Source organism: Cavia porcellus, unplaced genomic scaffold (assembly GCF_034190915.1).
Source record: "Cavia porcellus strain 051 isolate PalLab524CR breed Dunkin Hartley unplaced genomic scaffold, mCavPor4.1 scaffold_1, whole genome shotgun sequence".
Classification (NCBI taxonomy): Eukaryota; Metazoa; Chordata; class Mammalia; order Rodentia; family Caviidae; genus Cavia; species Cavia porcellus.
Genome location: NW_026947484.1, coordinates 111,955,089 through 112,027,177, shown reverse-complemented (window position 1 = coordinate 112,027,177; position 72,089 = coordinate 111,955,089). Strand labels below are relative to the sequence as shown.

Here is a 72,089-nt window from a genome sequence, read left to right as displayed (position 1 = left end):
TTATATAAAACAACTATTAACAAAAATGAAAACTCAAATTATCAGTAACTCAATTGTAACAGGAGACCTTAACACGCCATTGACACCAAGGGACAGATCAACCAGACAGAAAATGAGCAAAGAAATAACAGAACTGAATCACACCTGTAAACAAATGGACTTGATAGACATATACAGAATGTTCCAACCAACAACATCAGAATACACATTCTTCTCAGCAGTACATGGGTCATTCTCTAAAATAGACCATATATTAGGTCACAGAACATATTTAAACAAATGCAAAGGAGTTGAAATTATCCTTTGCATGTTATCAGATCATAGCACTTTGAAATTAGAAATTAATGATAAAAGATAGTGCAAAAATCCCACAAACACATGGAAACTGAATAACACACTATTGATTAATCAGTGGGTCACAGAGGAAATTAAAGAAGAAATTAAACAATACCTACAAGAAAATGAAAATACAGACACAAATTACTGGAATCTGTGGGATGCAATGAAAGCCATCCTCAGAGGAAAATTTATTGCACTGAGTTTCCACATCAGGAAAACAGAACGAATACAAATAAATAACCTGATGCTACACCTCAAATAGCTAGAAAAAGAAGAACAAGTCAAGCCCAAAGCCAAAAAAAGGGAGGAAATTATAAAAATTAGAGCAGAAATCAATGCAATAGAGACTAAGAAAACAATCCAAAGAATCAATGAATCAAAGAGTTGGTTCTTTGAAAGAACAAATAAAATTGGTAAGCCCTTAGCCAACCTTATTTTAAAAAAGGAAGAAAAAGCTCAAATTCATGCAATAAGAAATGAAAAAGGTGAAATCACTACAGACTCTACAGAAATACAGAAGATCATCAACACCTATTTCGAAAACCTCTACTCTCAAAGGTTTGATAACACAGAAGAAATAGACAGATTCCTAGGAACATATGAAGTGCCAAAGCTAGATCAAGAGGATGTAAATCTGCTGAATAACCCAATCTCTATTAATGAAATTGAAAATGTAATTAAGTCCTTACCTACAAAGAAGAGCCCAGGCCCAGATGGATTCCCTGCAGAATTCTACAAGAAATAAAAAGAAGACCTAATGCCGACTCTCCTCAAACTATTCAATGAAATTGAAAGGGAAGCAATCCTTCCTAAGTCATTCCTGGAAGCGAGTATTACTCTAGTACCAAAACCTGAGAAAGACCCAACTAAAAAAGAGAACTATAGACCAATCTCCCTAATGAACACAGATGCAAAAATCCTCAATAAAATATTGGCAAACAGGATACAGCAAATCATCAAGAAGATTATACACCATGACCAAGTGGGATTCATCCCAGGCATGCAGGGATGGTTCAACATATGTAAATCAATAAATGTAATCCACCATATCAATAAAGCCAAAAGTAAGAATCACATGATCATTTCTATAGATGCAGAAAAAGCCTTTGATAAGGTCCAACATTCATTCATGATAACGTTACAGAAAATTGGAATAGATGGTCTTTACCTCAATATAATAAAGGCCATTTATGACAAACCAACAGCCAGCATCATACTAAATGGCCAAAAATTGAAAGCCTTTACTTTAAAATCAGGCACAAGACAAGGATGTTCTTTATCACCACTCCTATTTAATATAGTACTAAAAGTACTAGCCAAAGCAATTAGACAAGAGAGAGAAATAAAAGGGGTAAAGATAGGAAAACAAGAAGTTAAATTACCATTGTTTGCAGATGACATGATACTCTACATAGAAGACCCCCTAAGCTCCATTGAAAGACTCTTAGATATAATAAATAAATTCAGTAATGTAGCTGGATACAAAATCAATATTCAGAAATCAAAAGCATTCCTATACACTAACAACAAAATCACAGAGAGGGAAATAAGAGAAACCACACTCTTTACACTAGTAAGCAAAAAAATGAAATATTTAGGAATTACTCTTACGAAAGAAGTGAAAGATCTATACAGGGAAAATTATAATACACTGAAAAAAGAAATTGCAGACAATCTCAGAAAATGGAAAGACATCCTTTGCTCATGGATAGGAAGAACAAACATTGTGAAAATGGCCATTCTCCCAAAACTGTTATACAGATTCAATGCAATCCCAATAAAAATACCATCAACATACCTTATAAATCTAGAGAAATCACTCCTAAAATTCATCTGGAACCAGAAGAAACCTAGAATAGCAAAGGCAATTCTAAGCAGCAAAGGCAAGGCAGGAGGCATCACAATCCCTGAGTTGAAGTTATACTACAAAGCAACAGTAGTAAAATCAACATGGTACTGGAATCAAAACAGAGCCAAAGATCAATGGAATAGATTAGAAGATACAGCCACAACTACAAACACACTCAACCACCTTATCTTTGATAAAGGAACCAAGCAGCTTCACTGGAAGAACGATAATGTCTTTAATAAATGGTGTTGGAAAAACTGGCTCTCCATTTGCCGAAAACTAAAGCTAGACCCATGCCTATCACCGTGTACTAAATTAAAATCTAAATGGATCAAAGATCTGAATACTAAAACAGAAACGCTAAATCTATTGGAAGACAAATTGGGTAGAAACCTGTAAGACTTCCTGTAAGGGGTAGGTAGAGAATTCAGGAACAGGACTCAAACTGCACGGGAAATACATCCCAAAATCAATAACTGGGATCACCTCTTATTAAAAAGTTTCTTCATGTCAAAAGAAATCTCCAACATAGTGAAAAGAAAACACACAAACTGGGAAAAGATCTTAGTGAACTCCCCCTCAGACAAGGGACTTTTGTCTAAAACATATAAAGAATTAAAAAAACTCAGACCCCCAAAATTCAAAGATCCAATCCAAAAATGGGCATCTGAGATGAATACGCAATTCTCAGATGAAGAAATACAAATGGCAAATAAATACATGAAAAAATGTTCATCATCATTGGTCATTAGAGAAATGCAAATTAAAACCACACTGAGATTCCATCTCACTCCTGAAAGAATGGCCAGGATCAAGAAAACCAACAACAACAAATGCTGGAAAGGATGTGGGGAAAAAGGAACTCTCCTACACTGTTGGTGGGAGTGTAGACTGGTACAACCTTTGTGGAGGTCCGTCTGGAGATTTCTCAAAAAGCTGGGATTAGAAGTCCCGTTTATCGAGTTCGATCCCTAGTACCAATAAAAAGTTAAAAAAAAAAAAAAAAGAGAAGTCCCATTTATTCCAGCTATTCCACTTCTAGGCATATTCCCAGAAGAACTGAAAGCATCATACCCCAGTGATATATGTGCACCTATGTTTATAGCAGCACAATTTGTAATTGCCCGATCTTGGAAACAACCCAAGTGTCCATCAACTGAGGAATGGATAAAAAAGTTATGGTATTTCTATACAGTGGAATATTACTCAGCTATAAAGAAGGATCACATTGAGATATTTATCAATAAATGGGCGCAGCTTGAGACCATACTCATAAGTGAAATAAATCAATCTCACATGTGTGAATACCAAATAGTTTCCCTAATCTAAGTAATGATTCAAATATATAAAAGTAGGTGGCAATCATGATTCCCCATTATGTGGCCTTGAAGCCTTATAAAGTTTTCACTTATTAATTGGAAAGGCTTTATTCTGGGATGCTTGATATTATTGCCTGTGATGAAATGAACAGCTATTTTGAAGAGAATAAGTCATCATAATAGCTAGTGCTGATTTACTATCATCTTGTTTTGAAGCCCCACCAAACTATGGCTCTTCTGTCTCCATTGGTTTTATCATGATGTATCTTGCTGGATTTTATTATATGTGATAGTTTAAACAAAAATTGATATAGGCAAAGAGATAATATAGAAACCATTGTTTATTTTCTGTTAGTTGGTTCTAAAAACCCTACAATGCTTTCATCCACTTGAATACTTTTACACTGACTTGATATGTTTGAAGCTATAGTATATGAAGTTATATTCAAATATTATTTTTTATGATTTTTTAATTAAGGGGGAAAATCAAAAAATTAGGATATATTATAGTAACTTATTTGATTTCCTATTAACTTGATTTGAAGTCCTGTAATACTCCCACTATCTTGTTTTGACTGATTAGACGCTGTTCCATTCTGTATGATAGTATCAAGTTTGAGGGTATAGGCAACTACTTTGAAGGCAATAAGATTGACTATGATGCCCATTCTGGTTTGACTATTATGTTCTTTGGAAGTCCTGTAGTGTTTACAAGGTTTAGGTTTTATTGGTCTTGTTCTCTACTGTTTTGTTCAACTTTGTAATACCTTATGAGATAGACAATTCTTTTTAAGGAAGCAAGAGGCATTATGGTAACCATTGTCGATAACCTTGTACTCTGTTTTTACATCATGTGCTATGTCTACCCTTGGTTTTGACTGACAGCTTTGTTTTGCCATATTTGACTTTATTCTCTTTTAAAAAAGTAATAAGAACTAAGGAGTAATAAAACCCAAAATGTGTAAATTTTGTTGTAAAAAAGAGAGGAAAAAAAAGTGCTCTAAATTATACAACTGCAAGTGTGTTTAGGGGTGTTAAATAGATGACCATATTAATGTTTTTGGTTGGATCATTGAACACAACTGTTTGCAGTCTCTCTGCTTGAATGTCCACTTTGTATGTTTTGATACTGTAACTTGAGCAACTATCTCTAAGATGATAATTGTCTATTAGCTGGTGATTTCTTACTGTTTTTTTTTTGTACCTCTGTATTAATTGTACCCTTACACTGCTTTGTTTTTTCTCTTTTTCCTTTTAAATAAAATTTTTTAAAAAATAGTAAAAAAATATCACTGAGCAAAACAAAGTCTGTTGCTCTTAGGAAGGTTACATTCTAAGATGAAAGAGCAGATAATGAACATAATACATTATATAATTTGTTGGAAAGTGATAAATACTACTGAAAAAAAGGAAAAGTAGGGCAGGGAAGAGAAGTTCATGAAATAGAAAATAGGAGGGCATTTCAAGGGGGAAAAACAGTACGAACAAAGGCCTGTAAGTTTTAGGAGAATGGCATAATCAAAGAGCTGAAGGTTGCACAGCACAATAGAATAGAGAGCATATTAAAGAAGTATACTTAGGGCTGCAGTGTAGCTCAGTGGTGAGCACTTGCCTAGCAGGTATAAGGCCCTAATTTTGTTTCCCAGCACAGTAACAAAAAAAGAAAGAAAGAAAGAACAGAAAAGAAAAGAAAAAGGAAGAAAGGAAGGAAGGGAGAGAGGCAGGGAGAGAAGGAAGGAAAAAGAAAGATGTGCATCAGTCCCTGCCTTGGGCCTCTCCCCAACTCAATAATTTGCACTGAGCGCTCCCTTATCTGTGCACAGCTCCATAAGTTTCTGGAACCTCTTTGACATGTAGAAAAGAAAAATACAAGAGAACTAAAAGAAATAACTACATTTTAAAGTTTTATTTATAATTCCATTAGACACTGAGCTAAAGGGCTTTGATGTTTATTTAAAGACAAAAAACACCTAGTGTACAGCAGGCACAATATGATAATAGAGAAGACATATACAGCCCTTGTCCACCTAACAAAGCTAAACAGAAAAGGAAGAAGCAAACCTCTCTTCCATGCCTGGAGGCCAGCAAGCCTTAGCCACAGTGAAGGGCAATGGCTGGACTAACGGCTTAAGGCTCAGCAGCGACATCACCTGGTACAAAACGGCATAGCCAAACATTGGAAAGGTTGCCTCCTGCCACTTGCTAACAAACAGTTGGAGACACCAGATGAAGACTGAAGGGTAAAATGGACAGCCTAGAATGAACTGGAAGTCATATAATATTGAGTCGATAAAAAGAAAACAGCAAAGAAAAACTAGTTATTGTGAGTGTGGCTTCATTTAACACCCTTCTGGATCACAGGTCAAGCTGACTGGAAGAAACTCAGCCAGTAGCAGCAACAAGCACCGTGGACTGTATTCACCACCGCTGTAACTATACCAGATGTATCTTAAAAGGCTACTGTGGTAGGTCTAATTTTTTCTGTGTCCTGGGGATCAAAATGAGGCCTTGCACTCTACCACAGAGTTATATAACCTGCCCCATAATTTTCTCTTTGAATACAAACCACTCTTCACGATGGAGTAAGCCCCCAAATAAAAAATTCTTGTTATTCTAACCCTAGTATTCCTTTAAAATACTATGAGACTATTACTATTAACAGTTTCTCTTTTTTTGGTCTTTTTGAGACTGGGTCTTGCAAAGCAGTTCAGGCTGGCCTTGGGCTCACTTTGTAGCCCCAGCTAGTTTTGAATTTGCAACGATCCTCCTGTCTCAGTCTCCTGAGTGCTGGAGTTTACAGGAGTACACCATCACATCCTGCTCCTTAATTCTTTCTTTACAAGAGTTTGTCATAATTAGCTGATACATTCACTCTAAATAAAGCTTCAGGTTCACATCATGTGTCCAAAGAGACAGCAACTTATGAAAGAGATTTATTTTCTCTTAAAAATGGATATAGTTTCAAATACAAGGGATCTTTATTTCAAAGTTCTGGCCTGACTGCCCTTTGAAAAGTGGAACTCTGCTGCCCCCTGCGTTCCACTGTAAAAACTGTATTGGGCAGAAAAGGAAATCACAACTGTTGACACACACACACACACACACACACACACACACCATTGTTGGTACTCTAGGGGCTCCAAAAACATCCTCTCTCATCTGAACCCCATTATTAACATGGTTACCTCATCAGCGCTAAGCACGGCTCCAGCCATTAATGAGCACACTGTGGATGTGCCTCCAGACTCAGCCTGTCTGGGCCCTTCCAGGAATAAGCCCGACTGCCCCTTTGCTTCCATGCCGACCCTTGTCACCTAAGCTATTCTTCATCTTGGATATCCAGCAAAGTCTTCTAACGTGACACAACCAAAATCAACTTCAGCATTTTCCCTCACAAACCAGCCAATGTGAGTACTGCCTTCAGCGATTTTAATTTCTTTCAGTGGTCTACTGTTCTCAGTCATTTCAGTTCAAAATCTTTTTCCTCCTCACCTTGGCCCTCTACATCAAACAAATCACAGGTCTTGTCTTACTCTACTAACATCTTTTGAGCCTTTTGCCTCTTCCATTACTACCCAGGTCTAGGCCCTCTCTGGGTCCTTGTCTTTTCTGTCTGCAATGTATATCATCAGTTTTTTAATGGCAATCTCCACCCTACCAGCTTGTCTTCACTCTTTTACATCTTAAACTTACTGGCAGACTTACTTTCCTGAAGAATAGCTCTGTTTATGGCAATCTGTCTCTCTGTTGCTTAATACAAAATCTAAACTTAGGGTGGTACCCAGGATCCTACTACTGAGTTCAAATGCCTTCACTGTACCATGGAAAAGACATGCTGTTCCCAAGAGATACTTCATGATTTTCTTCCATGCCTTGTTCCTGTACTTCCTCCTTGAATATTTTCTGCCACTATCCCTACTTTCCTCAGCTCTTTACATCAAAGTCATAGGCAGTTTTCGTCTTTGTATAAATATCATCTCTGCCAAGTCTTCTCAAATTCCTTCAACTGAAATAAACCCTTCCAAAGTCCCAACTCATCGTACACCACGGCACACATACATCTCTGACTCAGAGTTTATGGTTTCTCAGAGAGATAATCCAGACAAACAAAATGCTGGATTAATTCTGAAGATTAATAAAAGTCCATTACAAAAACACAAATGCAGTAAGTACTAGGGATTCCTAAGAAAGAGATCAATGAATTTGAGAGGTCATGGAATGCATAAGAAATTGAAGCATTTTGCCCCTAATACAGAAAATCACTTCAAAAAATTACTTTAAAAGCCAAATCCTGTTGTTGAAATCTGTCCGTGGTAAGAAAATAAAGTGGTAAGGGACTTGGAGTAAAAAATAAACATGATAAGCAAAATAAACTTTTCAGTAGCATTTAATCCCATTCTGTTACTTAATTCAAATGAATACATATTGAGAATTAGCTGTGTATAGCAATATGCTGTCTGAATACATTGGGGCAAAGAAAAGGAGAACTGATCCTTATCCTTTATATCTGACATTCCAACATTCATCACTTTTCAACTTGTAGGGCCAGTCCTACTACCCCTGAGTTCTGTATCCACAGATTTGACCTACCATGGATCAAAAGTATTTGGAAAAAGATTGCATCTGTATTAAACATACTTTTCTTCCTTCTCACTGTTCCCTAAACAATACAATATGATGACTATTTACACTGTATAACAATCCAGAGATAACTGAAGTGTATCAGAGGATTACACAGGTTATAAGTACTATACTATTTTATATAAGACTTAAATATCTTGTAATTTGGGTGTCCCCTGGGAATCCTAGAACCAATCCCCCAAGGATACTAGGAGAGGACTGTATTCTTTTTCCCTTCTAAACTAAAAGTTTTATAAATATATATAATTTTCTACTTGAGCATATTTCTTATTTTATACCTCCTCATTCATACTATCTCAGAGTATTGCAAAAAAGAATCTGAATTGATAAAAGTACTGTTAATGGCTAGTAACAAATTTTATGGATCCCCTAATTTTAAAAATTCATTATCAAACTGTACTCATCACAGTCATGTATGTAAGCTGTGGCATCAGAAAAATTATTCATGAATTGTAGCACTACAGCTTACCTATGCTATCAACAGGAGTATCAGATATCTGGTGTAAGTTACTAAACCTCTCCGAGTCATTTCCTTATTCAAGTCTGGGTAAGCATTAAATAAATTAGATAAATTAAATAAATGCAAGGCAACTCACAATCTCTGGCATTTAGTGTTCAACAAACTGAGGCAATTATTATAGTTACGGATTTAGTTATTTTTCTTTGAATCACAGCACTTCTATTTTCCCAGTACATGTTACTATTTCAGTGGTATTCCTGCTTCCTTACCTTCTGTGACAGATGCTGTTGGAAAACCAACTCAGCATTCATTTCCAGCCCTCTGTTCCCTTTCCACCTCCCACTTTAAGCAGCTGGGGATGGCCATGTTACCCAGTAAGGAACAACGTGATGTAAGTACAGGTCTGCTGGCAAAGTGCTGGAAACATATTTGTCTTCCCAATGACTGAGACAGATATGCCTGGAGACTACTTTCCCCACTCTCTTTTTCCTGCTTTAAACACAGATACATTACTTTGAGCTACAACAGCATTTTGAGGTAAGGGAAAGGCCCAAAGAACTGAGGTGCTGACTCAGACAACCCTGAGTAGCTGAACTAATATGACATCAGCTAACTCCAAGGTCTTCAATGAACAAAAATCAAATATGTTATCAAAACTCCGTATAGAAGGGAGCCCTAGAAGCCTAACAGAAATTTAAATTCACCTAAGAACTACCTAAAACAAATATCCCAACCAAAGATAGGATCCACTAAAAACATTATCTGTGTTTACTGAGTGTTGAACACCATTCTAGATGTTTAGGAATCAGTGCTGAATTAAAAGACAAAATTCTTCTTTTTATAAGGCTCATGCTCCAGTCGAGACTTGATAAATTAGAGAGTAGTAAGTGGTAACAAAGTGGTGGGACAGAATGACTACATAAATCCTCTCTGAGCAAACTGAAAAATTACGAAAATTGCTAAATGATGAAAGAGAAGCAGTCACGCAAAGTTTAGAAGTGTTCTTTGCAGAGAGAACGATAAGCAAAATGGCTGAGAGAAGTAAAAGTGAGGAAAATCAGAGGAGCAGAAAGATAGCCAACGTAACTATAGCATAATAGGGAAAGCATGGCAAGAGACATGGTCAGAGACTGTGGCAGGGCTGCAATACCAAATCTACATTCATTAAGGTTTTTAGACATGTCATGCCAAAGGAGACCTGGGTGTCTGTCAGTGACTGCACATAGCATGAGCAAATATTCAAGAGATGCTGTCTGGAAAGCACAAATGAAGGGGAGGGAATTCCCCTGAAGAACTAGTGAGCACTCAGAAGTGGAAATGAGAATTTGACCTATTTTTATTGCTCTACTCACAAAAACAGACTGAGCCTAATAAACAAGGATACATTTTTAACTGGAGGAGAAAGAAAACTATATACTTTCTCTCACCTTCAGTGAGAGAAATCCACTTTCCTGAAATACTGCCTCCCTAAATTCCTGGAGTCCCTTTTTGGAAAGAGCAGTTGAGGAACAGAATACTGCCTCCACACTACTTCCTAATGATTACACGAACATCACTAAGTCCAGATTTCTGCAAGTGGGGTTTCTGAGCATGCAAATAGAATAAATAATTGGGGACCTGTGAAGCAGCAGGGAATTCATGAAGTCTACAGAATGTTTTTCATGTACTGTGCATCCAGAGGCAGGTTTTGGTTTAGAAATCAGTGTTGTCAAACAGTACTAGGTAAATAAGTCATTCCTAGATCCAAATTGCTGCTTAATGATATTTAAGATTTCAATTATGTTTTGTTCATAAATGTGTATTTGGCTTCTAGCATTAGTATTCAGCACATGAATTAGGTGAATAAATAATGCTTCCAGAAAATAAATTCTCATAGGTTTATAGAAATTAAAGATAGCACAAAGTAAAATACATAAACTACACATACTTATTTTTAAAAGTTTATGTATTTATAGACACACACCTAAGAAAAATAACGGTAAAATTCATTCATCCAACTTTCATTTTTGGAATATCTCCCATGTGGCATGCACTGTGCTAGAAGCTGTAGATGAAAGAAAAAAAAAAAAGATAGAGGTCTTTCTGGGGAGTAGAGGCCTATAGTGCAAAATAGGAAAAAAGAAACTTCTGTAGCATTTTTGCACATGTCCTGATAAAATATCCAATGAATGGAAGAGCTCAGGTAGCTATTAGTGAGTAGAGAATAAGAAAGACAAGGAAATCCAAGAATGTTTCCAGGAACATATGACTCCAAATGCTTTTTTTGGTTTATTTTAGATAGGTCATAAAACTTATGAGCAACGGGAGTTCAAATTCCATGTCTAACTTCTTTTAATATATCTAAACCAGCTATTCTCAACTAGGAGTGATTTTTATCTCCTAGGGAGTAGTTGGCAGTCTGGAAACATTTCTTGAGTAGCACATCTAGCTACATGGTACTGGACTTTTATAAGACACAGGTCAAAGATGTTGCCAAAAATCCCACAATGCACAGGACAGTATCCCAAAACAAAGAACTATTCAGTGTCATTGTAGCAAGACTAAGGGTCCCTGATCCACAAGATGAGAAAGCCTCACAAAATAAAAACACCCCTATACTGTTCAAATTTTTTCTAATGCAGTTAATGTGATCATAGTAATCACTGAATTAGCAACCACAACTATGTCAATAAAGTATAAATGAGTCAGGGGTTTAGGTCCACAGCACAAGCACCTGCCCGCAAGTGCGATCGCCAGTACCCCTCCGAAGAAAAAGTATAAACAAAATTTTTTGACTATGCATGAAGTACTTGTTTCATGATATGTACAGTTCAGTATATTAATCAGTTATATTCCTAACCTTGTATATCAAGCCATCTCAGAAATATTAGAATTCAAAATTTGATATCCTATTTAAATAGAAATTGGTGGGGTTTTTCGTAGCCTTCAGCTTCTGGCATGAAAAAAAAAGGCTTAGCCCTTTCTTTTGAGAGTAAAATTACAACACATAGTCATATGTTCAGCATCCTTTAGTTGGATATGCTTGTTCCCTATAGGAAGTTTAGAACTTATAAAAGGAGTATTATGCAGAATACAAATTGAGAGTATTACATGACTATCTCTCGAGAACATTGAGTTGTGCAAACAGCATCGCTTTATCTGACGTAGCAGCTTTCAATTGGTCTGTCTGTTCACCCTAGGGCTATCTGGAATTATAGATCAGGGACATCACTGTCATATCCCAGCTGCTACAGAAAGCTACTGGAAGAAAAAAAGAGATTTATGTGCTTTTTGGTTATACTGAACCAAGGATACAGGAGGTATACAACAGGGAGCCTGGTGGCTCTAAATTGTAGGCATTATGCAAAAAGAAAATGCAGAGTTGGGTGTCATGGGAGTCCTCCAGAAGCAATAGGACATCTTCGGGAAAATCTCTGAAGAATAAATTTAACAGTTATTAAATAACACCACACTATTGTTATAGACAGTGAACTTTATATCACCAGAAGGGATGGCAGGGATTTTCAGGAAACATCTGCCATTTAACAGTGACAATGACCTCAGCATTGACAAGTAATTCAAATCCCAGTTGAGAAAGGTGACTTAACCTTTGGGGGTGGCTGAGTTTGGAGTGCTAACTCTGCTAACCTTAGCAGGTTATTGATATTCTTGGCAGTTGAGGAATTCTGATGGCAAAGAAAAAAAGTTATTACAAACTGATTAACTCTATTATGAGACATTTATTACTACTTCTCAACTGTATAAAGTTATCAAGTCTTGATTATGTTAACTTGGGTCAAATGCCTATGCAAATATTAAAGAAAAATGAGAAAATATAATCTAGTCTTCAAAATCAGTTGTGAAATATAAAAACTAAGTCAAACTTAAGTTTTAAAAATCTAAATGTATTAATTGTATATAAGGACTTATCAAGCCAATACTTTCTAATTAAAAAGCTCTGATTTGTAAGTAACAGTAGGAAACTTAAAATTAATATATTGAAAGCCAGCTATTACTACAGACAGTGCTACGTTTTCTTATTTCCTTCTAATCTCTATAAGTCTCTCAAGGAAAGAACTATTACCTTTTTTATCGATAAGAAAATAGCCTTTTCTTTCAATATTTTTCCTGAAAGGACAAAAGCAGAAAACAGTACTGCTGGAGAACTGCAGGAAAGATAGATGTGTTGAATCCCAAAGCTAATAAACTCTTATACTATGCTACTATGAGAAATTACATTTTTTGTCAAATACATGAATATTAAAATTCATCACTTGAAAAAGCATTAATACTGTAAGCTGATCATGAGCTTCCCTCACCACCACACCCACAACATTCAATTGTTTACGTGATGACACCATTTCAGAGCCCCAGAGGCAATAATGGGCTTAACATGCCCAAAACTGATTTATCACCTTCCCCACTGAAACGCTGTTTCCTGCTTCTCTCAAAGAATATTTATCTCATTGCAAAGAAAAAGAAATATACAAAGGATTGTACTGTTATCTGGGTGACTGGACTCTAGGTTTTTACTCTTTATATTTCTCTGTATTCTTAAGACTTTAAAACAGGCATAGTGATGCATGCCTATGATCCCAGAACTCAGGAAGCTGAGGCAGGAGGATCATTGCAAATTCAAAACCAGCCTGGGCTACAAAGTGAGCTTAAGGCCAGACTGAACAGCACAGTGAGACGCTGTCTCAAAGAGGAGAGAAAAAAAGCTTTAAAAAACATTAATACTATAACATTATATTCTTAAGTTTTAAAAATAAAAAATATGTACAGTTGGAAAAAACTTACCTTCCCAATGCAATTTCCCTCCTCATAGGCAAACACTATTCGTGGTTTTTATAATTTTTTTCTATGAATTATTTTATGCATTGCTGTACAAATAGCTTGGAATTATATATTTACATATATATCATTTTTCCTAATTGGAATTCTAATATATGCATTATATTGTAACTTGCATTTTCCTCTTAATGACAAATCTTGGATATTTTTTGCAGTCAAAACATAACAAATTTTTCAGTCTTTCTACTCATACAGAATTTTCAAATATGATGCCAGTACCACAATTTAATCATTCCCTTTACTAATGAGGTTACTGTCAATTATTACAATTATGCAGAAAATTCTTAATGACACACGTCAGCAATTCACACATCCCACCCAAGTGTGAGGTCCTGGGTTCGATTGACAGTACTAATAAATCTGCCTCCTTCACATTTTATCATTTCTGAAACTTGAATGGATCTTACTGTTTTGTTCTTTTTTGAGACAGTGTCTTGCTCTACAGTTCAGGCTGGCCTAGAGCTCATTTTGTAGCCTAGGTTGGTCTCGAATTCACAGTCCACCTGTCTCAGCCTCCCAAGTACAGGGATTACAGGTGTACGCCACCACACCCCCGCTCCACTGATACTGTTACCATCACTGTCACCCAGGTAGTATTTGTTTTCTACAAAAAAAAAAAAAATCTTCCTATAAAAACAAGTATTAACCCCAATACATTAGTGATTACAGACAAACACAAAGATATTTATAGTAGAGCTGCCGGATTAAAGGATATGTGCAATTTTACTAGATAAATCAAAACTGTCTTCCAAAACCAGGGGTGGTGGTGGGTGCCACACCAGTAATCCCAGTACATGGAAGGCTGAGACAGAAAGGACTGCTGTAAATTCACGGCCAGCCTGGGCTACAAAGTGAGTTTAAGGCCTCAACTGCCTAGCGAGATGTCTTAACTGTCCTTCAAATAAGGCAACAATCTATAGATAAGGTCATCTTGGAGAAGCTTTTTTCCTCCAAGAGTAGTTTTTATAGATCTTTCAATTTTTATCAATGCAAGGACCAAAACTGAAGCTCTATATTGTTAACATTAATTTTTTTTTTAACATTCTCCCACCCTAAACCCTCATATGCAGGAGTTGTGGGTCTTTTGGGAAGTGATTGCACCATGAGTGTGATACTCATCCCTGGATTAGTCCACACGTGTGGTGGTGGGAGATGAAACCCGAGGTTAGTCACTACGGGCATGGCCTGCGAAAGTGAATATTCCCCTTCCTCCTTCCCTGATCCCTCACTGCTTCCTGCCTCATTTGCCAGATTGTTTCTACTTACCCTTGCCCCTTTGCCATGCTCCTCTGCCTTGGAGCCAGCTGCCTTAGCCTGAAACAAACTCAGTCAGTTATTATGTCCCAGCAAAGAGCTGACAGTCCTCTTCAAATTGTTTATATCTTTCACCATGAAGTCTTTTGTTTCTTCTCTTTATGTATCAAATTCATCATACATTTTTCCTTAGGACTCTTTAAGATTTGTACCTTGCTTATAAATTCCTAAACTATCATTTTTTAAATTTTGATACCCCTTAATATTTTAGTAGTACTTGCATAGTTACTAAACTTTCTTTAATCCATTGGAAATGTATTTCTGCATAGTAATACATTATGTCTTCTCTCAATATGGCTAGTCTACTATCTCCATTTCATAGACTACTTGTACTCATGACTTTTATACATGAATATACAGCATCTACTCTGTATTACAGGAGTTTAATGTTATATTGGTCTATTATAACTTAATACTGTTTTTTGTATGTCCCTAGTTTTTAAAAAAGTTGTCTTTATTACATTGCACATGAATTTCTGAATTAGCCTAAGTGACATATGTGGCTAATATCTATTCTTCCCCTTTTCCTAAAGTAGAATTCATGGCTGTTACATACAACAACACAGTCATACAGCCTTTTTGGAAGCTAAATGTGTTCCTGTGGCTCTTTTCAGCAAGGAGATTGATGTAGAAAATTTTCTGGGAACTATTCTTTTAGTGGTATTTTAGTGGTACTGTTTCTTTTCTTTCTTTCTCATGGACGTTATAGAGACCAATTGTAGATAAAGTCTAAGAGATGGCAGAGCAAGAAGCCACCTCAGCCTCTGAAACTTTGAAGTGCCCCACTGCCCACCTGAGCTTTAGGATACTTCCGAAGGAAAACTTCCTTAAGCCACTGCGTTTGTTTTGTTTTGTTTTGTTTTGTTTTTTACGGAATACAACAAAATAAAGCGGAACAGTAAGAACAATATTAGATTTCAAAAAAATGACAGAAGGAAATCTTCTATAGTTGCTTTATTGCATACTATTATCTTCTAAATAGAAGCTCTGATTACCGGCTTTAGGCCTGCAAAGTCAAACAATATAAGCATTATTTTTTACTTCAGTTGCTAACTAACATCCCAGCCTGTGTTACTCAAAACCAGCCAGTTCTTTATGGAGGTGTGGGAGATTCTTGTCTCCCAATCCACATGCTGGCTAGCTCACGGCAGAGTGTGGGCTTCTTGATTCTTCTTCCAGCTTGCATGGCTGCTGTTGGCTCACAAGAGTGCAGGTTGCTTCTTTGTCCTCTTCCCAGAACACATGGTTGTTGCCGGCTCACATGGGGGCACAGGTTGGTTTCTTGGTTCTCCTCCCAGTACACAACTCACTGGTTTGTTTTAGGTTTGTATTTGTTTACGAGGTAGATGGGGGTGGTGGTGCTTGGCTCAAGGTCTCTTTGTGGTCCTTATCCGCCTTAAACTTTCTGTGTAATTCAGGATGGCCTCTCATCATTCTCCAGCCTCAGCCTCCTAGGGCTGGGATTACACTCAAATAAACCATTGTTATTTTTAAACTTCACAGCCAATACTAATCCTAAAAAACAGAACAACAATTTATTGATTCATATGAAAGTAACTGACATAGACAATTTCTTTAAAGGCAAGAATATAAAATGTTTCTCTTATTTATTCAGGTACTTTATATCCTTCACTAAACTGTAATTTTCCTCATAAAAATCTTCATGCTTCCCACTATTACTAAATAGTTCAGATTTCTGCTGCAAATGGGATTTTAAATTCCAATTAATTTTTAAATTACAATTCTATTAATTACATTGGCTAATGCAATGCTACAGATTTGTTTAACTACTACACAAAGCTACCTTCTATTGTTTCTAACTGCTCAACTGATTCTCTATCCACAATCACAGTCTGATATAATTACTGTGATGTCACCTCATAACATTTCTAAGGATTACACAACTGTAGTTGAGCAACAGGCATCAGTCTTGATCCAGACTGGAATATGTTTACAAAGCTTTCTGGTAAACATCCCCAGTCACATTAAAAAGGTTTTCTTCTAGTCCCAACCTGATAAAATTTAAACCTAAATATTAAGAAGTTCTTCTTCAGCATCTATCAAGAGTATAACATGGCTTTCCCCTCATTTAGTGTTTTTTTAATTTATTTTTTTTAAGTATAGTACTCTAAGAGGCCAAGGCAGGAAACCACAAGATTGAGCCTAAGGGAATACAATGTTACTTCAGCTATAATACACTGGCTACTATAATATCAGAAGTAATACACTGATGCCTCAGTTTACCAACTTTGTTTTATAACTTGGAGGACAGCTGTTTGTGTGGGGGAGATGGCAGTGGCCATGTTTGTCACCTAATGCAAAGTCTGCAAACAAGATTTTGCAAAATCACTTTTGTGAACTTGTTTGCATACGGAGGCATTTATGAACTGAGGTATTACTGTAATAGATTTCCTTTTTTGTTTGTGGCACAGGAGACTGAATCAGAGCCTTCACACTGAGCTACATCTTAAGACCTTTTTAACTTTATTGTGAAACATCATCTCCCACAATTGCTGTTTCATAGACTAGTTATACATGCAATTCTCCTGCCTCAACCTCCAGATTATGTGCATCATTTGGGTAAATCCTACTTTCACATGGCACATCATTCTCTAGAACCTAATTGGTAATTGTAGTATTTTTTCAGTGATTGCATCTGTTCTTAATAAAGACTACCTTTCATCAATAATTTTCTGGAATATTACGCTAACTTCAGATATCAAACAGGCATTTCAACACTTTGTGTAACCTAGAAGAGCTTATGTAAAATAATCTCTTACCTAAGATTCAGTTATTTCTTTTTAAATGAGAGCATTACAAAAGCAGTGTTTTGAATCTGACTAGATTTCTTATTAATGAGCTTACTGCTATTTATTTGTTAATTTACAGTTTTATTGTATTGGGAGGATGGTATAAAACCTGTATGGTTTCCACCTAACAAAAAGAATTTTTTTGTGTGTGCGGCTAGCTGTATGGTCATTTTTCTTTCACAGTATTTGAAAATACACTACATTAAAATTTGTGAATGTCGTGATATAAAATGTTTCGCTTTTCAACTCAGTATCTAAAAATTTCTGAAAGTTATGCTCAAATACTTAGCTATGACTGCAAATCTGTCACTAATTCCTTGTTTACCCACTTTACATACTATAATTTGTTTAAACTCATAGTTTTATGAGTTAATTTCTCAATGCCTGCATGTTCTAAGACTGCTGTTAACAATCATGTGTCATCACTCTTAGTTGACAATTTGACATAGGTAAAAATCTGAATTCAAAGTAATTTTCCCTGCCAGGGATTTAGCTCAGTGGCATTAGTGCCTGTCTGGCAAGCACAATCATAATTTCTATCCCCAGTACTACTACTACTACTACTAATAATAATAATAATTTGCCCTAAAAACTTTAAAACTAGCCATAACTTCTAACATGCCAATATATAGATATGTCTGAGATCAATGTGCTTTTTTCCCCCTTATATTTCTCTTCAGACATTTTAAGATGTTTTAATCATGAGATTACAAGGTTTATCCTCTTTCACTGTTTTGCTCAAGACTTCAACCTTTTATTATAAATCTTTATTGGAAATTTTTTCCTTGTTCATTTTTTTCTGTTTTACCTTCTGGAACTCCTACATACATACATTCAATCATTTGGTCAAAAACTGTGAGTCACATATCTTCCGTATCTTTTTTTGTAGGTCTCTCTTAGCTCATAATTCTATCTCAATTCTCAGTCATACTTATTCAACTAAGCAACCTAAATATTATCTAACCAATTATTTTTTACTTCCTAGATTTTTTTCTGTAAGTTTCTGCATCTTAAATTATTGCCATTACCTCTCAAATAAAGACTGCAAACCTACAGCACCTGTCTCAGCAGACATGCAGAGGCCACATGAGCCAGGTTACCCCAACAGTGAAAAGAAGGGCACTTTGTGGTAAACAAGTGGGTTTGGGGTTGCGGGCTGAGTATTGAAAAGTCTGCCATCATTGTTCTAGAAGCTCCTTGAAGATTGTAGTAACAGCATGTAATTTATGATTTACACATAAAATTGTAACTAGTACTATTATTTCATATATTAATTATACTTACTCTAGATACATTTTTTTCTGCACTTTTCCCCAAGAATTGTTTAAATTTGGTTTCTCTTTTATTCTTTTATGTTGCTCTTTTATTTAAGCACTGTGGTTTCTTAGTTGTGCATTTCTGTTTGTAAACGAGAGCCTACCAGTCAGCACACCTTTTCTGCAAAGGTTAGGCTTCTAGGTCCACAGACAGGATCTTTCACATACTTTTTATCACTGCCCTTGAAAAACTAAAATCTACACAGAAACACTGCTGAAACCCCTGCAGGTGATAGCTCTCTTACCACTAGGTTTCTAATCCCTGGGGCATTGCCGTGCTTTCATGTTTACTATATATACACATACTCATTCCATATATGCTGAGTCTCATTGTATTTGGCATGCAGCAAAGTGCTTACGACTTTAGCTTGGAGGAATTCTATGACCATGGAGAATGGACTAACTAGTCCTTTTTTAAAGACCTGGCTTACCACATCTACAGCCACCAATTCCTTAATTATCATCTGTGTGGGCTTGTTAGCTCCTCGGCTCTCTTGGTTTCACTAAGATCTGACTATTTGTTTCTTATCTTCTACATATAAATAACAGCATCCTTGTTTTCTAGTGTGGTCATTAATTCATCACTGTAGTATGTTATCACTGTTTTTTTCTATAACTTAAAGGAATTTTGGCAAATAACAACTGAAAGATCTCAAACTCTCTTAAACTCACACTTTGTAAGATAACTAGGTTGCTTGTACTTCCCTTTAAAAGATGTCAAACCCAGGTGTGGTAAAACACACCTATTATCCAGCACTCTGGGAGGCTGAGGCAAGGTGATTCCAAATTCAAGTCTCAGCCACACAACTTAACAAAATCCTGTCTCAAGAAAAAAAAAAAAAAAAAGGAAAGAAAGAAAGGAAGGACAGATGTCAAGTTGTAATCAAAACTGTGCTTGGACTTAATGCCACTCAATTCTCTACATTTCAAAACTGGTAAAGTAAATGCTATGTATATTTTACCATCAAAAAAAGTTTGCTTACATTCAAAACAAGGACAATTTTATAGGCAAAACAAATGTTAAAATAATATAGTATGTAAGGAAACCTGATAATAATGTATTTCCCTTGAAAACAAAAACAATTCTCAAATATGTTTCAACCTACACTGTCAATATGTGCCTCTGTAAGTTTTTTCTGTGCCTATGGGCAAAACTGTTATATGAGAATACTACTAGTCCTATTACTAAATTTGCAACCATTTTTTAAAAATGTTTTTTACAAAGCTAATTTTGGACCTCCACAAGTCTGTTACAGATCATTCCAATGCTGTCACAAAGCATTACAGAGAATCCTCCAAAGTTAAATGTTCCTACAATATGGCACAAAGCTTCTGTTTTCATGAGAATCATAGAAACCAAACATTTGTCTGAGAGCCCTATTAATGCTGCAATCACACCTACCTTCAGAATCACAGAACACTCATTAAAAATACATCACCTCCAAAAAATAAGCTTTGATCAATCTGAAGTGAAGCCTTCAAATCTTCACTTCTACAAAAACTGAAGCAGATTATAGGTAAATTTCTTTGGTTATTAAATTACATGTCTCCTTTTTGAGTAAAGAAACACAATCATGGGAAACAAAAGCTGAAAGATTATTAAAGATCTTATATCCTTATTATAAAAGCAATGAAGGTATACAAACACTAAGGATCACAAAAATTAATCTGCTTGTAAACTGGACTAAAAATCTACAAAGTATCCAATGGATTACACATATATTTAAATTTCTCAATTAAGCACAATAATATACTTTATTAATACCTTACAAGTAAACTAATCTTTATAAAGAATTATGCTTCCCACAAAAATTATTTAGTTGATCTTTCTTAACTTTCACTCTAAAACACTTACCTAGAAGCTGTTAGCTGTTACAAGATTCTTGCTATACAGGACTCTTTCTAAGTTTCATTTCTTAATCAGGTTACCACAGATAGTTTACTTTAAAAACCCTGATATAGTGCCAAAAGAACCAAATACTAATAAAATCAGACAAATTTATTATTTTTTACCTTGGCATTTCCACAGTACTTTAAAACAAAGGTGAAAAAAAGAAGGTTGATCAAGTCCTATTCATCTTAAAATTTAAGCTCCTGAGCAAAAACAGCTTTCTGCTAACTAAACAGATGACTAAATAAGAACCAAATTTTATAGTCTTCAACTAATCTTCCCTTATATGGGTTTGAATCGCTCAACTGGATCTAAATGCCTAATGTATTCTTCCATGTTAAAGGTAATCGAACCATGTAATCTTCCATGTTAAAGGTAAGTTACTATTAAAAAAAGTAGTAATAATGGTCCACAAAAATTGCACTTAAGCCTTGTTTTATAACACAAAAAGAGAAAAAAAAATCAAACAAATTCTACAAATACCCATACATTCATTCATTTCATGCCTTTTATTACTTAATATACCCATACATTTATACATCTAATGCTTTAAATTGTTGAAGAGCTAGTTTTATTGAAATAAAATCCTTCCTTAAAACCAGACAGAGTAAAGATTCAAAAAACAATGACCTTTGAATTCATACTCTGATAAGACAAGAGCACTGCTTTCTAGTCATACAGAAAGATGGTCATTTGAAAATAAATGACTTAAAAACAGATCATCCATTAGTGTTCTCTTCATTGAACATTTAGGTGCAGAAGCCATAAAAAGTTACAAAAAAATTTCGAAGAGAAATAATTCTTTTTTAAAAAAGAAAATGACTTGCTGCTTGGCTATTCAGGCAACGACATTAACAAAAGAACTAACACAACCACGGAAAACTTATTTATATTCAAATGTATTTTCAGGAAGATTCCAAGATTTGACACAAGCACAAAGAAAAAAAACAAACTAAGACAAGTATAAACAAGGTCAATTATAGACTGACCTCTATTTGAAATGTGCTTAAAAATATAGTTTACACTTTTTAAAAATAATGATTGAGAAAATTTTTTAATTCAAGTCTTCTCAATCATTTTGAAATACCTGTAAGTTGAATTCATACATTAAGGCAAATAATGATTTTAAGTATTCATTTAATTGATCAACTATTTAATTTAAATTGCTAATCTGGACAGAAAGTTTAAAAAAAAACATTTATTGCTACAAAGGGAAAGATTCACAAAAAGCTTTAAACTATCTTAACACAGATTACTAACCAATGTCCAAATGGTTTTAAAAAACTACACATAGCACAAAATACTTGCCCAATTTAGCTTATCTAGGGTAAGTATTCCCCAAAAATCAATGCATACTTGAAAATTCACTCAGGAGCAGCATTTAAGTTCAAATGATTAGAATAGATATACTATCAATATACACCTATTAACCTTAACACCAGTAAAGTAATAAAAATTAAGCTTAAAAATCATACAAACAATTTATTAGATTTTCTAAGTTTGGTAGCTATAAAAACTAAACTAAAAATAGTAATACCTCCATTTTATTAAACAAATGCCAAACATTTAGAAATTATATAAAACAATTTCAATGTGTGGAATGCATGCAACATGGGTGTTAATTCATTAATTTAAGCTATTAAAACTCTTACCCTTTTTTCCACAATAGGACAGAAATTTAAAGCTCCTTTTAAATCTAACACCTCATACTTAATTTTCTTCAGGTTGCTCAACAGGGAAATCAACAGGTTCTTCCTTTGCTGCTTCCTCCTCTTCCTCTTCCCCAGCTACCTCAACTTCACCCTCTGCTCTATCCTCACTCACCACTCCTCCTTCCTCCCCTCCCTCTGCATCCCCCTCTTCCTCTACTCCAACTTCTCCTGCTTCCTCCACTTCCTCGACTTCTTCTACTTCCTCTGCTTCCCCTGCTTCTTCTTCTTCCTCCTCTTCATCTTCCTCCTCTTCAATAGGTTCATCAATCTTTTCTTCATCCTCTTCATCTCCTTCTATTTGCTGATCCTGAGAATGATCTTGATTTTCAAAAGGGTTCTCACCCTAAAAACATAAAAAACAGCTTTTTAAATCAGCACTCATTTCTCCATCACTGAAATTATTTGCTCTGTCATGAAAGCTAAGTACTATCTGAAGTTTTTTCACTTAAGAAAAATCCAGTAAATATTTACTAAATATATACTTTTCTAACATTTGGATATATAATTTCCTAAGTCATTACATTACTCTCCATAAACTGAAATACTTAACAGAGTACTTAAAAGCTGTATTTTCTTTTCAACTGAATTTCTAAAATCACACATTAAAAATAAAAGACAAAATGTAGATTTTGGTAAAAATAAAACAGGTTAGACACAGATTTGCACTCTACTTAATTACAACTATTCAATGTATTATTGTAGGATCTCTTTAAATCTTAAATCAATATCAGGTACCTTGTTTTACCTACTAGATACTGGTTTTACTTCCACATAAAAAATCATGTCACTCATTCAGGAAACATTCACAGAGAAAGCCTCATTTTAGTAACTATATATCTGGGTCCAATCTCTCATAAATTGTATCATATCAGATTAATTACTATAGTAAGAAGCAATACAAGTTAATGAACAGGTTAAGTATTTAGACTGATGCTATACTTTAAAATGAACAGATACGAATGTGCAGGATAAAATGTAAGAGAACAACAATAGAGCTAGAGGTGTAGCTCACAGGTACAGTGTGCGCTTAGGAAGTCCATTGTTCAATTCTCTTGAATCAAAAAACAAACAAACAACAACAACAAAAAAAAAAGGAAAAAGATGACAAAGTGTTTGCCAAAACAGAGTTTCAAGAATAAGTGATATAAGACTGGAAGTGGTAGTGCATGCCTATACTCCTGGCACTCAGGAGGCTGAGGCAGAAAGAGCACCATAAAGTCAAGGCCAGCCTGGGTTACACAGTGAGTTCAAGGACAGTCTGAATTACATAGCTGTGAGACTCTGCATCCTCCTCCAATGTAATAAGTGATACATCAGTAATACCAAATAATGCAAACAGATAAAAGTAGAAATGAACTGAAAAATGTCATTAGAGTCATTACCAAAGCTAAATTGAAGTTCTCTAGGGTTTACTTTTATATATATATATATATATATATATATATAAACAACAGTATATTAAAAAATGTTAAAGACCTTCAGATATAATTGGGTCATAAGAAAATTTCAAATGTACCATGTACCTGCGAGTCAGAAGTAGCTAAGAATACACTGTCACAATTTCCTGTGAAGTTTGCAAAAAATTAAAGCCTGGCTCCCTACTCTGCGATTTCAACTTCATCAAGTACTAAGCTCCTACTAAAAACACTAATTCCTAAATCAAACTCAGATCACTTAAATCAAAATTTCCAGGGCAAGTCTGGTAACCTATATATTTAAAAGCATTTCAGGCAATATTATTCTCAAGAGTTTGAGAAATCCTATCAGATGACCTGAAAAAGGGCCTTGGCAATTTTATATATATATTTTTTTTAACAAACCCTTATGTTGAGGGCTTTCAGTTAATTGCAGCAAGGGGCCTGCTCTGCTGTATTCAAAACTCCAACCTCCATGGTATTTCTGTTAGCAAGAAAGAATGAATAAAGCCAACTATAAGTGGAATAGTGGTAGGAACTCATAAGAATTTTTGAAAAGCAGTGTTACATGTTGAAAGGATGACCATGAATACCCAGGACAGGTAATAATGGTAGAAAAAATGATACAACGAAAAAATTAGAAGAAATAGATGATACGATTATCTTAACAGGGATAAAGTTTAAAAGGGAATTTTGTCAGACTAAGAGCACGTGAAAGTAGCCATAACCAACCAGAGAATAAGAATGTTCTGGGGAATGATAATACGGAATAGAACAAACAGAAATCTTGAAAAAAGTTAAGTCACTGAATAATGTGACACCTAGGCTTCTGCATGCTAACTGGCAGGTAAATCTTCTTATAATCCCAGCACTCTTGAGAAGAAGAAGCAGGAAGATAACAAGATCAAACCCAACCTGACCAATTTAACAAGTTCCACTCTCAAAAGTAAAAGAAACTCAAACTGGGTGTGGTGGCTCACACCTGTAATCTCAGCACTCAGGAGCCGAGGCAGGAGAATCATTTTGAGTTCCAGACCATCCTGGGCTACAAAAGTGAGCTCAAAGCCAGCTTGAACTACATAGCAAGACCCTGTCTCAGAAAACCACAAGGAAAAAAAAAAAAAAAGGAAAAAAAGAAAAAGGCTGGGACCATGTGGGATCGGAATACCCATTTTGTTTTTTTTTTTTGTTTGTTTTTATACTGGGGATTGAACTCATCATCTTAGGCTTACCAGGCAAGCTTTGAACCACTGGGCTAAATCCCTCATGCTACCCAATTGTTTACATCTGAGTTTCCTAGTATTAGAGGGCAATCTTTCTCCTTGCTTCCTGATTTTACGAGTAAAAACTTATCTGACCTGCTGTGTCTCCTCTTCTTTTTCACAGAAGAGCTGAATACCTAGTGTGGTGGAAAAAAACACTGGACGTGTAGGACTCACACGTCCTTCTGGGTCCCCTAATGGGTCTTCCTACCAACACAAAGGGTACTCTTCTAGTCTATTCTATGCCATGTCAACTAGGGGAAGCCTATAGGGACACAGCTAGGTCAGTGACAGAAACTGGGGAAAGGTAAACTTAAGGAGTGAAACATTATAGATCTTAGTCACTACATATGTATGATCCAAAAGTATGGTGAATGTTTAACTCTTTAAAGATTTATTACAGTAAAAGATGTATTGCTACCTTTGGTCTCCCTCAAACTACTCCTCCTTTCTTACTTTCCTTTCTTTGAACACACTTATTCCATCATTCTTGACACTTTCTGAAGCAGTTATGGAAGTCCTCGTTACAGGCAGCTGAGCCAGTTAGAAATATAGGCAGTCTGACAGGGCTAGGCCCTCCAGGAAGCCAGCACAGAGCACCAGATATCTGATGACTTTGGAGGGCACACATACCTCTTGCTGTGGGCCAGATCTCAAGACAGAAGGCCAAATAAATGTAACCACACCTTTAAATATAATCCTTAGGGATTAAGTCTGGATCACCTTAAAGTCAGGAGTCCCCATTCCAATCCCTAGGGAACAGTCACTGCTCTCTGAGAATGCCCATTGCCTATGTGACTTGCTTTCCCATTTGTCCCTAATGTAATCAATTTTACCTGAACTACTGATTTTATTGGCTAACTACAGTTATGTCTCACCTTATGCCCATCTGCCTTGTGAGTTACCAGTTTTCCCCCACCTTAAACCCATGGTTTTACTTTATGAAAGTCCCTGGAAAAGACAAGAGTCCTTGATAACCTGTTCAGGACCCCTTCTGTCTCTCTTCAGACAGAAGTTTCTTTCTCTCAATAAATATATTCTACTCTTCACCTCCATTGTGCCTAATATTCACTCTTCAGTTTTCAAGAACACAAACTCACAGAGAAAATAGGTCGGGAGTCTCATTTCCCTGAATCACTCTTTACTTTCCTTTCTTTGAACATACTTATTCCATTATTCTTGCCACTTTCTGAAGCAGTTGTGGAAGTCATATCTTTAATTATGAGTACTATATTCATCAATGGATTAACTGGTAGACAGCAGGTAAAAGTGCCATTGGGGGGTGGAGCCTTGGGGTGGAGGCTCTAAGTGGAATGATGTCTTTCCCTCCCCAACTCCTCCCTTCTGTTTCCTAGGAGAGCAGCTTCCTCCTTAGCAGACCCTTCTACCATGCATATCCCATCTCAGAGTCAACTAACCATGAACTCAAACTGTGAACCAAAATAAACCTCTCTTCTTTGGTTGCAGATTTCAGGTACTTTTATCCCACCCAAACAGTGAAAGTGACTAAGTTGCGGCTACCCTTAACTGTCCTCAATCAATTCACCTTTTACCGTCATTTTGACTTTGGGGAAAAGCAAGAAGTCTCCTGGTCCCAGACTCTGTGAAGATGGTGCATCAGGAGACATTCTAATGTTTATAGGAGACTGCCATTCCACTGGATGGTACCTGGCAGTAGTAGCATTCACCACACACCATAAAGATACCCGGAAAAGAGAACTTCTAGAACAACTGGTTTAAGAAAGTGGCAACAACAATATGTTATGTGTTTCTGAAACAAGCAGGAGTATTTTGAGCGGCTTTTACTGTAATAGCTTTTTTTACTTGAAACATTCTCTGTATATTTTACTTTGATCACTCCTTGTATTCTCCAAGTCAGGTTTTTTAAACCAAGGATAAAGCTGATATTTCCCAACTTCTGTCCAATTCTGTATGAGGGACAAATCATTTTCTACTCATTTATAATCCCAACAATTAAAAAAATGTCAACTATATTCAATATATTAAGTTTCTATTATATTTCAGTATCACAAGGAGTTGTTCTAATTTTTTCAATAAAAAATGTCAATTATATTCAATATATTAAGTTTACATTATATTTCAGTATCACAAGGAGTTGTTCTAATTTTTTCAATATTACAGTATTTTTAAAAGTTTTTGCCCTCAAATCTTACCTTAACAAAACGTTCATACCGGGCCTTCACTATTGGATTATTTAAAATGCTTGTAGCAGTCAAGACACTCTCTCTTTTTATTTGTTCCTTATAAGCCTATGAAAAACAGAACACAATTAGGGTACTAGGAAGCCATACCATAAAAAGTTTATATAATTAAAACATTTTATATCCACATTCTCTGTTAAATGATTCCTTTTACAGCAAATTAAGCTACAGAGCAACAATAGCTATTGGGGCCACAATCTAAATCATATATGATTAAAACAATGAAGATCAACAAGCTAAATCAATTTAAATAAAGAACACACAGGTCTCAAATATCATAATTATAGATCTACTACAGATATGTAGTTGCTTTCTCTTTTAATCTATATATGTCTTAAGTCTGAAATACTAATTTTTAGAGCAATTTTCTTCAAGAGCAAGTAGTCTTTCTCTAGGTTACAGTTATCAACAGATTGTATTATACAGAAAAAAAGATAATATAGAATGTCTAGTTGCTAGGAAAGTGTCTAGGAAATATCAAGAGAAAAGACAAAACTATATTCTCGGCTGGTCCGAAGGTAGTGAGTTATCTCAATTGATTGTTCACAGTCAGTACAGATTGAACTCCTTGTTCTACTCTTTCCCCCCTTCTCACTACTGCACTTGACTAGTCTTAAAAAATAAATAAATAAATAAATAAAAAATAAAAAATAAAAAAAAGAAACTATATTCTCAAAGCATCTAAAAAAATCTGATTTTAAGGGGTAGGGATTCAGCTCAGTGGCGTAGTGTACTTGCCTGGCATGCGGTAGGTCCTAAGTTCAATCCCCCCCCCCCGCCCAAAATTCTGATTTTAATGAAGTTCAATACAAAATGTGAACTTAAGAGTCTGTTATCTTCTACTTAAAACTTAATGCTTTACTGCCATTTGAGGTTCTTGGGAGTTTTGGAGATAGTACTAAGGATTGAACCCAGGGACTTTGTACTGAGGGATTGAACCCAGGGACTTTGTACTGAGCTACAAGCCCTGGGCACTGTTTTTTTTTTTTTTTTTTTTAAAGACAGTACCGTGCTTACTTGCTGAATTCCCCAGGCTCACACTTGCAATTCTCCTACTCAGTTACCCAGACAGGTAATGTACCACTATCCTCAGCTACTATTTAAATCTTTAAATCTGCTTTACTAATTAAATAACTTCCCACAACATACACATTTGTGTTATCTCAAATAAATATGACTAAATAAGCCTAGCCAATATAACAAAAGTGACATTAAAAAATGTATTTTTCCAAGATATTCTCAAAAAATACAACAGATCGCAGTTGTATTCACTTTCTAAATTCATTTTTTCTAGCCATTAGAAGAAAAACATCATATTTTTTTGTTCTAAAACACAAGTTTAAAAAACCATCTGGTACCAATTTTAAAAGTAATAAAAATGCAAATCAATGACAACAATGACTTGAATGATTATTATTACCAAGTACCACTAAAGCTTACATGTTTTAGTTAATCTTTAACTAATGTTTACATAATCAGGTAAGAGAATACTTCCATCCTCATTTATAGATAAGGGAATTCCAAGAAAGATTCATTTTCTTCTCTAATTATTTACTGAACCATGATTAAAACTTGTAAAGTCTTGCTCAAACCCACAACTTAACCGTAACACAACACTTCCTCTAAACACATCTACAATTACTCAAATTTGAGACTGTGCTGGCTGGTATACGTGAAATAACTGTCAAGGGTTGATAAAGGATTTATGGGTATTTCAAGCATTTTATTAAGAAAAATCAAAACTTACCTGCTTCCCTTTGATATGATCAGGAGATTTTAAGTGCTGCTGAACTGAACTGTGTAAAGCTGGGATATATACACTGCAAGCACTGCAATGAACAGTCTCTACTTTCATCATGTGATCATCGGCAGTAACACCTATTAAGGAAATGATCCATATACTCTTATTTCTAAGATTTTACTACTTAAGTTTTCATGTTTATACCTTCTAAAACAAAAAATCAAGAGTACACAGGTTTATGTTGAATTCACCCACCAGTCTCAAATCTGCATATAGATTTGAAAAATTATAGCTAACTGGTTGAAATTGTAAGGTGTCATTACACTTTCTTAATTTTATTAAACACTCATACTATGAGGTTCAGTCTACCTTCCAAAAAAACATAACAGAAAGGAAAACAAATGTTGATTTTGTAGTATAATAAGAATATCCATGACTGTAAATTTAGGTGTTACAGGGCAGGGGGAAAAAGATGTCAAAATTTTAGGCAAAGAAAACAAGATTTATGTTGGATTTTGAAAATGATTACCAGAGTTTATTGAAGGCATTCAATAAAAACATTAGAAGGCATGGAACTATGTAAGAAAGTACCTTCTAAGAACAAAGTAATTCAGTATGAGTAGGCAGAGCATAAATAAAGAGCGAAGACTTTTTTAAAACATTAAAAAAAAGAGGACCTAAGTTATAGAGCTTTATGTACCAGACCTAAGAATGTGAATGTTGTTCTGCAGATGACAGACACTGAAATTTCCTAAAGTAATGAGACCATATGGTAGAATTAGAAATGAAACCAAAAAGAAACTAGTTAGAAAAATACTCTGTCAAAAGAACAGATAAAGATTTGAACAAATGCAATAAAGAGAGGTAAAAAAAAGATTTGTAAAAATTTTATAAATGAAAACTGTTAGGACAAAATGCTACAAATATCTTAGAGAAAGTACCTAGGAAATATTCCATACTTCTGCTTTGGTATGAGTGGGGCAACTTTTCAAGATGAATGAAAAGAACTTGTGTTTTGTTTTCTTTGCAGGGTGGGGCATGCCAAAGGACATTTAATAGTTACACTGATTTCATGTTAATAGGCAAGACATTAATAGGCAGTTAGAATCAATGAAACTACAGTTCAGAAGAGAGATTTGTGCTAGAAATACAGATGCATAAGTAACCAACATGTGGATAATAATTTAAGTGGTAGGTAAATGAGATGATCAGGAATGAAGGAGATTAATGATAGAGTTAATGACACAGTACTAGGGGAAAAAACCAAATCCTAAATAGCTGATGAGAGGAAAAATCATCACAAAAGATTTTAAAAAAAAAAAAAAAAAAGAGAGAGAGAAAATAAAGAGATCATTAAGCCAGTGAGGTACCAAGAAGGAAGTCAAGGGAAAAAGGAGAATGTAGTAAAAAATGCTACAGAAGTTTACGTTCCTAACTGCCTGAACACCTTCAGGAGACTGCTGATGGCAGAACATCTACTTTCAGTAGATAATGATGACATAAAATAATAAATGGGAGGTGAAGAAGCAGAAACCAGTGTTACTATGTTTAATCACAACCGTTTGCAAGTGATGTGGCGATATTAGTGCTTTCCTAAAAAAATGGTTTTTTTAAAAAAAGGTTATAAGAAAACTACCATTTTTTGTTTTTTTAATGTTTATATAAGCTTCAGAGACAGAATCAAGACTGAAAATAATCAAGTTCACATTTAAATTTGAGAAGGGATTAAGAGAGACAACAAAAGAAGTATTTTTTATGAAATATCTTCTAAATTGATAGGAGTAAATTGTAAGTAGTAGTGATAAATGTGTAACCACAGAAATAGGGCATCAAACGAGTTCATTTCTGATAACATACTTGCAGCGACATTATATAGAACTGGATACGTTATTATTCTGGACAGTATCATCCATATCGAAAACAGATCATGATATAAAATGTACATGTAAATTTCTAAAAGTGTATTTACCTTCCATTACATCTTTTTCAATTATTTTAACTTCTGTTTGATTATTTGTCTGTTGCTTACGAATGGATGTTTTCTTGAATTTATTCACCATACATTCCTAGAAAATACAAAGAAACCAAGTAGTTTTCAAGGAATACTTAGTATTTTCTTAGCACCATGTTCATCCTGGAAGACAAAATATCTAATATATAAGAACTATAATCTGTACTCAAGAAGCATAAAATTTAGGTGAGAAGTTATAAAATACTAAGAAGCTACAAAAAGTTCTAACTTTCCAAAATATATTTTAGGCAGATAGATAAAAACTAAACAGAGCTGAAAGAGTGAAAAGATCTCAAGTAGATGAGTAAGTCATAAATGGCAGAAAAGTATTAAGTAACAATGAAAAAATTTTAATTAGGAAACACAATTTTGCAAGGACAAAGAGCTCCAATTGATAATTGTATTTCTAACCTTCTAGTAATGTCATCTCCTCTGCCAAAATTATTTTATACACAGTTAGTGGTTGAGCTCAAGCCTCCTATTTTAGCATTCCTGGACCTAACATCCTTCCCTTCTCCAAGTCCCTGGAGTACATCTACATTTTTGACATTTCTACTCAAATTTACCATTTGTGTACCTGTGAATGTGTTCTATTTCCAATCATTTTTTATTTATTAAGATTAGTGTCTGTGGTCTTCAGTGCATGACACAACACATTCCACAGATATTAAAGAGAAAGAAACTCTTACATTGATGACCACACATTGGCAATACAAAGGACACTGAAAACAAAGATCAGGCCCCTGGAACTGAATGCATTCAGCCACTTACTGACAGGATCAGTTAGCTAAGCTGATCTTTTGATCATGATAAAATGAGCTACAATGAAGTTCACCTGAAACAATGAATTAAAGTTCTCAGCACAATGCAAGATATGCAGTAGGTGGAAGATGGATGATAGGTGGAAATCTGAATCAACAAATGGTTGTTAAAGAAATTCTTTGAAATGACACTTCTGTCAGAAACTACTATGAGAAATGTAAAATAATTTCTCAAATAACCAATCCAAACTTTATTACAACAGAACTAATATAAGTCTGAGTTAATTTTAACACAACTTTAAAAGAATAACTATTAAATTATTAGAAATACAGAGTAGGAGAGATAGGAAACTTAAATGAAGTAAATTCAGATCAGATAAAATGCTTATCCCATCTCAAACAGCTACTTACATGCAAGAATTCCATAACTATTTTATCAAATTTGGTTTGTTTTTGAATATGATCTAATGTTTCTTGGTGTGAAGAACTTTCCAGATGTAGTTCAATGTCTTTTTCTTCAAACGTTCGAAACTTACAAAATGAACATGTGAATGCCATTCTATAAGGAAAAAAATTTTTCTTTACATATGACTTTATTCACCCTGTAAAAAATTCTTAACAATGTTAACAGCATAGTCATTACATCACTTTGCATTTGTGGCCCACCCTGGAGCTTCTGAGTATGAAAAAAATGGACTCAGCAGATCTACAGTTATCCATTTCAAGTACAGATAAAGAGCCAAAGCAAACTTTAAAAAAAAATTATCATGTGCAAAGTTCCACAACTTACTCTACTCTGTTCCATCTTCAAGCATCTATATCATAAAGGTTTTATTACCAACAAAGCCAGTCAGCACACCAAACAACACTAAGGAGCTCCTGAGTGATTAAAAGTCCTGCCCACTAACATCCATTTCAGGATGACTAACAGTCCTGGACTAGATAAATGCACTTACGTAGGCCCCACCAGAAAGAATTCCCCATTAACTGTTTCTACTTCATGCAAGCTGATACTACTTCTTTTCCCTTGAATTATGACAACATTCTTCTAACTAGTTTCCAATTCAGTCTCCAGTTTCCAATTAATTCTTTACACTGCTATTAGATATATTTTCCTGGTTGAGTACTGGCTCTAAAGATAACTTGCTGGGTTTATATCCTGACTCTTTTGTGACCTTGAGGATTCTCAACTTCTTTCCCCTTAGTTTGCTTAACAAAGTGAGAATCCTCATAGAAGTGTTATCACTATTAAAAACAAATATTAACATAGATAAGAGCCCCAGCATATAGTAATCACTGAATAACTTGCTAAAGGAAGTAACACTATTATCATTGCTCAAAGGCTTCATTAGCTCCTCAAAAAAAAGTTAAATGGTTTTGCCTGTGCTAGGCAAATACTGTATCACCGAGGTACATGTCCAGTGCATTTTTATTTTTAGACAAAGTTTTAATAAATTAACCACGCTGGCCTTTAACTTGTGATCCTCCCGCCTCCACCTCTGAGTAGCTAGAATTTCAAACTGCTCAGCTAGGAATTCTTTTTATGAATTACTATTAATTCTTAATCAAGTTAATCCTATCTTTTCTCAAATCACAATGACTTAAGGAACAACAAACCTGAAAGAACAATTTATTAAATCTAGATACAAAAAGCACAAAGTATACCTAAAAGACGAAAATTGTCAAACAAACAAAAATTATCTGGGAAATGAGATGCAAATGAATTTTCTTTTACTGCAATTTCCAAAAACAAATCTAACATATATTATCAAAACCAAGTAGGGCCAGATGTTTAGCTCAGCAACATAGGTGCCTGCCTGGCAAGCACAATGTCCTAAATTCAATCCCAGGTACAAAAAAAAAAAAGACCAAGTAATGGCAAAGGGTTCCTGTTTACTATGGAAAGGAACCCATACTTAAGAAGAATCTCCATTAAAAGGTTTTCATGTTCTCAATTTTGTCTTTTAAAGATCAGATTCACCTACATGACACAATTCATTCTTTTCCTGTCACAGAAGTCAATTTTTAAAGAACAAAACTGTATTTTCAATGAGTAATACACTAAATTTACTTTTTAAATTTTATATTATTTCTTTTCCTAGCATAAGTAGTTCCAGGAAAACTTCAGATAGCAATGAAAAAACTATCCATTGTGATCCTTTTAAAAAAATTCCCTAGCTTTTTTCTATGGGTAATTTGCATTTCATATACATTATTTTTTTGCCTGCATTCACTCCACACTATTATAGTTTTGTAATCTTCATTTTAAACAGTGACCTAAAAGCCCTTAAAAGGATATGGCAAACTTTATATACACTTAATTACCCTATTGCTGGCAATTGTTTCATATTTGGAGCAATTACAAACAATGCTGTAATGGGCATTTTTGTAGATTAGACTCATACTCTTAGATTATCTTCTTGGGAAAAATCAAGAAGTATAAAGAAATTTAACACATCTTAAAAATTGTTAATTGCTTTCCAGTAGTTATAACATTATACAGTCACCAGCAAAATACCACCATCCCATGACTGCACTTTAGCAAATCAGTGTTTTCCTAATAGCTCACTACTGTTTACATTTTTAGTTTATCTAAATTGTTGAAAGTTTCCACACTTTCCTAATATTATCTAGCTATTGTTCCTTCACCAAATTATGTATTACACATCTTAGTTCTCTTACTTTTTTTTTGTCTTTTTCTTTTTTATCAGTACCAAGGATCAAACTCACGACCACACACTTGCAAGGCAGGCGCTTATGCCGCTGAGCTAAATCCCCAGGCCCAGTTCTCTTACTTTTTAAAAGAAAAAAAATTTTTTTTACTTTGGGTGTGGTAGCTAGTTTAGATATTAGTCATTTTTCATATTTTCCAAAACTGTCTTTCAATTCTTTGAGTAAATCTGTGCCTCATTTCTTTTGTAATTTATTAAATAACTTTTAAATCAAGTAAATAACCCCTTCAGGAAGAGTAAAATATTTCATTTTACTTTCATAATTTTTTTTAGGTTTTTTAATTTGCCTGGATTCATTTCAAATGGTATAAGCTCTAAATTCTTACTTTTTACTTCTTCAGTCAAATCTCCTTTTGCCTGTAGCATCTCCTTTACTATTTACAAATGTACTCTGTTCATAAGCTAATAATTCTACTACACACACTAGCTTTGTCTATGAGCACTTCCATGTGTATGCATGCACACACCCACAATGCTGTAGATTAAACCTATGGTCATGTTCATGTTAGGCAAGCACTCTACCATGCAGCAACATCCCTAGTCCCTACTGCACATTTTTAACTATTAGTCTCTTAATGATTCAGTATCTAGAAGAGGTAGTACCTTCTCATTACTTTTCTTTTTCACAATTTTTTTGGGATCAGAATTGGAAAGAATTTAAAACACCTCTAATATTTTGATTCCCTTTTCAAAAAAGTATCACTATCTCCACATGGTTAATTCTCAACACTATATTTTCTTCACATGTATTTTTTAATAATACTGTTATTTCTGTATATTTTAAATTCTGAATTACCATTGTAAATAGGATCTTTTTTCTCTACTAAATACTGATTTATATATAAATATTAAATATCATCTGTGGCCAGTCGTGGTGCTATATGCCTGTAATCCCAGCATTAAGGAGGCTGGTTCAGTCTAAACTACACCATGAGACCCTCTCAAAAATAAATAAATATCATCTATGTATCTTTGATCAAATCTTATCATTCAACATTGAAAATTTTTCATATTCCAAGTCATGTATTTACCTTTTCTAGAAAATTATTTAGCAGGCTCAATTTTTGACTTACTAAAACACAAACCTGTATCCATCTCCATACTTCTCGCTGTTTTTCTCTCTTCGGCGCCTCTGTTTTTCTCGCCGTGCCTCAATTCGACGCTTTTCTTCTTCTTCATTTTTTGCATCAGTTTTTGCTAGAATATCAGATAAAATATTACAACTAAAACTCATTTTTCCATTTACTTTTCCAAAGTACACATATACAGTTTATTACAAAAGTATAGATACACAAGTTAGTAATTATAATCTAAAGTTTGAGACTATCAAGCATTTCTCAAACTTGATTCATTTTAATAATCATGAATATTATCATATTCACTTATGTGATCATCTACTACACATTTGCACTAAATGCCTTCACTTTTTTTCCTTAGCATTTCTCTAAGCAATAATATCCGTAAGCTAACTAAAATAATACTGAATTCATTGCATACTCTAAACACTGAAATAGCCAAGGAACACAAGACAGCCCTAGATCCAAGAACTCATATTCACACTCAAATCATAGGAGATGCCCCAGTTTCTTGTAACACTTCAAAATAAAAGGTTCTTTCCTTTTAATTATTACGGTAACGATATTCACCATTTTAAAGTCTACAATTCCGTAGCATTAAGCACATTCACATGTTGTACAGCCATCACCACTAACTATACAGCTCCACAACTATTCATCCCTCGAACACTCCAGTAGCTGTTAGTCACTCCCTGTTCAACCCTACCTCTAAAGTTCTGAAAACTACTTATATCTTCTTTCAGCATTCTGGATATTTCATTTAAAAAGAATCATAATCTCTTGCCTTTCTTCCCCCCTGGTTTTTTTTATTTAACATGTATTCAAAATTCATCCATGTTGTATCACATACTTTTTATGGTTTACTAACATTCCACTGTATGAACACACTTTTATCCATTCATCTGCTGGTAACATCTAGACTGTTTTCATCTTTTTGTTATTATGAGTAATATCTCTACAAACACTGGTAAATAAGTCTGTGAATATCTCTTTCTAATTCCTTGGGCTATATGGCTGGTTGAGTTTAGTCTGAGAAACCATCAGTTTCCCAAAACAACTGTACTTTACATTCCTACCACAGTGTGAGGTGCCAGTCTCTACACATCTTTGTCACTACCGGTTCGTTTATATTCTATGACTACTAAAATGGATATAGTGGCATCTCACTGTAAGCAGATTCTTTCTTACAATACATTAAATTTTATATTTTTAAAAAGTATCTTCCATATTTGCCATTAAACCTTAAACCTGACAGTACAGAAGTATTTGTTAAACACCTGCTAAGTATACAATGGAATAAGTTCCAAATTATATAAAAACAATAAAGTTTAACATTTAGATTATTTTGTAAGAATTTAAATGTATATTCTTATTTTATTAACCATTTTCAATATCCTTGTTCACAGACTTCCCTAAAACACTCACTCTACAAAAATCCCACTTACCTGCTACATCAAATGATAATGATTCTTTCCTACAAGTCTAGATTATTTAACAAGACCTTATATTTTAGAAAATTTAGTAGCTATCTTTTAAAATGCCCACTTTACACCTGATAGAGAAGACCTAATTTAACTAAAAACTGTGTTTTCATTTTTAGACCCTTTACACTACTCTCCAGTGTTATTAAAAAGAAAAAAGGCAGAGAAGCAGGAACACAATATATCTGCTTTAACAGTAAATCAATTTCTGTATTAAACTTTGAGATACTTACTTAATTAGATATACCTGTGAAGTTTAAAATCCTTCCCAACACTAACTAAATTGCCTTATTCAAGTAATACCAAGTAAAAACATTATTTTTCAAATAATGATCACTGAATGCACCCCCACAACATACACTACACTTAAATGTCAGGTTTTTAGAATATTGTTATTTCTTATTAAACAATAAGTACCAATTATAAAACAGTACAGAAAAGTAGATTTAAGTATAGCATTTAACCTTTTCTTGAGTTTTGTTATAGCTCATTTATTTTGAGTAAAGAATGTAACACTATAACTACAATTTTTATAAGAAATTAAAATGTCTTTAACATTACAATTAGGGAAAAACTGCTTAAAAATGAAAGGAAAAAAATAATACAAAACTAATTTGTTAAATCATATGGAAGTTTAACAACAGGGGTTTTCTACAGCATGACTTGCCCTGGAATAAATCTTGGCTTGTCATTTATTGGTTTTCTGACCTGGGCAACAAAATGTGCATCTGCTCCGTTCAAGTTTGTCAACTGTAGGAGATATGATACACTTATCTTCACCTGAGCAGCCTATTGTCAAAATTACACAAGTCATACATCCAATGCTCTTTAACACAGAGCATAATGTGTAGTAAGCATTCAGGAAGAGGTAGGTTACTATTATTACTATAATCCTAAATCAATAAAACTGGATACATTTACCAACCTTTAAGCAATTTAAATGGGGAAAAAAATGAAACAAAAACATTACTGGTAGGGCCAGAAATTTTGCTCAGTGGCTCCAGTACTTGCCTGGTAAGTGTGAAGTTGTGAATTCAATCCCCAGCACCAAAAACAAACAAACAAACAAACAAGCAAATAAATAAATAAAACACTACTGGTATTTTAAAAATATGTGTAGGTTTTTTTTTTTAAGTTTTCATTTGGGTTTTGCTTGTTTTGAGACAAGGTCTTACTATGTAGTTTAGGTCTATCAAACTTACTGTGTATATAGCCCAGGCTGGCCTCAAACTCGTGGTGATACTCCTGCCTCAACCTCCCAAGTGCTGGGATTACGTTATGTGTGCCACCACACCCAGTAAAACAAAAACCTAGTTTTAAACTAGGACTTATTTTGGTCTCTAAGCTTTTCTCCCTTTTTTCGGGGGTACTTATTTGAAAGCTATCACTTTTTTAGCAATTACACCAGCAAGGTTCATACTATAACAAATTCAATGTAACACTCACTAGTTCTTATTTTTAAAACTGGATATAAAGAAATGCATTCTTTCACAGAATAACTTTAACATATTCATTTTATTACAATTATCCAAACTTCCTTCTGCTTCAACTGACTCAGGTTACTATTAATTATAAAAAATAGAATTTTTGCACCTTCACAATATCATCTATTTAGCAAAAACAATTATAGCAGAATAAAAATAATTCAGTACACAGGCAAAAACAGGTGAAATACTTGTTACATATTATTTAACTATTACACATTTTCACACAAAACAGTGAAAAAGAAATCTCCTTAGCTTTTTTATTAATATTCTTGGATTAATCAAAATTGTTCAACTATACTTGATCTGATCTAGACACAATACATTTGAAAAACAAAGATGATAATGAATAAACAATTTTAAAATCTAAGAGTAAAATTCATTCATTTCAAATATATAGTCCAATGGTTTTCAGTATGTTCACAGGTATGTTTCAACCATTATCACAATCAATTTTAGAACATATTTATCACCTAAAAAGAAACAAAGTACCAAGCCAGGGACACAGCTCAGTACCCGCCTGGCAAGCATAGGTCCTGAGTTCAATTCCCAGTACCATAAAAAAAGAAAAGGAGTGGGGCTGGGGATTTAGCTCAGTGGCATAAGCGCCTGCCTTGCAAGCAGGCAGTCGTGAGTTCGACCTCTGGTATCAATAAAAACGAAAAAGACAAAAAAAGGAGTAACTTCATGTATCACCTCTCATGCATCCAATCCCTACCCTATAGCCCAAAACAACTACTATTTTCTATCTCCATAGATTTCCCTGCTTTGGACAGTCATTAAAAATGAATCATATAATCTGTGTACTTTTTTGACTAGCTTCTTTCATTTACCATAACCCTTTCAAGGTTCATTCAAGGTACAGCATGCACGGTATCAGCACTTTATTCTACTCTATGGCTGAGTTAATACTCCATTATATGGCATATCATGTCTTGTTTATCTAATTATCCCTTGATGGATACCTGGATTTTTTTTTTTTCACCTTTGGGTCACTCTGTATAATGCTACTATCAATATCCATATAGTCACGACAGTGGCATATTCTGAGAATGCATCATTAGACTACTGCACTATGTGATTACAGAGTGCACACATACAATCCCAGATGGTACAGTCTCTATACACCTATGGTATATGGCATATACCACTGTCTATGCAATCAGTGATCAAAACATTGTCATGTGCCACATAATATGCAGACTCGTATTTTTCACTTATCTTGAATAGATACCTGAGAGCAGAATTGTTGAGTCACATAATTCTCTTTAATCATCTGAGCCATTTCTGGGTAGTTTTCCAAAGTAGCTCCCTTATTTTATATTGTTACCAGCAGTGTATGAGGGTTCTAAATTTTTCTACTCCTTCCTAAGGCCTATTACAGTTTATTCTAGCCAGCCTGATCGATATAAACTTATACCTTATTGTGGTCTTTCATTTGTATTTATCTGATAACTAATTACTGTGGCTTTTTAGCCATTACATAACTTTTAGGGAAGACATGATTACTCAGAGTTTTTGTCTACTTTTTAATTGAGTTATCTTTTATTGAGTTGTAAACATTCTCTGTATTTTATATTTTCCTTTATCAGACACCTGATTTGCAAAAGTATTTTCTTCTACAGTATGGGTTGCCTTTTCATTTTCTCCTGTCGGTGTGCATTAAAACACAAAAGTTATTTTGATGCAGTTTGATTTATCTATTTTCTTATTTGTTGCTCAGGCTTTTAGTATACTACCTAAGAATTCCTTGTCAAATTCAAAATCATGGAGATTTATTCCTATATCTTATAAGAATTGTATAGTCTTAGTTCTTGCAAGGTCTTGCATTTTACATGTGGTTAGCCAATTATGCTAGTACTATATGTGAAAAAGACTATTCTTTTCCATAGAACAATCTTTTTTTCTCTTTTTTTTGTTTTTGTTTTTGTTTTTGAGACAAGGTCTTGTTACATAGTTCAGGCTAATCTTGAACTCACTACGGAGCCCAGATTGGCCTCAAACTTGAGGCAATCTTCCTGCCTCAGCCTCCCAGGTGCTGTGTAGGCATGCGCCAACATAGAGCAGTCTTCACAACTCATTAAAAACGGTTAACCACAGCTGTATGTGTTTACTTCTGGAATTTCAATTCTATCCCACTAATTATATGCCTACGTGCCAATACCACTGTTGTCTTGATTATTGTTCCTCTGAAGTTAACTAAGTTTTGAAACAGCAAAGTGTGTCTATGACTATACCACCCTGAACACATACAATCTCATCTGAAATACTATAGTATGAGTCTTTAGCTGAAATTTCTGGTAGGTATTACACTGAAATCTCTACAGCAGTTCAAAAAATAATGCCATTTTGACAATATTATCTTCATCTAGTTTCAGTTTTCCAGTTTTTGAGACCTTTAATTTCTTTTAAGAATGTTTTATAATTTTCATAGTATATTTTGTACTTTTGTTAAATTTATTCCCAAGTATTTATTCTTGATGCTATGATAAATGAAATTATCTCAATTCCATTTTCAGACTGACTCAAAATTTGTAAGTCAGGTCTGAGGATTTAGCTCAGTGGCTCAAGCACTTGCCTAGTAAGTATGAGATCATGGGTTCAATTTCCGGTACCAAAAAAAAAAATAACAAAACAAAATTTGTAAGTCAATGTAAAAATAGAAATATTATTACTTCTAAGTTCCATAATATCCAGAAGATTAAAAGCAAATTAATTGGGCTAGGGATATGGTTCAGTGACATGTCTACCTGGCGAATGCAAGGTCCCAAGTTTGATTCCCAGTACCCAAATAAATAAATAAATAATGCAAGAAATTCATTTTCTGAAGAAACACAGTTTGTCCTAGTACCAACAACTTTAAAATTTTCTTCCCCTTCTCCTCACATATTGTCATGTGATACAACATGTCACTTCCTTAACAATACCTTCAACAGTAAATGTAACAACCCAGAAAGGAGTCTGAATTAAAATCACACAAAAGGCCATCCTAAAAATACAGAAGCTGTCAGATAAGGGATATGAATTTTAAGTAGTCTATGTGGATAGTTACCACTGATAAATAACTCTAGTAGGGAAGTCACAGATCTAATTTCCATAGTTAAAATTATGTACTTTGTACAATACTGAAAAATTACCTTAAAACAATGAATTTTTAAAACCAAGATATATCCTGAACCATAACAGTTATGTTTTCTTACTTACTAGGTGATTTGCTGAGGCTCATCTTTTCCATAGGTTTTGCTAGCTTAGGTTTCTTGATAAAGGTTCCACCAGGCTTATTAAATGGCTGCATCATTTTTCTTTTTATTCCTCTTGCAGCAGCAACAGTCACATTAGTGGATTTATTTTGATAGTCAATAACAATTCCGGGTCTATGAATGCTTCCAAAATCAGCCATATGCTGTAAATTTGTGAAATCAAGAGAAATATTAGTATACTAACCAAAGATAAAATATAAACTCATATAAAAACTATCATGTTATATCTATGTACTAGTTTTCACCTGAAAATTCCCTGGAGTGTAACTAAATTTTACGTGTCCACTCTGGAAAAACGCATTAAAAAATTCTGTAAGTAAGTACATGAACTCAAATCCAATGAGTTAGTAATTTCATTTCCAGTAGAACAAATGTGGATATTTCCTACCGGTTTTTTGACTTTCACAATTCAATATTATTTGAGATCATAAACACATATGTGCCTGTCAGAAGATTACCACTTGTACAACTCTCTGACAACTCCTCTTCAGAGTTCCTAATTGATGTTTTCCCATGAAAAGACCTTAAAAGAAATCTTTATTTTTACTAAAACCTGCCTTGAAACTAAGATACACAGAGAAGATCATATTTGTAGTGTGATGTTAAAAAGATCCAGAAATCATTTAGAATTTCTCCCTGTTGAAGAAGGGAATGAGAAGGCGAGATGGAACATTAGTATGAAATAGGAGAGTTAAAGCATAACCATGCATCAACTTCCAAAACACATTAAAGAACTGCATCTGACGTTCCATTCACATTCTTACCTAAAGAAACATTCTGACCCAGAAACCCAAGCAAACGTTTGCAGATGAAGAATCATCCCATCAAACGACTCTGTGTCCCTTCCTCTTCTCTTGCCATTAACAAAACCCACTACAAGAGGCCACATGTCCACAGAAATTTACCCATGTAATCTTATTTTAGAAGGTAAAGATTGAGGAGTAATCTGAAGAGAAGGACCCAATGGGAATTGTACAAGTGAAGATTAAAAATGAAGATCCTATTTGTTATTTACTTCATAACCAGGAGAAAAGAAAGAAATGTCCATTCGGACTAGAATAGTAAATATGAACTACAGAAATACTTCTTCTACTAATATAAAAACAAAACTAGTATTTGATGTCTCATTAAGAAAAACATCCTTTGCCTAAAATGATATGCAACAGGGAAATGTTAACTACCTTCCAAATTTTCAAACTGGAATGGATTTTCAATTTCAAAACCAAAAGCCTATGCTCAATTTTCAGTTAACCTACAACACCAAGTATAATGGGAGAGCAACACAGTTGCTTACATTTGCATATTATTCTTAGGAATACCTATCTAACCTAGTAGAGCTGAATAAATGTTTCCAGGTAATTTACATAATCATTAATTATCTAATTAAAGGTGCAATGCATTTTACATAAGACTAACAGTTAAAACTGCAAAATTCCTACACAAGTATGACAAACTCACCGGTGTACCAAAAGTTATTGAAGTAAACAATGTGTATCTTACATTTTTTTTAATCAGAAATAACTTCTGAAAGACAATGTTAAGAACTGACTCTCAAAAAAACTTCTAACATTATACCAAAAATACAGTAGCCTTTATATGATCAAACTACAAAAATCCCACACTCGACGAGGCAAAATTTCCCATCAATCAAGTTACCGAAGAACATAAAGCATAATTTTTACACTATGTATCCTGAAATTAAACACCTGCAACCTAGTATATTCACTCACTTAAACAATAACTTACAAAGTACTACTTCCTTAGGAGCCATAAATATGTGTAATCAGCTAGGTAAATACTTCTCGATAGTCAAGTTAGCGATACAAGAACTAAAACAACTGCCAACTAAACATATTGCAAGAAGGTTGACAAAATTATACTGGCCACAAATAATTCTACAACCTATTACACATCAACTTCTTCACAATGTAAATGTAGCTAAGCTATACTGAACTATCACCAACTTACAGTCTCTTGTGTTTAATGTGAAACATCACACTTTGAGGAAATTCTATTAGCTAGAGTTTAGTAACAAACTATAAATATTTTATCATACATTGCACCTTTAACCTACTCAAAAATTCAAAAAGGATGCAGTTATCTTTTACAATAATCCAAGAACTGTCCCACCAGCAAAACTGCTAGTGTTTACAAAGGAAATTGCAACTCCTTTTAACCCCTTTTAGACCAAACCTAACAGCCTCACCTTTTTTATAAAGGGAGATTCGGCATAACTTTACAATGATCTCAAACTGCCACTTGATTTCTAAGGTGCTAGAAAAACTTTTATAGTCAACCTAACACTTACGTTTATGGCTCTGCTTTTTCTTAAAATACACTGGGACAAACAGTGTTTATTCTAATTGAAAACCATGGTCTTGAAAGGGTTTAAAAGAGTGACTAGTGAAAAGAATCTGAAAAGATTCTGTTGTACTTACTCCTCGGCCTCGGCCTCTGCCTGTTGATGGTCCTCCAAAAGCATCATAGTTTCTGCTTCCAAACGTACTTTCAGGATAAGCAGGCGTTCCTCTCCCCCGAGAGCCTACAGGTGCAGGCTTCATATGGGGTGAAGAAAAACTGCTGTAGGAAGAGTAATTCTCTCTTCCTCTGTCCTCCATAAACCCAGGCCTCAATTTTGAACGGGAGTAAGGTGCTTCCCAGCTAGACCCGCCCTGGTTTCTACCTCCGAAAGAGTCAAGGCTATTCCGGTAGGAGCTCTCAAATCGACCACCATAACTACCTCCGAAGCGGCTTTGTTCGGGTTCATTAAAACCATAGCCAGATCTGTACAGATCTCGCCCACCCAGAGAAGACCTGGAGTCGTAAGACTCATAAGGTCCAAACCTGGAAAAGTTGCACAGTGAGGGAAAAAACAAAAGTAAGCTTACTAATGTTAGACAATTCAAAAGACAAATTATCAGATGACATTTATCAACTAAAATTCATATATACCATTGTGGTTTGCACAGTTCTACTTTTGATCACACTTGATTAGGGCTGGGCAGTTCAACGTGAGATCAGATAGAAAGCTATCTGAATCAGTTTGTAAATATGAATTGAGTTTAATAAACCTTAGCTTAAGAATCTTTTTAGCAGCTTTTCTACTTTATCATGAAGAAATCATTTGTCTTTCATTATTTAAGCCCAGCCCTAGTCTTAGAAAAGGTCATTTGCTAAAGTTCACAAGCTATTCAAACATTCTTTGAATCCACCCCTAATACTGAAAATTACAAAGCAGGTACGACATTTTGGCTTTCCATAGGAACACAAACTGAAGACTGATTAGATGTAGGCTATCTGTGACACAGAGCAATCCTTTTGCACCCTAGTAATCTTTATCACAAAACCACCTCATTTGTGTCTAAATAAACTTTAAGGAATTATCTTAGGTTGTAAAATCTGACATTCTACCAAACTTCAGCCAAGATCAAAAATCGATCCCTAATCATTTTTTACTTATACACTAATAAAAGTAACAAATATAAGAGAATAAAAACACATAAAATAGAATATAAAAGTGAAAGATCAATAACATATACCCTCTGCATTTGAATTTTCAAGGCAGATGAGAAAGAATATATTTTACAATGTCTTCAGTTACTTGAAAAATTATTTACTATCAGAAAATTATCACAAAAACTACTCTTAAAAAAGGGAGTACAGAATCTCAAGGTTTTAAGTCAACAGAAAAAACAAATCTTCTCACAAATCCTAAACATAGATTACAAAAGCTGCTTGTTATCTTACAATACAGTTTTATAAAGGCCTACAATTACACAAGATAAACGGTAACATTTACAGAAACAGATTATACACAATACACTTGCAATGTAATAAGACAATAATTGACATACTGAAACATTTAAATATAATACATTACTTTAATTATTTACAGATCCTAAATAGAAGAAACTATTCACTTCTGAATCCTAGTAGCCACTTAAAAAATTCCTTTCCTAGCTACAAATCTCAAACTTTATATCACAAAACGAAAATTACAAACTGTTCATTTTCTTCATTTTTCTCTACTATAAACCATAGTGACACATTTCAAACAGAAAGAAGAAAAGTAAGCATCGTTCAGTCCATTATTAAGGAATCAAAATCCTTCAATTTAAGAGGAAGGACAATGGTTTAAAATATCTCCTAACTAGTTTTGCTTATTACTTAGCAGGAAACTTTGTGCCTCAAAAAATGAACCAACCCCCTTTTCTTAAAAAACCTCAACTCTACAACCTGTAATTAAGTGTGAGTTTTACACAGCATCAACAGTGAAATATAAATACAATCTAGAGTGTACTGAAGGTATTGGTATTCATGGCTTTAACACAATGCTCCTAACCTTGAGCACAAGTGTTTTTGGTTTTAAGTAATAACTACCAATACATAATTTGGGAGTATTTTTTATTACATGTTCCTGCAACTCAACCTTAAAATTAAAAATTTTTTAAAATTTATCTTAAATGTTTCTTAGAAATTGAATGTTGTTAGATGGTTCAGTGAAGCCCCCTCTAATCAGACAGTTTTGGTGCTTTACACAGCAATCCCCCACTAGAAAAAAAATTTTTTTAATCATTAAAAGCTTCACAAATAATATTTCCAGCAACGTATTTTTATGTCATTTGCTTAGGACATTTTCAATGAAAAGGAGTTAAAAGTAAAAGAAATTTTAAGATGTTCACTGTTAAAAACAGACTATCTTACTCTATTATACTAAAGTGTTAACAGTTATCTGGGATTTTCCTAAAATGCCTGCCAGTGATCCTTTGACAATTTTTATAACCACTAACACCTTGAAACATTTAAGGTGATTATTCGACGCCTCGCAATGAAATTTAAGTATTATAACATGCCTAAGGAATACTTAAAATACATCCAGAATCTTATCGTTGTCTATTTGGCCAAGTGATTAATCAATTTACCTGCTACCCCCACCACCACCACTGTGATTGTCCATGCCATATGACTGGTTTAGGTAGGAATCCATGGATCTTTGACCCCCATAGGATCCATGGCCATAGTCACGATCCATCCCTACAAGAGTTTAAAAAGAAAAAAATTAAACGCTGCTCACCTTTCCTGGCACTCAAAAGAAGAAATTTTAGATAAATATCCTTGAATGTCAGACCTCCATAGGATCCTGGGCCAAAATCACGATCCATTCCTATAAGAAAGTCAGTAAAAACTTTGTCAGTAAAACATGCTGTTCTCTTCAAAAACTTTGCAAAAACACAATGTTTTCACATCAATGGCTTAAGATAATAATGTATAATTAACACTTAAATTTACATAAAAGACACTGAAATAAAAAGCACCGAAACAATAATATTGGAAAACTGTATTTGCTAACAAAGCTTGGTATTTCAAAGAAAAAGGCATTAAGTATAATAAAAAAATTCCATTAATCAATTTAATTAATACTTATTTGACTAGAAGACATTTTTAAGACTTTGTATTTGATATTACAATGTATATAATAAGTAATTCCTATTCTTAAGGAAAGTCAGCATTTAGTATCAAAAAGAGCTTTTGATCTAAGCATACTATGACATAAACACACTGCATTTGTTTTCTGTGTCTAATTCTCTCAAGCTGTCTAAAAACTCAAAAGCAGCCATATTTTCAATTAGCCATGTTCACAAGTAACTGAAACAGTATTTTTAAAAATAGAATCACAGAATGGCACCAGTCTTTGGCACCATATCTGTAAACAATAATGACTCAACATGTACTTAAATTCTCAAATTCCCCTGAATAAAGAAGATGACTATGAATTCTAGCAACACAACAGGGTACCAGGTATATTTTATTACACTATAATTCCACCTATATTCCAACTTCTCTTATAAAAAAGGTAACACTAACTATAAAAATAAAAGATTACAGTAACTATAAAAGTGAAAAATAAAATACTAGTTTGTGGTAGAATTCATTTTCTATAAAATCCCTTAAAATATTTCATTACTCTTTGCCATACCTTATACATAAGTAAATACAATATTACACACAGAGCAAATACTTTATATTTTAACACTAAACTTTACTTATAATCATTTCACATTTCTAATCTTGAGTAACAATATGACATTTTTACCAAAATACTACTCAGAATCTTGCAATTTTAAACCTGTAAGCAACTAAAACAATAAAATTTAATCTTCTCACTTTAAAGTCCAAGGAGATAAAATGATTTTCTCAGTCTCATGGCATCCTTTTACTTCCCTCATACTGCTGCTTCTATGTGAAAATTTTTCATCTATAACCCCAAATACTTGTTTATTGAAATCTTTTGGTCTTTTAAAGTTTACTTCAAATACTAACCATTCTCAGATACCTTTGACTTGATACTGTCTCACATATCACCTTTCTTCTACTGACAAAAACCTGTAGGTATCAGGTGGTATTCTTAATATGCTTATATTCTGCTCTTTCCGGCCTTCATCTTGATTTACACTACTAGTTTTGTGGTAAGGATCCAATTTTTACTGATTTTTTTTCATATATCTAAAGTGGTAGTTCTCACAGAATGATCTGCTGATTGCTAGGAATTACTAAGACCTCTTTTTCAAAGGGTCCACAAGGTCAAAGCTATTTTCATAAACAATACTAGAGCATTATCTGCTTTTTTCATGGTATTGACATTTTCAATGATGGTAGAAAAGCACTGGCTGATAAAACTGCTGGCACTTGAACACAAATCAAGGTAGTGGCACTGTTACATTATACTCTTTGATGTCACATGTCCACAGTAAAAAATAATAAAATAAAAATGTCACTTTCACTGAAAATGTCCTTGAAGCTGTTGTGAAGGCCCTGTGATCAATCCCCAGTACTCTGATATAACAGTGGGAAGTATATACTATATAAGTATATAGTATATGGTAAGAATATAGATATATGCTGCATCTCATTACAAAGGACAATTATAAGAATATAGTTTTCAACATAAAAAGTTTCCTTCTAATCCACATTTAAAAATAATCCTAAAACTAGGCTTTGTCAACTGCACAAAGCAAAAAAAAAAAAAAAAAAAAACCTTATTAGTTCAGCTAGTTTTTGAGTTAACAATGGTTGTCTTTGAATACAAAACCCTAGGGCTTGTTTTTTTTTAACCTCTCTATGGAGCACAAAATAACTAGCATTTATTGAGTACTTACTATATGTCGGGAATTGTGCAGTGCACAAAAAATGAAGCTACTTTTATACAGTAGTGATTTTGGTTTATTGTTCATAGTATTGTCACTATTCAGTTAAAGAAGAAAATCTTTACATTGTATGCAGAGAAAAAAATTCTATAAATAAATAATTTTAGGGGGCCAAGGATTTAGCTCAGCAGCTCAAGCACCTGCCTAGCAAGTACAAGGTGATGAGTCCAATCCCCAGAACCAAAAATAATACTACTACTACTAATAATAATAATTTTTCTGGCCAGGCGCATGCTGTGCACACTTATAACCCCAGCACTCTTAGGACTGAAGTAGGAGGATTTGTTGCAAGTTCAAGGATAGCCTGGGCTACAAATTAAGTTCGAGGCCAGTTTGAACTGCTAAACCCTGTCTCAAAAAGACAGAAAAAAAAATAAGTTTCCTTCCTGGTTACAAAACTGAGTTTAAAAATCATTTTAAAAATTATTTTTATTAATACATGTTTGCAGTATGACTACATTTATCATGAGGAGCTGGTACATGGACATAACACGTAAATATTTTCCAAAATTCTTTTTTTTTGGAGACACGGCCTTCTTATGTAGTTTAGGCAGGTTTGGAACTCACTATGCAGCTCAGGCTGGTCTCTAACTCATGACGTATCTCTTGCCTCAACCTCCACAATGCTGAGATTACAGGTTTGTGCCACTACACTTGGCTCTAAAAATCATTTGAAAGTAAAACTAGCCTTGCCTGATGTTGTACACCTGAAATCACAACACTTTGAGATGCTAAGGCAGGATGATCCCAAGTTCAAGCCCAGCCTGAGCAATGTAACTTAGCAAGACCCTGCCCCAAACAAAAAAGGCTGGGGATGCAACTCACTGCAAAGACCCTGGATTCAATCCTCAGTATACCACACACACACACACACACACACACACACACACACACACACAGACACACACTATAAGAACTTAACATTATCTCTTTTCTCTCAGTATTAAGAAAGAAATTTACTCTGAAAAAATAAATCTAGCCTAATAATTTAAATCAAGTCTATTCTATTGCCTGGAACACTATCATATACATAACAAGCTCGAAAGGTGAAAACAAAACATAAGCAAGGAGTTGTGGCACAGTCAAGAAAAACTGACTTATCTATCTATGTGACTAAGTCTTGGATGGAACCACTTTTCTCCACCTCTGCACTACTAACACCACAGCATGGGCTACTGTGATCTATCAACAAGATTACTGCAACAGCCTCTTAATTGGTTTTCCTGTTTCCACTTTTATTCTGTCTATTTCAAAGACAAAAATCAGTATTAATCCTGGTAAAGTATAAGTTAAACTCATGTCCAATGCTCAGTACTCTCTCATTGTTTCCAAAGCCTTAAAGTAAGGTCCTTTAACCAATGGTTCTTTTTTTTTTTGGTACCAGGGATTGAACTCATGACTGCATACTTGCAAGGTGGGTGCTTATGCTGTTGAGCTAAATTCCCAGCCCTAACCAATAGTTCTTAATCAGGGTTGACTGGCCCATCGCCCTACCCAGGACACTGAGGGAATCTGAAAACACTTCTGATAGTCCTCACTAGGCGATGCTACTGACATCAAATGCATAGTGGCCAAGGATGCTGCTAAACATTTTACAGTACACAGGACATTACCCCATAACAAAAATTAATCCAGTGTCAACAGTGCCAAAGTTGAGAAACTCTGCTCTCTATGATCTGCCCCATCACCTCCTTACTTTGTTTACTACACATCCTTGTTCATTCTATATTCCTAGAAGACAAAAATAGCCATTTTTACACATATTGCTCTCTCACCTACTAGAATGCTTGTTTTCCCCTGAACCTTTACCTCTTTCAGCTTCTCATTTGCCTGTTTTGTGCATGTGTTTGTTTGTGTGTCTGTGTATGCAGTAGTAGGGACTAAACCCAGGCCTTATGTTGAGAAACATGCCCTGTACTTTTATCATTTTTGATGTAACAGTCGAACTAAGATGCCCAGATTGAGCTCAAACTCAAGATTCTCCTGCCTCAGTCTCTGTGAGTACCGGGATTATAGGCCTGTACCACCATACCTAGATTCTAGTGCTGTTTATATATAAGCAAATTACCTTTGATTTTCAATGCTTCCGGGCTACACCTCACCTCTTTCTAGACTTGTCTTCAGGCTCTTCAATAAAAATCTATTGTGGTCAAACCAGTCTTAAGTCTCTCTGAAGCAGTATGGCTAGCCCTGCATTCACACTGTTACCACCTGGAATGTTCTCTCTTCTTCTATGTGCTATTTACATAAGAAAAGGTATTACAAGAAAGAAGAAAAATATGGAGACAATGGAAACACAACTTCCTTCCAAACAATGTTGTGGAAGAAATCAGTATCTTAACATGTTTTCTCCAATGCCCTCTACTTCATTTAGTAAACAGCTAGGAAATACATGCTCACAAAGAGGTGTATTGTTGGCTTCATTTGCTAACTATGTTATCTTTTAGTTCCTAAAGCCTGTAATATTCTTTCTCTAGATACTCTCAAGTTTGCATCCTTACCTCATTTAAATCTATGCTCATTATGAGTCCTCCAGTTAACACCTTTAAAATCACAGCATGCACAAATACACAAGTCCTCTTTCCCTGCATTAATTTCTTCCATTTCCCTCCATTAATTTAATGTACAAGATACACTTTTTTAACCTTATTTTCTGTACACCTTATCCCACTATACTGAAAGCTCCACAGTTCAGGAATACTTGTCCATTTTGCTCACTGCTATAGTCCCAGCTTCCCAGACACTACCTCATATGCAACAGGTACTACACATTTATCAAATGAAGTCAAATCAAATCCCTGTCTCATTTGTACAATGTAGATAACTAAGACCTCAAAATACGAATTTTCAGTAGTGGTTTTTAACCAGAGGCGAAGGCCAAATCATTCATAGTGCTTCTAGTACTACATGCTCTAAAATTAAGGTTCAAGTGGTCTAGCATACAACCTGAACAGGAAACTTTGAAACAACTCCCCAGGGGATAATAATCACCCTCAGATGAGAATCACTATTACAACTAAAATCAAGAGAAAACAATAGAAATCATAACATTTCTTTTGTAACACTGTACATTACTACTTCAAGCCCTGTCTCTATAGACATTAAAGCCAGTTCTCCAGTAAAGCCCTCTAGCATTCCAAACCTCCAGTTTCCTTACTCCAGTTTAAAATTCTGGACTCCTATTTATTTAGCCCTCTCAATTTTCTACCCATCACTAGTCAGCCTGCAATTTGTTATTTTTCTCTAATTTTTGTTTGTTTGTTTGAGATAGGTCTCACTATGTAGTTCTGGCTGGCCTTGAACTCACTTTGTAGCCCAGGCCAGCCTCAAACTTGTGAGGATCCTGCCTCAGCCCCTTGAATGCTGAGATTAAAGGTATGCACACCACATCCAGTAAAAAAAAGTATTTTTTAAATTACTCATAATTTACATCTAGATGCTCCCCTAAAGCCTCATGTGTTCATACATGGGGCTTTGGGGAGACTAATGGACCATGGGGACACGATACATAATAATGAATCAATCCACGGATGAATTTATAGCTAAAAGTGATTTGGGGGTGAAGTGTGAGTGGAGGTGGAACACTGGGCATTTGACCTGAAAGGATCTATTTCCCTCTCTCCTCCCATGATCAATCCACCTGCCTGTCATGCCCCTCTGCCATGCTGCCTTGCCTTGGAGCAAGTCACCTATAGCTTGAAACCTCTATCAACTGTGAGCCAATATAAATCTTGTCTCCTTTAAGTTGCTGGTGACAGATGGGTGCTGTATCTTAGGGATGAGAAAGTAACCCTAACAACAGCCATCACCTCCCAAATAAAAGGTCTTAATATCCCTGTATCTACATTTATGGAAGTTTTTTAGGTAACTTTCCAGATTACAATCTAACCTGCACGGGGATGCAAATTAAAAGTTCTTTGGCAATTTATTTGTGTTCCTCTCCTCAAAAATATTCTTCAGATGGGTGTCATAGTGTATACTTGTAATCCCAGCACTCCATAGGCTGAGGCAAGAAGACTGCCATGAGTTCAAGGCCAGCCTACACTACATAGTAAGACTCTGCTCCTCCAAAATAAGTTTATATATATATATATATATATATATATATTTCTTTCAATATTCACTTAATACATACATACTGAGCACCTCCTATACACTGAGACTTTTTAGCCTACATAAAATTCAAGAGTTTCTCTTTATCCTTAGATATTATAAATAAAAAATTTCTTTCACATAATTTCTTCTTTACTTTTAAAGATGTGGAAACAGGTCTAGAGAGTTTAAAGACAACTAATTGAGGATTTAATTTCTGATCTACATTATTTCTAAATCTATACCCCTATCTTTACCTTCTGTCAGTTTCAAAATTCCTTACAATATAATTAAATCTTACAAAGGAAAATATATTAATTTTTTAAATCTTTTTAAATTGTTGTATGCAAATTATTGTGCTCTATCTAAAGAACTCTGGTAACTATCAAAATACCATTCAACTGTACTCTGCATCTCCCTCCTGATTTTTATCTGTAGTCTAAAGTCTAATATGTTTATGTCAACAAATAATTATGCTTCTTCATGTGCTCTTCCAGATCACTCACTGTAAATCACTATATTTGAATACACTGAGAAAAGTAGCTTCAAAAACATCAAAATGCATTACAATAGAAACTACATAAAACTAAGCCAATAATCCACTTAATGTAAATTACTAAACCCCAAAATCTCTGATTCAACGAAAAAACTCAGCCAGTATCCTGTAATTCATCACTTAGAATTTGGTTAGAGTTTTTGTAATAAATTAAAAGAAGCTAATTGAAATAACAAGGACAATAAGTAACACTCATCTGAATAACTCTTAGCTTTTTCTAATCCCAAATGCACACATCGAGTCAAAACATAAAAATATCTTTTCAGATATTTTATTTTTGTGAATTTGAAAAACTGAAATGCAATCCCTCAACAAATTTAAGAGAAAATCAAAGATGACACTTACCATTAAAGCCCTGATAAGCATTCCTGCAAGCAGAGTGTGTATAATCTATGAAGACACAGTCAACAGAAAGGAATTAGTCTGACAGAATTAGCAAAAAATCCAAAAGTATATACCAATATATAAAACACAATTTTTAGATGCCATTAACTCAATTACTTGCAACATTATTACCAATAAATAATTACCAATATCCATTTGGGAAAACATCTGTTCTTTACTACCTCCCCAAATAACATGTTCATCATCCACAACATGGCAATGTAATAATCAGCCTGTAACATCTGATACTTAACAGCTAAAAGAAGGAATCCAGTACTGACTTATACTGCATAACCAAAGAAGATAGATGAAATTATATACTAAATAATGCAAAAAACAAACATATCTGAGAATTGAGTCTATGTAATACAAATTTTTTTCAAAATTAGTATTTCTTTTAGCACTTAACTTGCATTCCAAATTTCAAAAATTTTATCTGAGATGCATAATGCATATATGTACATTAATGTGTTCTATATCCATCCAGGATGTGGCATCATAGAGAAAGATACCCCAATTTACTTATCAAAATTTAATAATGTTAAATCTGTCAACTAATACTTAAAGAATGGAATTAAATACAATAATGCCAGGCCTGGTAGCACATGCCTGCAATCCTAGCACTCAGAAGGCTGAGGCAGAACCACTGTGAATTCAAGGCCAGCCTATGTTATCCCTAACATAGTTTGTAAGTTCAGGCATATGGTGATAATAAAAACAGACATACAAGTTTTATATTAATGTTTTCAATTCGCTACAGAAGGGATTGCTTTATTGCTCCCACTGTCCCCTCATCACCACCTTGGTAGCCTTTGCTGTACCTTGCGTACTGGTAATGCTGTCAAACTTTGGCATGATTTAATATATTCTTTTATTTTCACTCTCAACTGTGGCTGTATCAAAATGAACCAAAGTCCAACTAAAACAAAATCACCATCCTAGTATGCTACTCTAAGAGCTAATTTCCTATTTCAAAGTAATTGAAAAGTACCCACCAAAGGATTATTGTCCCCTTTCACATTCTCACACATAGAAGTTTCAACTCTTTGTAAGATGAAATCAAATCAAAAATCGAAACCTCATTCAGTAAGACGCATGCTAAGAACACACCTCATTTATTTTAAAAGTGCCTTTTTTTGTTGACCTTAGAGGCTTACAACTGCTTAGTGGGCTGGTTTTATTTAGAACTGCCCAGTTAGTAGGGATTAAACTCAGTTTAATCGTACAAGCTCTTTCCCATGCCTTCCTAATGCTATCACTACATACTGCTTTTATCTCGATGCTCATTCCCATCAAAGCTGGTTAAGATTTGAAGACAACCAAATTAATTCCGCATTGTGACTCGGTAAATGCGGTGTAAAGAAGTGGTGTCACTGAGGATTCTAAAGTACTGTTAAAATTCCATTTAATCAGTAAGCTCAACACAGGCTACCGTGTATGTGAAGGGCATCTGATGTTTGCTGTGCCAGAATTCTAAGTCCTGTCCATACAAGACCCCTCCCCCCCAAAACAGTACTTTGGTTCACAGAATACTCGCAAGTCAGGCATTTCGAACTAGATAACTTTGGTGTACAAAATAGCCCAATTTGCAAATCAAGGCAAACTCAGCTTTTTATTCTGTACATACAGTTACTTATATATGGCACTTTAAAAGATACCCTTTAAACTCGTCCTCGAGCTAGGACAACCAGAGACATCATCACCGTGAGTGAATAAACAAGCCTCTGGAAATTGTGTTTAGCCAGAAGTCACCCGGGGTTGAGGATGCACAGAACGGATCATCTGGGTCGTCACCCCGTGGGAAAAATGCGCGACGAGCGGGGCACCCTCGGCCTTGGCCGGAGCCGCAAAGCGAAGGCGTCGGGGGAGGGGGCGAGGGAGAAGCAGCTTGCCCAGAGGCCAGGGCGAGTCTAGGGCCGAAGCTCGCGGGCCCTCGCGTTCTGGGCGCGCCTTTCCCAGAACCCGAGCCCACACCGACCTCCCAGGTGCCCGCCGGACCGAACTCGGACGCGCTAGTTCGCTGAGAAGCCGGCTCTGGCGCTGGGCCCGCGGTGGCCGGGCGGCCTCGGGCCCACAGAACAAAGCCCACACGGCCATTTTGAGACGGCACACAGACCCCCCGTGCAGGCCACCCGCCTCCCGCCCACCGCGGCGGCCGGCCAGAAGCGGCGCTTACCGTCCTCGAAGTCCATAATGGAGGCTTGGGGCTGTGGGCTGAGGCGGCGCTGGGCTGAAGCGTAGCTAAAGAAAAGCTACAGAGACTCACGCTGCCACACCAGCAGTCCCCAAGACAGAATGCCGCGCCGCCGGCCGGGAACCCGCAGGCCACAGCGAGGCTGGGGGCGGGGCCGGCCTGGCGCCATAGCGCATCCTGGGATTGGCTAACGTGAGGCGGTGGGCGGGCCCACGCCTGGGGGCGGGAAACAGGTCCGCTGTCACGTTCGCGGGTGCTGACCCACTGAAGCCGCCCAGGAAACAAAGGTTAAAAGAAAGCGACGAAGACCGGCGGAGACCAGGAAAGAGAGCAGAGCGCTCTGGGAGGGCTGGCTGCGGCCCTTCCCGCCATGTTTGAACCTGGCAAGAGCGAAAACATCTACTTGTAATACTTTCCTCCACCCCGAAGTAACGACCATGTGCCGACCACTTGCTTTCAATTGGCTACTGATGACTGCTCAAAAAAATACTTAGTACTTAAGGAGTTTCTCCCTCGGAAACACAAGTTTGAGACATACAGAGAACAGACTGCAAAACAGGAAACAATTTGGGAATGAGCCAACCCAAACTATTAGCCAACACTTCATGTAAGGTGCAAATAGAAGAGCTTCCATTCGAAAAAGATGTATGGCAGGCGCCGTCCAGAACTTGAAAAATGTCCGCAACACACACACACACACACACACACACACACACACACACACTGTGTTATTGCTGTTTGAAAATAGGTGAGGACAGAAGGAAAGTTATTCATCCCCGGGGCTGTATAGAAAAAGTACAGCTGTTTTGATCATTTTGGTTCTGGAGTAACTTGAACCAGAGTTCAAAACCAGAGCAAATGATGACAACAATAAGTTGTCACCAGCCAGGTAACCACGAATCGAACTATGTGCTTTTTTCTGTGTTCAACTAGTTGGTAGAACCAAGTTCCAAGGAAGCAGCTTTTGAAAAATGAACCAGAAGAAAAACTCGGGATGTGCGTGTGTGTGTGTGTGTGTGTGTGTGTGTGTGTGTGTGTGTTACTGTACTCAAATCTAGGCGGGGCATTGTTTCCTCTTTGTCATTTTCCTTCTCCGCCCTGATTGACTCACCTGTTCTCCACCCTTTTCTTGTTTCCTTCTTCTCTCCTGTACATTTTTCCTCAAACTGAACGCACTGAAAATTGGACTCATAATTTCCCTCCTCAAACCTGCTCGTCCTCCTGTGTTCTTTCATCTGTTATTGGCATCACGAGCAACCACCCACTAATCTTAGGTAGAAGGCTACAGAGTCATGCAGGCAAGACTCAGCCCTGCACCAACCTCCCACTCCCAAACCATATCGAACTCTTTCATTGGCTTATAACCTTGTAACATTTCTTCCCACCACCATTACTGAGTTAAGACTCCTTTCCTTATCTCTCAGCAAAACTAGTTCCTGAGCTTCGTAATTCATTTCTCTGTCCTTTAGCTTTCATTTTTCTCAGCCTCCCTAGGGCTGCAGTGATCTAAATCAAATCCAAATAGGTCATAGTGCATCTCTAACATGGTCTCTAAGTCTAGTTAAAACTCTTTCACTTAGCCAGGTATGTTAGTGATTGCCTGTACCTTCATTGGGAGCCTGAGGAGGATCACAAGTTCAAGCTTAACCTGGACAACTTAGTAACTTATCAAGAACTGTCTCAAACAATCAATCATTTTTTTAAAAAAAATTAAAAGGCTGGCAATTCAACTCAGTGTGAAAAACCTTGATTCAATCCGCAGTAATGCAAACAGAACCTTTATTTCTTTAATGGGTTGTTTTATTTTGTTTTTGAGATAGGGTCTCACTATGTAGCTCAGAATGACCTCCAATTCATGGCAATCCTCTTGCCTCTGCCTCCCAAATGCTGGGATTACAGGTATGTGCCACCACACCTGGCAAACAAAGCCTTGTTAACCCAGAGCATGTGTGCACAGAATCTGGCCACTGTTTGATCGCTGCTCTCTCCCTGTATTTCCCCATCCTCCACTGTCCCACACTTTTAATCAGTAATTGACCCTTCTGATCAAGCTATTTGTCCCCCAAAACACCCCGGTTCTTTGTTTGGTGTTTGGTTTTGCTTTTGCTTTGCTTTGCGTTGTTGTTGTTTGTGTGTGTGTGTGTTTAATGACATTGAACTTTGCATTGCATCATTCCTTCTACTTAGAATAACACTTGGTTGAACCAACACAGTCCCAAAACACAACTCAAGATTTTGTTTTTCTAGGAAACATTCCCACATTTTATCTTCATCCCCTGGGCCAGTCCTTCTGAAATAGTAGAATGCATGTGATTCCCCTGGGATCTGTTAGGACAGTTTCCCTTCAGCCAACCTGGAGGAAATGCTGTTCCTGCTGGTGAATGTGGAAGCCCACCGCCCTACAAGGCCTTGGGGCTTGCTACAACGTTGCACTGACTGCTCTGGCTCCTGATCCCATTTTAAACTCTTTGTACTCTTAGTGCAGAGAACATATATTTACCAAGTAAAAGTGAGCTCTCCTTCAAAGTTTTTAACTTTTTTGTTATCTTTCCTCTCCCCTAATTTCTGGTAAAGCAATGATTTCATAACCTGAAGTCTCAGAACTTAGCATGGCTGGAAGGGAATAAACATTAGATCATTGTATCTTGTCCCACATTCTCGCTGTCTCTCATACTTATTCACACACACACACACACACACACACACGCATCCTTCTCCCTTAAAAGAGAAAACTTCCTGACAAGAAATTCCAAACTCCAGAAAAATCTGGCCTCAGCACACCCATACGGAGAGCCAGGATACACACATCTTTTCTACCCTTCCTTCCTCTTTTTCACATAGGAAGCACTCTTCTACAGGCAGGTGGACATACCCCAGAGATACCCTTAAATGCAAAGAGGCCATCAGACTATGTCCCAATTCACTTACTCAACAAATATTGATTGAACACTAAGCACCTCTTTTTCCGTACTGGGGTACTGGGGTCTTCATTGTTATATTTCATCCACCTTGTCCTCTGCCCTGACTCTAACCAGGCTGCCTGGTCTATTCCCATTTCCCTAGGTTCAAATTTTTATTTTCTGGGCCCAAGGTTTTGCATAAATTTGTATGCTTCCACGTATTGCATGGCAGATGTGAGCTAGAAATATGGTGGAGTGCTTGCCTGGCACGCTTCAGTCCTCAGCAACACACACACACGCACACATGCACACACACAATTTGTTACAATAGATAGCATTTGTTATAATAGATAGCTGGAATTACAGGTATGTGTCACCATGCATGGCTTTAAATGATGTTCCTTTGTAAAATCCATTCCCTAAATTCTTAAACAGAATTTTCTTCACTCTGTGTGAAGAAATAATAAATTCCAAACCCATAAAATTTACTTTAAAATTTAAAATTTTGGTGTGCAGAGGTGAGGAAGAAGTGAGAAGTTATGACTAGGACTTGTTCCTGAAGGAGGTGTCTAAAAGCCCCACTGTGAACCTGAGAAAGGCTGGATGATGAAAGGACTCCCTGAGGGCCTAGAGACCTTTATCCCCAATAATTAATCCTTTGCCTAAATGATTCGCGCTCCAACAACACAGCACCATCTTCTGTTCACTGAACAAACTGTGTTTGAGCCTTTTCATTCTTTTTCTCATGTCATACTATTTCCTCTCCTCTCTGTTCTTTCTGTTCACTATAAACTTTGCCTTTTTTTGTTTTGTGTTACTACAGATTAAACACAGGTCCTTCACACTGAGCTATATCCCCAGATTGTTACTCATTCCATATTTTAGAGACAGGATCTTGCTAGGTATACTGCACAAGCCACATTTGAATTTGCAATCCCACTGCATCAGCCTTCCAGAATGCTGGAATTACAGATATGTGTCACCATGCATAGCTTTAAATGTTGTTCCTTTGTAAAATCCATTCCCTAAATTCTTAAACAGAATTTTCTTCACTCTGTGTAAATTTATTAGCAGTTTCACAGTTGCATTGCTGTTACAATTAGTGAGTAAACTGTATCTTTGCCAAATTCCTTCTTCTTATGCTTTCAGTGTGAAGATTCTTCTTTGTGCCCGTGGGTGGTCTCTGCATTGGTCACTATGCATATTGAGTGGAAGAAGCACTATCCATATCAACACACACACACACACACACACACACACACACATATGCAAGAAGACTTGGGCTGAAATTAGTTGCCCAGAGATTCATTTGTACAAAATCGCTATATCATACAATTATTTTGGAGAGTACTAGGCAATAGTGTTTAATTCTGATTTCCCAGTGTTTTCCTATCTTGCTTCCAAAGAATTTTTCCTCCCCATATTCTATAGGGAATCCATAAACATTTAGGGAAGGAAGTCAAAAAGTAGGAATTACTATCTTCTAGCAAAGAAGTCAAACAAAGTAATCACTACCTGAGGGCCCTATGGAGTTTATTAGTTATAGATCCAGAACCATGGAAACTGAAAACAGCTGGTATGACAGCATCAATGGGATGAGTTTTATACATATGGCAGGCTATGTCTCCATGGATGTAATACAGAACTTCAAAAACATGCAGGAGTCTCTGGAATTTGAAAGGAATAGCAATAAAATAGCAACTTATCTTTATTAAGCCAAATATCTCAGTAAGTGTTGAGAAGCACATTACGCATATTGACTCATCCACCTAGAATATTGTGGTGTAGGTGCTGTGATCATCCCCCCAGCTTACTAGGCCAGGAAACTGAGAGAGTAAACTACCTAGACAGTACTTGTCCCCAATCACACAGCTGATAAAGGATAGAGCCAAGATTTAGTTACAGATGGCCTGGCTCCAGAGCCCAGGCTTGCCTTCCTGCCTTTTGAGATACCTACTGTGCTCTACTGAGCAGCAGTTGTGTACCAGGAATTTGAGAGGACACTTCATACGCTTATCCTTGATCTTTACAATAAGGTAAGTTGTGCCCTTTTCCAAATGAGGATCACTTAAGTGAATTAAATTAATTCACCCAATGTCACATAAGCAGCAATTGCTTGCTCCATATTCATAGTACATATTATAAAGTCATGCTTAGATCCACTAATATATGGGATTAATCTTGTAGACCCATCCAGGTCTTCAGCCTTAAAAATAAAAAAAGACTTTGCTAACCTATAGACAATTTTAAATAACTCGATATAATATAATTAAAGAGAATTACATATAAAAAGAAGTGGTCATGATGCTTTGTCTTAGGCTCCAGAACTTGCCCAGATTACAAAAGTTGATTTGTTTGTATGAATTTCCTTTCCAAGAAATCAAGGTAAAGTTTCAAATTCAAACATACATTCAAAATGTACCACAGTCCCCTTCCTTCCTAAGCTCTGTATTGAAGTACAAGAGTTATTTCCTTATAGGAGCTCAGTTAAAACTCTGAATTATAGCCATTCATTTTATCTTACTAGTGTGTTACAGCCCATCATAACTTTTAATTTACTGAGTAAATGAAGGCAAGCTAGTTGTGACATCTGTCCATCTCACTGACTGCCAAAATCAACAAGGTCTACAGGGAATCAGTTCTTCTGCTAGCAGATACCAATCTTGTTAAGTTGATCACCCCACATTAGCTGTGTCTCTCCCGCCAATAAATAAGCCCCACAAAATTGGGGATCTCTTCGTGTCTCTATCCCTCTGGGACCATACAGGGCATGTTTTGGATTTTTAAAAAATGTTTGTGAAATGAATTAAAATGCAATAGACCCACAGCCAGGCTTGTATTTCTGTGAGTTCTATTATGCCTTAAAGCAACACCTGGAAATGAAAATAGAGACAAACACTATTTAAACACGCATGTATGCAATTTAAACTGGGGAGAGTGAGTCCTTTCCATCCAGCACGCCATTTTCAAATTGAAACAGGCACAATCCTAGAATGGCCAGAAGAGGGCACCACACACCAAATGTATTCAAGATTTGACTACAAAATTTGAGCACCAATTCCGGTTCTACTAAGATGTGGATTCTAAAATGGACTCCTAGAAGAGAATAGCCTATGGGGCTGTGCCTGGTACATCTCTGCATTTCTATTTTGGTATAATCATAGTACAGATGTGCCTTGTTTGCCTCATTTCATTAGTGGGTTTTGTTGTTAGTGCTGTTTGGTTGGTGTTTACTTGTTGCAGTATGATGAGGATAGAGTCTAGGGATACTCTACCACAGAGCTACATCTCCACCCTTTTTAGTTTTTGAGGTGAGGTTTTGCTATATTGTCTGGGCTAGCCTTGAATTTGTAATTTTCATTCCTCAGCCTCCCAAATAGCTGGGATTACAGGCATGAAACAATAAACAATGTTTCTTAGAATGGTAGATTAGAAAAGCAAGATACAAATTTGAAAATGCAGCCTGATAACTGCTATGTTAATAAATTTTTTGAGTAGTAAAGCACATAAATCAAATGGAAAAAAATATTCCAAAGTCTGACTGTGATTGTTTTTGTGATAACATTTATATACATATGTATATTCTTATACCTTCTTCAAATTTCATGAGCACGTTGATAATAGCAGGCATGTATTTCACATACAATAAGATATACTTAACAAGTGTTTATAAAATGTCTTCTTTAGTCAAATGCTGTATTTCCTTTTCTAGAGATACAGTTATGGCAGGGGATGGGAAAGGGGTTGTGCTGGTGGCCACTTAGGTCAATGGCTCTCAATCTGATCCCTGAGTCCAATCACCCAGGGCACTTTTATTAAGTCCCAATACTCAAACCCCATGCTAGAGATTCTAATTTGATGATAAACCTGAAACTGTCACCAATATTTAATTATTTGCAAGACATTTACAAAAGAGACACTTTTTGGAATAAGTTATGTTTCAGAAACTTGTACTTGAGAAAATGTCATATCTCGAAGAAGAACTTTTTTTTTGAAAAAGAACTTTAGAGACTCAATTATTACATGTAAACTGAGTGATCTATTTTGGAAAAAGGTATAACAACTATACCAAGTCAAGGCTAGTACAGACAAGTATACATCTTCCAGCTCTAAAAGCTGCCCTGGCTCCCCAGTAGTCTACAACCCTTGGAAGACAATTAGCTGATTACACTAACAGGCTTTTAAATTTGAAACATGAAGTATAAATGCTACGCGTATGAGACACACAGAAGTCTTCCCCTGATTGCCAATACTTCTCAACTAGAGAAAATCTGATGTATTTTTTGGACAATTCTTCTTTTGCAACTAATACCTTCCTAATCTTTAATCCAAAAGAAACAAAAGGAGTGATTTTTAAATGACTTTTCTGTACACCAAAAACCTTCAAAGATGACCCTTTTCACTATCTCAGAAGTGAGGCTCCTACCTCAACAAAACATCATATTGTAGTATGGCTTTTGTATGGAGAAAGTTTAGGTAGTTGGCTGCTTCGTGCAGAATGCAAAGTAGCTCAAGAGAAACCTGGTACACCCCACGCATCATCTTTTGGGTATTCTGTGACATGTTTGGCTTTTGGCTTGAGATAGGGGTCTTGTTATTTCCCTGAGGCTAGGCTCCAACTTGTAGGCTAAAGACATCCTCCAGCCTCAGCCTTCAGAGCTTTAACACTGGTTTGTTTTAACACAAGTTTGTTTTTGTATGCAAGGTAATAAATCACAAAGTAGAAGAAAAACCTCTAACGAGAAGCAGCAGGCTTTTCTCCCACTTGTGCAGTTCCAACTGGGTCAGGAAAACTGTTTCATTGGACATGAGATCACTTAGGGTTTACTTCTACTGCACTTTGTCTCTCTTTTTCATTTAGCAACTTAGTCAGCTGCAATTGATTCCACAATATGAAAATAACATATATCATAGACTCCCTTCTCCTCCCAATGTTGAAGAGGAGTAATTGCATTTTATTTCTTTTATTGGAGGTAAACATATTTCTAAACAAGCACTCAAATTTCTTTTTTCTTTCTTTTCCTTTTTCTTTTTCTTTTTTTGATACCAGGGATCAAACTCATGACCTCATGCTTGCCAGGCAGGCACTTATGCCACTGAGCTAAATCCCCAGCCCCCTCTTTATTTTATTTTTGAGACAGAGTCTCCTATGTAGTTCAGGCTGGACTTGAATTCACTGTGTAGCTCAGGCTGGGCTCAAACTCACAGTGATCCTCCTGCGTCAGTCTCTCCAGTGTTGGGTTACAAGTGTGCACCCCCATCCCTCGCTTTATTTCCTTTCTGTCAGCCACACTTTGCCACTAACAAAATTGTTGATATTTATATTGTGTGCCACAATAATTTTTAAAACTCCCTACTTTATAGGTTTTTAGAAATTAAAAAGCTGTATAGTTCCTTTTGAGAGCACAGTATGGCAGGCAAAGGGGATGACTTTGCATTTGAGAATGCTGTAAACATTCTGTACATTTGTAAACATTCTGTTTACATTGCTGTAAACATTGGAGAATGCTGTAAGCAGCCAAGTGACCAAGTCATCAAAAGTGATAAATCGGGGATATAGTATGGACCCTTGATTTGATACAGTAAAAAATGGTACTTTATCTTGTGGTTCTCCCAATAGAACTGATCACCACAATCTAATCACAGCATAAATGTCAGCTAAACCCCAAGTGAGGCACATTTTACAAAACATCTAACTAGTATTCCTCCAAATTGTCAGGGTGCACGTCTCAAATTCTGAGAAACTGTTACTACTAAGAGGAGCCTAAGAAGATAAGATAACTAAATGTAATGAGGCATCTGGATGGGACCCTGAAATAGAAAAAAACATTAGGTAAAAAGTAAAGAGATGGAGGCTGGGAATTTAGCTCAGCGGCATAAGCGCCTGCCTTGCAAGCAGGCAGTCGTGAGTTCGATCCCCGGTACCGATAGAAAAAGACAGAAAAAAAAAAAGTAAAGAGATGTGTGTAAAGTCTGGACATTAATTAATAATAATGCATTAGTAATAATGCATTAACTAACAATAACAATGCATTAATAATACACTAACTAACAAATGGACCACAGTAATATAAAATATTGAGAATAGGGGAAACTGAATGTAAGAAATATAGGAACTCTGTATTGTCTTTGCAATTTTTCTGTAAGTCTAAAAATAGTTCTAAAAAATAAAAATTTGTCTCACTTTTGTTTTTGAGACAGATCTTGCTATATAATTCAAGCTGGATTTGAACTCACTAGTCCAGGCTGGCCTTGAATTCTTGAGTACTGGGACCCTAGACAGGTACCACCACACCTAGCAACAAAAATAAAGTTTCTAAAAAACATAAAATTAATGGAAAACAATGAATATACTGTAGATTCTTTATGCTAATTACTATAAGCATACTAACAGAGTCAGATGACATCTTTTGCCCAGGACTAATGTTACAGCCCCTGGGTTTCCCGGACAAAGCTGATTCTAGCTCCAAGGGCTTGTTTTTCTTACAGTCCATCAATTGCTCATATTCCTGTTTGCCTGAGGTTTATTCACGTATGGCTTGTTGCTCAGAAATTTTTTATCTCAAGTTTCTAATTCTAGCCTGTGGCATTTTCTGCTGGTTTTATCTTACTAGGAAAAAGAATGTAGAAAGTTTGTTACATGTTTAAGGTATGAGAACATTAGACTCCTTTCCGACCATTTTAACGATTAACTGTCCCTTTTCACTTTCTTCTAGAAACACTTGTTGAAGTCTCTGGTACGTTGGTTTCTACCCCTCCCCAACATACACTTGTTTTTGCTGTCTCTGTACTGCCTGCTCTTGTCACCATGGAGGCACGTACATGCATACAGGTGGTTTCTCTAGAAAGAGAAGCTTATTTCATCTTCTGTATATAGTTTCATCAGAGGTGCTTCAAGTGAGTATACTACTACTAGAAGTCTGGCTTAAGTAGAGACTGCGATGGTACCCACTTACAACTCCAGCTACTCAAGAGGCTGAGGCAGGGGACAGCTATAACCCGGGAGTTCAAAGGCAGCCTGGGCAACATAGTCAAACATAATGACGCTGATGGTGGTGGTGGTGGTGATGATAATGATGATGATGATGATGGTAGTGGTATACAGAGTCTTACTCCGGATTATATCTAGTTCTAAAAAGAAAGTTGGAATTGAGTGACAGATGTGTTCTGCCATGCCCAGTTTACTTTAATTTTTAAAGCACAAAGTAGTGAGTAACAAATCCCTTGCCGTGCTCCACAGTGGCCTCTGAAACTACTCATTGTTCCCTTAGGGTAACTCTACAAGGAACCGAGAAAGGGTAAAACCAAAGAGCTTAGCAATAAAGTCTTATTTATCCTACAAAACCCACAGCACTCTTTGTTGCAGCCATCTCTCTGAATCCCACATTGAAAATATGTCCCTTCTAGGAGTCAGCTCTGTGATGCACAAGAGTGCACTTTAGCCTGCTTCTAGTGAGTTGCTAATTTATGTGAAAATGAGAGCTGTAGCTCAGCAAAATTTCTTACATATGAAAGACAGCCCTCATTTCCCCTAGCAACTTCTCTCCATTCTTCCAGTCTTGAAAACTGTATCTTATCTGAATTAATTATTCAATACTAGGATCTTCTAATTTTTTACTTAAAAATATTGGCAAATGTGACTTAAATGTTAAATTCTACTTTGAGAAAAATCTCTCTTGTGGTTCAAATGAAATATCCCAAAATCTCCAAATGGGGTTAGGTGTGTAGCTTAGTGGTTAGAAAACATGCTTAGCACGTACAAGGCCTTAGTTTCAATCCCAGCCTCAACCCAAAAAGAAAAAAACCAAATAGGAGGGGTGGCAAAAATGATCAGAATATTTTGTGAGCACATACAAAACTGCCAAAATGAAAGTTATTAATCAAAACACACTAGTAAAAAAGTATAAAAAGAATCACAAATAATTTGCTCTCAGATATAATGGATATCTGAAGGATGATGAGACATCCAAGAAAAACTATTTGAAAATGAATATGTGGTTAAAAAGAAATAGTTGGCTATTATAGATCTATTAAGGGCATAAAATCTTGGCATTAGAAAAACAGAATGGACAAATTGAGAAAACAATACAGATTGGGCAACAAATGAACTGGGTGTGTAACAATTCTGTAATCTCATTAGCTTAATTTTGTATCCACATATCGTGCACAGCCACCAAAGAAAACTAACAAAGTGGGTGAAGAGTGGATGGAAAGGGCCAGACATTTAGCTCAGCAGCTCAAGAGCTTGCCTGGTAAGTGTGAAGTTGAGTTTGAATGCCAGTACCAAAAAAAAAGTGGATGGAAACCAAAGTGCAGAACCACATTTACATACACAGAGTAAATTTTTTAAAGTTTCACTCAGACATAGTTTCTGTATCTATAAAGAGGTACAGCACTGGGAACAGGTGCCATGCGTGGGGTGCCCCTGGACTAGAACAGACAGACCTCAGGCTCTCCCCATGAGTCAGTGCCTTTCGAGGACCAGGAGTAAACAAACCCACACCAACAACTAGTCTGGGAACCAACACCATGGGCCGACTGCCACTAGCCTGGGACAGACAGAACCCAGCCCTACAAACAAGAAACTCCAACACACACACAAACACACACACACACACACACACACACACACACACGCACACACGCACACGCACACACATGTCCAAGCAACAGGCTTATGGAAAAACACAGGCAATGATAATAGCTATCAAGGTGAAACGTAATTGGATGTCTGTGGTGCTTTGGTGTTTCATTAACGTTGCAGGTGTAGGGCCAGTGGTCTGATCATGGGTTCACAGAATTATCTAGGGGTGATCTCCTTCTGAGGATTGCAGTCATTGTTGATTCCCTATGGTCTTGTTTTGGAAGTCCTATATAGTTCCATGGTTTTGTTCGGTTGGATTTTATTCTCTTTTGTTTTGTTCAATTATGTTAAATCCGATGGCATGAGCAGCTGTTTCAAAGATAGCAAGATATAATATGGTAGCAATTTTGGATTTATATAGGCTTGTTTTTAAGTCCTTCATTGCATTCATTGTTTTATTTTTATTATTTCTATTCTGTTCTGTTTGATTTTTACTAGGTCTGAAGGTATCTGCAGTTATTTTGAAGACATCAAAAAGCATTATGGTAACTGTTTTTTATTTCAATGAAGTCCTGTATCTTTTACACTGGTTTCTTTTGATTGGTTTTATGTTGTTTTATCCTCTTTAAAATAAAAAAAAATTTAAAAAGAGGAACAGCAGTTGTGTCCCACAGGTCATGATTGTGAGGATTAAATGAAATAATCCATTTAACAGCGTCTTGTACATAGTAAGTACTTAATAAGCATTATCATCATTATTCTGGCTTTTGACAATCTGCTTTCTTTTCTCCCTTTAGGAGTCTCAGAGTCAATGTCACAGGAGTTCTAGTGTGTGTGTATGCACATGTGAGTGCACATAGGAGTGTACTCTTTTTAAAAGAACTGTACAGCCATGCATGGTGGTGCATACCTGTTATGCTAACTGCTTGGGAAGCTGAGCCAGGAGGACTGAAAGTGTAAGACCAGTCTATGCAACTTAGTAAGACCCAATAAAATTTAAAAAGGGCTAGGCGGGCCAGTGATATAGCTCAGTGGCACAAGTGCCTGCCTGGAAAGCACCAAGGTCCTGAGTTTGAGTCCTGGTAACAAATAAATAAATGAGTAAAAATAAAAAGGGCTAGGAATATAGATCAGTGATAGATTGTCTCTGACCTTGATCTCCAGTGTTGTGAAAGAAAACAAAGAACTGTGTTTTCACAATAGGGGGACTTTTGTAGATTACTCACTTTGAATATATATGTTCTAATATATTCCTTTTCTTCCACACTTTCCAATTAAATTTTAAAAGATTTAAGATGGCATTTTAAGTTTCAGAGTTGCTGCATGAAGATACATAAATATAGCAAATTGTTATCTAAGACAACATAGAAAGAGTGTCTTTTGATAAATTCAATAATATAATTTATACACACTTGAAAATTTTTGTAGAATTGAAATTTTATATGCACTCATTACTAAAACTATACTGGACCACTGCTTAATTTCTATGTGTCTCTGTCTGTTTCTTGCTCTCCAAAAATAATTCATGGGGCTTATTGAAATTAAAAACTTTACCTATTTGGAAGACATTATTTAAAAATAAAAAGGTGACACATTCCTATAATCGCGGCACTCAGGAGGCTGAAGCAGGAGGATTGTTGTGCGGTCAAGACCAACCTGGATGAAATAGTGAGCACAAGATCAGCCTGAACTACACTGCAAGACCGTCTCAAAAAAAAAACAAAAACAAAAAAATAGTAAGCCATATATTGGGAGAAAATATTTGTGATCCATACTCCTAACAAAAGACTTGCATCTAAAATGTAAGGAACTCTTCCTGAAGGAATTTAAAGACACTATATTTCAGTGACCCATGAGTACTCATGTGTATAGCAGCATAATTCATAATAGCTAAGGCTTGAAAGTGGCCATAACTGCAGATAAATGGATAAAGAAAATGTGGTATTTTTGCACAATGAAATACTACTCTGCCATAAAGAAAAACAAACTTGTGCCATTTGTGGGAAAGCAGGTGCAATTTAAGAATACAATATCAAGTGAAATAAATACAGCTGTACCTTGCATCAGAAGGACCTTTAAACTTGCACACAAGCTTAAATAGTACATGGTTTCTTTTATATGAGAAACCCAAAGTAGGAATAAACTAAAGATCAAAATAAAAGAAATATAACATGGGAGATGGATCTTTTGCAAGTTGGGAAACAGAAAAAAGAGATTGGGGGGGAAGAGAGGAGGAAGGGAAAGGGAAATCAAAAAGAATTAAAATGTGTTATATGTATTTACCAACTGCCCATGACAATTGTAATTATTATGTACTACAAAGATGTAATAAAAAATTAAAAGGAATTTTAAAAAGAATAAAATATATATAGCTTTTATTTCTCAGTAATAGAGTTACAACAATCTAGATTTTAAATGTGAAACGTAGTTGAACATTTGCATAATAAAACATATTAGTGGACAAAAGCTTATGAGATATGGAGATACAAAGTGAAACCATTAATATGTATTAGGATGCATCCAATAGAATAACTAAAATTAGACATATAGACTAATTGGAACTCTTGACACTGATGGTGAAAATATAAAATGGCACAACCACTTTGCAAAATAGTTTGGCAGCTTCTTATGAATTTCATATGCAAGAGAAATTTAAATGTCTACATAAAGAATTTATAGAAGTTCATAGTAACTTTATTCATAATCAAAAATTGGACATTATCCATATAGTCATCAAAAAATGACTTAATGAATTGTGGTACATTCATAAAATGGAGCACTATTAAGCACTTTTTAAAATGAGTTCCTGGGGCTGGGGATTTAGTTCAGAGGCATAAGCATCTGCCTTGCAAGTGCGCAGTCGTGAGTTTGAATCTTGGTACCAAAAAAAGGCAACTGTATGGATGAAATATAAGTGAAAGTAGACAGACTCAAAAATCCATGCTATATCTTCCTCATATGTGAAATTCGACAAAATTTTAATAGCCTATAGCTACAAGGACCAATAGTTCCCCTAGACCAGGGATAGGGATGGATATTGGCAGCACAGGCACATGAAAAGACTTTTTAAGCTGACAGAAAATTTCTATAGCTCGATTATGACAGAAGTTACACAGGTGAAGACATTTATCAAAGCTCATCAAACTACACATGTAATTGATGGCTTCATTTTATTATAAATAAGCCATGTTTCAGTACAGTTAATTTTTAAAAACTGACATAGTTATATTTTTACAAAGTCACAGAACTACTAAACGTCATTTGCAAAATTATTATAAAAGCAAAAAATGGGAAGTAACAGTATTAATTAGCAAACATTTAGTAAAGTCAATTATAATGAGTTTACACTATAGATAAAAGGTTGAGGTAATACTATGGGTTTGATATTGGTGTTAATAACAGTAGAGTAAAAAGGAAGATAACAGTATGTATAGCACAATCTCATTTACATAAGTATGCTCTACATCATATATACCTGTATATATCTACATCATATGTACCTGAAATTTTGCAGGAGAGCTACACTACTCGATAGAGCAGTTAGCCAGCAGGTTAGCTATCAAATGATTTTTTTTTTCATTTTTATCGGTACCGGAGATCAAACTCAGGACTGCCTGCTTGCAAGGCAGGCGCTTATGCCGCTGAGCTAAATCCCCAGCCCTGAGATTTTTTTTTTATGTTCCTATTTTCAATGTTGAATTTTTACAATGAGATTTCTACAATTTTTACATTCTATGTGATATGCAGAAACAATAATGACATTTGCGTTTGGGAAAAGTGAAAGGTAAGCAAGAATGGCTTGGCACTTCACAAGTATTATGAACATCAATCAATTTGTCTTCTCCAAGCGAGGAACTGCTGATTAACAAGGATTTCTTCTTGGCTAAATACCAACAGGCAAGGACCTATTGAATAGAAAAGCACTTGCTCAGTTCTCCCACCAGCCAGCTGGAAAACCATGTGATTAAAATGTGTGGGGGGATATGACAACCAAATTTGGCAAGAGGGGAGATTTCCATGCCTAATCATTTTTACCTCTTCTCCAAAAGAATCAATCAATATCTATTAGCTTGGGCAAGAAATAGAGCAGAAAGAAACTGTATCACACTTTACCAGGGCACACTCTGAGAGCAAAACAGGGAAGACAGCCTGCAGCACAACCTTTCCCACAGATCCTTGAAATTCCCTGAAAGAATGAGGCTTGTTTTGTTTTGTTGAGCTGTTTGATGGTGGGGATTGAACCAT

The 72,089-nt window shown here is 35.6% G+C and overlaps 1 protein-coding gene across 7 annotated transcripts; it reads right to left on the bottom strand.

The window, feature by feature from the left end:
• Nucleotides 1–15,694: 15,694 nt before the first annotated feature.
• Nucleotides 15,695–56,530, bottom strand: Znf326 (zinc finger protein 326). 7 transcript variants are annotated; one of them, XM_063253991.1, is made up of 14 exons: nucleotides 56,343–56,504; nucleotides 54,128–54,172; nucleotides 47,058–47,093; nucleotides 46,852–46,963; nucleotides 44,613–44,773; nucleotides 44,368–44,484; nucleotides 41,874–42,072; nucleotides 35,714–35,825; nucleotides 32,308–32,455; nucleotides 31,094–31,190; nucleotides 29,131–29,261; nucleotides 27,336–27,431; nucleotides 19,625–22,827; nucleotides 15,695–16,270 (listed from the first exon to the last, which is right to left on the bottom strand). In XM_063253991.1, the coding sequence occupies exons 4-13, from the start codon at nucleotides 46,889–46,891 to the stop codon at nucleotides 22,483–22,485; spliced, it is 1,446 nt and encodes a 481-aa protein (XP_063110061.1). In that variant the 5' UTR covers nucleotides 46,892–46,963; nucleotides 47,058–47,093; nucleotides 54,128–54,172; nucleotides 56,343–56,504; the 3' UTR covers nucleotides 15,695–16,270; nucleotides 19,625–22,482. The 7 variants fall into 7 exon arrangements, with proteins under 7 accessions (XP_063110061.1, XP_063110053.1, XP_063110044.1 ...); XM_063253983.1 differs by lacking the exon at nucleotides 46,852–46,963 and having other exon boundaries at nucleotides 47,004–47,093; nucleotides 56,343–56,530; XM_063253974.1 differs by having other exon boundaries at nucleotides 19,554–22,827; nucleotides 44,368–44,773; nucleotides 56,343–56,530.
• Nucleotides 56,531–72,089: the final 15,559 nt, after the last annotated feature.

Excerpts from the sequence above, each read along its gene's own strand:
- Znf326 (XM_063253974.1), bottom strand. Across the intron at positions 46,964-47,057 it reads TGGCCCAGGATCCTATGGAG|GGATGGATCGTGACTATGGC; the intron begins GTCTGACATTCA and ends AAACTCTTGTAG. Across the intron at positions 22,828-27,335 it reads GGTATGAACGTTTTGTTAAG|GGTGAGAACCCTTTTGAAAA; the intron begins GTAAGATTTGAG and ends TTATGTTTTTAG.